Here is a 72,089-nt window from a genome sequence, read left to right as displayed (position 1 = left end):
CATAACGCGCATACGCACCACTCCCATCGTCGTGAGCCGGGGCGATCACATAACGATTCCGATAAGTGTGTTACAGGAGGGAATTACATACAAATAATACTGATGAGCTCGAGTTACTACGGTGACGACCCGTTTCTGAGTTGATACGTGTGCTTACGACCTTAAATCAACTTCATAGTGGTCGCTTCACAATCAAAATTGCTTTAGATAGTTATTTCTAGCAAAATCACTAACAAAGCACTTTTAGAAATGAATAAATGTTTGAATATTATGAATCTTCAAACCTGTATAACTCGGTTCAAAGCGATCCTACCGGTTTCGTGCCATACTAACTATTGCTTCAAATGGCTAGTTCTATCGATATATGCCACTTTTTTTTGTTGGCCGGCACTTTGAAAAAAGGCCCAAAATGGATGATCTCCTTTTGTATGAAAATCTTATCAGCGCCTCTCACGGGCGTCGTAGAAACTTTTTTGGCAGTACATGCTAAATGTCAAAATTCGATAGCTAGCCGGTTGTCGGTAGTCGATAATGAGAGAATCGAGGTACTGAATAGTAAACATAGATTTGACGAACACTAGTTGTCAACTGCGATATGTACGTGATACACATACACGTCAGTGGAAAGTGTCGAAACGGAGCTACATTTCTGTGGCTATGCATCTTCATCTTGATTATGTCAGTCTTGATTTTAGTCTACGCTCAGTAGCGCGATTCTGTACAGTCGGAACTGTCGAGTATCGAAATTTTGACACATGGAATGTACTGCCAAAATATTTCCTCTGACACCCGTCAGAGGCGCTGATCAGATTTTCATACAAAACTCGATGACAGGTCGGTTGTCGGTAGTCGATAGTGGTAGAGAATCGAGCTACAGCTCAAAACTTGAAAGATGATTAACCATTTACATAATATCTAATGGTCATTTTGTTTTCAGGTCCTCTATTACTTGATAGAATTCTTTTCACACACATTGATATTTGTCCAAATTTTGATTGATGTTACAAAATTAGCCTATTACATTGAGAAAGCTAATCTAAGCACGGTAAGTTATATATGTTACTGTAAAAGCCCGAACGGTGGTAAATCCTAAGATTTTCCGGTATAACCTAAGATTTACCAACTCGCAATGGTAAAAGTCCGAACAATTCTAATATTTTGAACTTTTACCTATATTCACTTGATGATGTCGAGATGTCGCCGGAGCCCCGGCTTCGCGGGGCTCCTCCTTCTGGGTGCTTAAAAAGAAATAACCACGAAGGCTAAGGTGGGAGCTTCGCTTCGCTCGCTCCTAACCTAACCTACCCATGTCGCTTTGCCCAAAACTCCTTCTTTATAACTATTTCACAGTATATAATTATACCGTGAAATAGTTATAAACATAGTTATGGAGGGGGATTTTTTTATATATCGTTACATAGTTTTTAAACTCTGGCTTGTTCGGACTTTTACCATTGAGAGTTGGTAAATCTTAGGTTTTACCGGAAAATCTTAGGATTTACCACAGTTCGGGCTTTTACAGTAACATATACATATCTGCAGTATTTACATTATTGAAAAAAGTTTATAATGGAAGCTGCTACATTTTTGTAAGTTTTTATATATTATATTTATATATATTTATATAATAAAATAGAGCTATCACTTGCTTAAGCTATGAAAGAAACCTTACATGAAAAAAAAAGACTTTAGACAATTCTAGAAACTAGTAAAGGTTCTTAAGCTACACTTGGCCAGCCTGGTGGACAAAATACCCCCATTGGAGTACAAGAGCCGTCAAGATTAGAATTGTGATAGATATTTGGTTGATTGTTCCTTTTTCTTTTTAAAAATACATCTTACACACTTAGTTATGCTCTTGTGTCGCGGAGACTTTGACAAACATACAAAAAACTGACACAAAGTACAACCACACCCAAAACAACTATTTGTGGATCGCACAAAAAAATGTTCCATGTGGGAATCGAATCCACCCGACGCAATGATAGGATCGTGGCGATCAGATCCACTGCACTATAGTCATATTTGTTTTACTTATTTTGTCTTACAGAAGGCTGTGACTGCAACCATAATATCAGTGAAGGTATGGCTAGCAAAGACTTATCTACTGCAAGCCATGGTAAGCCTTCACTGTGAAAAGTTTTACATAGCGATGGAGAAAAGTCAGGAAACCTGCGCTATTATTCTGAAGTCACATTGCACAGGTAACTCAATAAGATATTATGATAACATTTACATTCTTTTATCCTGTTTTTTTTAAAAGACAAAGATAACTCCCACACTAAGAATTGCTCTTATGTCGCGAGGACTTTTTCATACATACAAACAACGGACATAAAGCACAACCAGACCCGAAACAATTATTTGTGGATCGCACAAATAATTGCTCCGTGTGGGAATCGAACCCACGACCTCCCGATGCAGTGCTATCGGCGTGGCGACGTAAACCACTTCGCCACGGAGGCAGTCGAAAACTTGTCACATTCACGAAAGCATCAAAATAAATCCGTTTTTGTTGAGTATTAATTGTGGTTTACACACCGAACTATGACTTTACTTTGCATTCTGGATCTCCAGTTTAATACATATGAAACTGGAAGGCAAGTAAACTTAAAGGTTTCAGCGTCTGAGCGCTAATGTATTAATCTGGAGGCCATGAAATCTCATCAGAAGATATTTATATTTTTTATTATAGCAGATTGCGTTTTCGTAAAACATTGCCAATCAGTGTAGTTACACCAGTGACAATGTGACAGACATGCAGAGAGCTCTTTAAATCTAATTTTCAGCGGTTGTGCAGCAAAATCATGTCACACTAAATACCAACTGAAATCTAAGTTTTAAATAAACATTCACAGATGCAGAACGCAAGCTATGCAAGAACATAAAACGCGTGTACCGGGCGTCGTTCAAGAAGATGTCTCTATGTGGCTTGTTCGACAACGACGCAGTATTACCGCTCTCACTCATATCTGTGGTCACTAGTTACACTATTGTGTTGCTACAGTTTGCTTTTTTGTAATATTTTGTTGAAAATAAACGGTTTTAACAGTTCGTTATATATTCTTGACTGCCTCCGTGGCGCAGTGGTTTTGAGTTGTCTTTTTTTAATAGAGAATAGAGAAATAGAGAATTCAACACGAAATATATGTTTTAATTTTCAATACTTTATTGTGTCTTTTCACAATATTTTTCCTATCCTTTATAAAAAAACGGACACAAAGTATAACAAGTGCTGAAGGAACGCATTACAGTGTTTGTTCCGTATAGAAATCGAACCCACTATCTCAAGGAGCACTGGTAGTGGAGTGACGAGTACCTTATAACCACTGTGCTGAACGCGTTTCAAATCTTCAATTGCCTGTAGAACTGCCTGGGTATATATAATGCATCTTTGTGTTTCTGAACATAGCAATATGCAAAAATAAATACAAGAATGGCGATGATGTAACAATGTTTATCAATAACATATTAATATTATACTTTTTATCTCTAAACTCTTATGACGCAGGAAAGATTCCAAATTCCTTTCGTAAAAAGAGACACAAGTTACAAACAATTTATTTGCAATAATACTGTAAAACAACGTTGGTGAATCATATCTGAGAGCTCGTGAATAAATAAAAAAATTCTTATTACAACTTAATTAAAGATTATATTTCTATAAATATAAAACTAATTCTCTTGGTATACTGATCCATGTGAATCCGATCTATGTGTTGATCTACCGCCGCCTTCACATACACCGCCGTGAGCTAGTTTCCCTCCTGCATACACCATTCTGAAATATAAAGAAAACAGATCGTTTGGGGTAAATGAAATTTTAACTTGAACAAGACGGCCTTAATAAGTCAACATCAAGCAGCTGACTAAAAGTCCGTTGTCACACTAAACCTCGGGTAAACACGATTTCAATAAGGTTGCTTACCAGTCAAAAAATGCGAGTTTAAAATATTTTTTGATATATTATATACATTTAATACTGTGTAAACTAAAAACAAAAAAAAACCCTTGTAGACGGCACATAGGTACCTACTTTAGAACATGACGTACCTTTGGTGAAGGATTGTTTCAATTAATTTTTTCAGTTCCGGAGAAAATGTTAAGCGATTGTAAGAAAATAAATCGCAATTTTTCCTATTCACAACTATTTCAAATTTCAATTATTTATTCACAATTATTCCGTTTGGTTGAACCGACGCTGATGCAGTTTTGGTTTTTACGTTTTAAATGCGGTTCTTTTTAACTTAAATATATTTTTAGGTAATAGTAGTGAAGATAAATCACCAGCAATTAATTAATATATGTTTTCAATATACATACTCGCAATAATTAAGGAAAGTCACCCCATCTTGGCTGCACACAGGAACATAGTGTGTTGTACAAAGATTGTTTCCTTTGCTATCATAGTACGCGCTCGACAGAACAAGGAAACACGCGAACACTGCAAAAAGGTATTATAATTAATCGATAGTGTATGTAGGTATGTTTTGGTTTTTGCGACGTGGTCTTTTACGAAATTAAGAATTGTTTTTTATTTACAACATTATGGTACACAGTATCTTTCTCTCACACATACTTAAAAGATAGAAGCCGTGTAAATGGTTAAGCAAGTAATACATGTTATGCACTTAGATCTTCATGTTCGTAGTATTCCTACATATATATAAAATAAAGTGATAGAATAAATAAATAAATTGAACCCATTAATGACATACAAGGGTCTCCCCTCGTAATGAGGGAGGGGTTAAGCCTTGAGTCCACCAAACTGGTCAAGTGCGGGTTGAGGACTTGATAGAATAAATAACTGGTATAATTTTAACTGATAGGCTAACCGATACTTAATCAGATGAGGTGAATTTGGTGCTACATAAAGTAAACAAAAATATAAATTTATAATAAACATAACTTACCTAAAAATATTAATTTCATGTTGACGGTATAACAGCGATATCCAAACTGGTTAGTTTGAGGAAAACATCTTATTTATACGAGATAACTCTATAATACTAACTACGTAATAGAGTAAAAAAGACATAAGACGAAGTAAAAATAACATCACTTACGTCCTTTTTACTCTGAATGTGCGATAAATCTAAGTTCATTGTCAGAAGTTATCAGTATCTGCTAATATTATTATGGACTTATTAAATGACCCAATGCAATGACTGGCGCATAATCTGTTACAATTTTGAAAAATAAGTTGTGTTTAACCACTTTTGGGTCTTTCTCTAGGGGTCAGCGCCGTGAAAGGAGCCGTAATAGATAGACAAAATTACACTTTATCATCATCATCAGCCCAGCTTTTCTTCCAACTATGTCAGAGTCGGCTTCCAGTCTCACCAGATGCAGCTGAATATCAGCGTTTTACATGGAGCAACTGCCTATTTGACCTCCATAACCCAGTTACTCGGGTTATAACTTGCTACCCCTCGGTACGACTGTTTGTTTGCCGAAATCGCGCTTTATAATATAATCTAAGAATGTTTTAACAACCAGACCAAACACTAAAGTTAGTGTACAATGTTTGTACTAACAAAACTAGGGAACGTAGCGTCGCTAATGGTTCTAATAGTTTTAAGGGTACCATACCCAAAGGATAAAACATGACTCTATTACTAAGCCTCCGCTGTCTGTCAGTCTCCAGGTTGTATCTCATAAACCGTGATAGCTAGAAAGCTGAAACTTTCACAAAGGATGTACTTCTGTTGCCACTATAATACGGAAGCCTTAATGCGTGAGTCCGATTCTCACTTGGCCGAGATTTTCTTAAAACAACACGCATCATTGCTAAATAAAAAGAAATTGCAGGAAAAATAAATAAAATAAATTATGTTTCAGACCAAATTTTTAATCCACATTATGTACAGTCGATGTCTTGTGTACAATAATACAGGCTGATAGAAGATGTACAGTCCGTCTTATCCCGGCCGAAGGTACGGGAAATTGGGATAGTTTGATATACACCGTCCATAGTGGGCTAGTTGAACATTGTTTTTTTTTTTTTTTTTTTTTATTTATTTAATGGGTTTAATCGCTTAGCGATTATATCACCCAATAACATTTAACAAAAAAATGTTACAAAACAACAAAAAATAATAATAATTCTAATACATATTACTCAATCAAGACACAACTCAGCCAACCTATACAAACATAAAGCCTCATCAGACAGAGGGGAAGCTAAGACACTATTGCAATACCCTAACTGCAATCTTTTGAACTTATCAAATAACAGTCTTCGATAAGATTCGTTCCGTACACACTCCGACAAAACATGCTGCACATCCTCAATTACATCGCACGCGGAGCATTTGGGACTAGTGACTCTCTTCATTAAATAATAAAATTTGTTTGTCGGAATGTGAGCAGATCGCAATCTGAGCGCCGTAACCAGCGTCTTTCGACACATTACATTATTATCAATCCAAGGAATCCTATAAATCTGAGGTTGAATGGTCCGAAACCAAATACCTTTTTCTTTTGATCTCTCATCAAAATATTCCTGCCATAAAACTGTACATCGGTTCAAAAGTAATTTAAAGTAATCAGAAAACAGAGGCAATATAGTCAACGGAATGCCATCAACAGACGCCTGTTTGGCTAAAATATCTACCCTATCATTTTCAAAAAGTTGAACATGTGATGGAATCCACTGTAAAAATACTTCAACATTCTTATTTTGTAACCGTAAAATAGAAGCTAATATCCGATACGCAATGGGTGTGCCTCGCACCGGCATAGATACACATCGAATCAAATGCTGTAAAGCACTTTTACAATCTGTCAAAATAACAAATTTATCAAAAGAAAGTGACTCTAAGTAAGACAGCGCTTCAGCTATAGCAATTAGCTCAATATGCATAATCGAAATATCTGAATCAATCTTAAGTTTAACATAACAATCCTGTATAGGATCAAATATAGCTGAACCTCCACTAACACTGTCCTTAGAGCCATCACAAAATATTTTGTAACAATCTTTATAGTGGGAATCAATATAATTAAAGCACAAAGAGCCTAGATCTTTACAATTATACATTCTCTTAGGACGATCAATTGAGGGCACAGAATCAAACACTACCCGTAATAAGTTAATATTACATAGCCACGTCTCTAATGAAAACATTTCAAGCTTATCACAACTATATACGGAAATATTATTAAAATCTAAATGTATTGACAGTAGAAGTGGATGTTTCTTGTTAACCCAATATGAAGAGCGTATATTAACGGATAATTTATTCAATAAATCAATGGTTTTGTTATTTACAAAAGATTTTGACTTTAACCAAAATTTACCACCTAAATATCTTCTACGCACTGATAGTGGCGGCAAACACAGATCACATTCCATAACATGAATAGGTGAACTACGAATATAACCTCCTATCACACGTAAAGATTGATTCTGAATGCGATCTAATCTAAACAAATTAGATTTAGAACTGTTGTCATACAAGAAACTTGCATAATCAATACGACTTCTTATCAAAGCAATGTACAGTCTTCTCAGATGCTTTTGATGAACACCCCAACCTGATCCTGACAAAACTTTTAGTAAATTAAGATACTTTAAAACCTGTTGAGAAGTCTCATTGATGTGCTTACCCCATCTCAAAGAGCTATCCAACCAAAGACCCAAATATTTATAGTTATAAACAATAGGTAGTGATACGTTATCTATTTTAAGTTCGGCTGTACCTCTAAATCCACCTTTCTTAAACACACATAATTTACTTTTAGATGAAGAAATACTAAGGCCTATTGAATTGAGCATAGAACAAAGGTCTTGACATGCAACTTGTAATTTGGCAACTGTTGTACTTAAATTATTTCCTGAACAGTACAAAACAAAATCGTCAGCATATTGAGAAACATTAACACTGTTTATAAATTTACAAATGTCCAACGTAGCAACATTAAAAAGAAGAGGAGATAATGGATCTCCTTGAGCCAAACCGCGCCCTGTAGACCTAACTAAATTGCATCCATCAACATTAACTGTTAGCCGTCTATGGCTTAAAAATGACCATAAATATAAGCAAATTCTAGATCCGACACTTAATTTATCTAACATAGAAATCAAACAAGGCACATCCACATTATTGTAAGCACTATCAATATCAATAAAACAAGCCGCAGTTATCAGATTTTTAGAAAATCCTAACTGAATCTGTGAAACTAAGCGAGACAAACTATCATAACATGAACGGGATTTCCGAAATCCTATCATATTATCCGAAAACAAAGATTGTTTTTCTAAATACCATTCCAATCTTTTGTTGATAATTGAATGGAAAATTTTGCAAATACACGATATTAACGAAATTGGACGTAATGCAGGCTGAGAATTAGAATTTTTAGCTGGTTTAGGAATTGGAATAATTCTAATTTCACGCCATTGTGTTGGAACAAAACTCTCACGTAAACATCTATTATAAATTGAAACTAAAAGAGATTTCCCAATATTTGGAAGATGAGTTATCATTGAAAAAGAAACACTATCACTGCCAGGAGCTGTGTCAGATTTTTTCGTTGAATAAATCAATTCCTGAATGGTAATATCAGCCTCCAAGCAAACATTGTTTATTCGAATCTCAGGTTCAGAAGGACTAACGAAATCAGGTGTCAAATCATTTAACAATTTCTCGGCTCTCTCTTTATCTACCGATCGATTAGTAGCATTCGAATGATGACCCTTAATCCATTTCATTTTTTGCCATAACTCAGAAGAAGTAGACGTTTCATCTAAACTTGAACAAAATTGTTGAAAAGAACGACATTTAGCTAAACGAATCAATCTCTGTGCGGTACTAACCTTACTTTTTAAAATCTGTAAGTTCTCAGCCGATGGACACCTTCTTAAATTTCTAAGGGCAAGACGACGTTCAGCCACAGCTTTAGATAAATCAGCGCTCCAATAAGGCTTAGGGCAAAATTTGTTACTAATATGCTGTGGAATTCTAACATAAGGAATAGAGGAATTGGCAGCCGACTGTAATATATTTTCAAATTGGTCATAAAAATCCTGAGAATCGGAAGGGATAGTAAAATTTAAAAATGCATTTTCAATTGCCGAAGAATAGCTTTTCCAATCACTTTCCTTAAAGTTGCGTCTTTTAACTAACTCTCGAGGAAGGCTCAAGGTTGCTGAAATTTTAATAATCAAGTGATCACTTCCCAAACACTCATTTGTAACTTTCCAAGAAAATAATGTCGCCAAATCACAAGAAACAAATGAAATATCTGGGGAAGACTGTTGCAAAATGCCATTAACATATTTAACTCTAGTAGCATCACCATTATTTAAAGAAATAAAATTATGATCTAACATACAATCAAAAATCTGTAAACCTCTTTGATCATTTTTACTCGACCAATTTAAATGATGAGCGTTAAAGTCTCCCAATATCAAAGTCTTAACAGAACAAAGTGAAAAGATAGCGTCCCAATCCCCGAATGAAGTGTTTACAGACGAAGGACAATACACCGAAAATATATTCTCAATATGCCGACAATTCAATAATTTTACTTGCAATATTTCAATACCCGAATTGTGACTACGCGATGAACACAAAATGGCTTTCACCGATTTATGAATCAAAATAGCCACCCCTCCATATCCATCGTCTCTATCCAGTCTAAATGTATTGTAACCACTAACTCTAAAATAACTGTCAGGTTCAAGCCAGGTTTCACTTAATACAGCTATGTGAATAGATTCTTGTGTAAGAAAGGATTCTAATGATAACGTCTTAGGTCTCAAACTCTGACAATTCCATTGGATAACATTGACGTTAATAATAGAATTACTATTAACCATAATTATTAGAAAAAACGTTCATTAACGTTGTCATTAAAAAACTAACCGATCCACTACTAATTTTGCTCATCAGCCATTCAAAAATGTTTTTAAATAACTGACTTAACTTCTCTTCAAATGATTGATTACTTACAAATACATTTTTCAGTTTGATTAAAAGTTGAACAATCGAGTCTTCTTTAAGTTTTACATTTTTAACGCAACCTTCATTATTAGAATCTTTACTGCCTTTGGAACACTCGACTTCATGTTGATCACCTGGTACCGAAGGAGGAGGAGTTGGAGCAGGAAGGGTCTTGCTGTGCTTCCTCAGCTTCCTCTTATTGAGCACCGGAATGCTAACTACCTTCTTGGCAGGCGACTTGACTACATCTGACATAAGTCGTGTACAGTCATTTTCAGTAGTTACAGGAGGCGGAGATAAATATAAAACTTCCGAATTCAAGACTGGAAAATTCGACTCTAATATTGGACTGGCTGATCCCTTCTCCACCTCTGTGCTCTGACGTATATATAACTCCAGTGCCTGTTTATACGTGTAATTATATTCGGCCATCAGCTCCCTGATCCTTCGCTCCTTTTTGTAAACTGGACAGATCGACTGTAAGGCTAAGTGATTACCGGTACAATTAACACAGCGGAAAGAACTTGTGTCACAATTTTCATGATTCTTGGTACATTTCGGACATATTACTCTCTTTGATGGACACATTTTCCAAATGTGACCAAATTTCCAACATCTTGAGCATTGGGTTACCGGAAAGACATACGGCTCGACCTTGATTCTCAACCCATAAACAAGTACATGCGGTGGAAGTGTAGGGCCTCTGAAACCAAGTCTCATTGTTTCGGACTTTATCCAAATAGAATCAGTTTCTTTTAAATTATTATTTTTCCTATTCAACCTCTTTACAGAAACAATTTCCAGATCACACGTAATACTTTTTTCAATGTCTTCATCTGTCACATCAAGATCTATGCCCTTTATGACGCCGTAAGACAATCCAACCTCCGTTGTCTTTTGACATCTCCAGCCGAGATCCTTAAAAGCTTGACACGTGATAAATTTTTCGGCATACGTCACATCATCAAATGTTAGAAACATTTTATGAGGATTAACATGCTTGAAATGACTTATAGATTTTATATCATATTCTTTAAATAAACGGGCAAGGCCAAACTGCTTGGGCAACACATCAGAACTGATCACGCACACTTGAACACCCTCCTTCTCATCTGAATAGGATGACCGTCGAACACTTTTGCGACCCTTGGAAACTGTCTGCCACCCATCATCCGATGAATTATCATCACGAGCTCGCTTCTCCGCCCTATTTAACACATCTTCAGCGAAATTGCATTGCATTACTGTTGCTGTACTAGCTTCTTCCAGACTGGCGTCACTACGGTAACATTCGTCCATGACGAAAAGTCGCCGCGTGGCAACGACTCAGTTATACCGTAACTGGGACAGTTATTGACAATTTCAACAATAAAATACAAAGAAACAGCTTGAATAAACTAATTATAGTGAATAAAAACGGGAGAAAAATTAAACACGTCCGTCACGGATGACGTCTGTCAATCCGCTGAACATTGTTACAACCCATTCTGAAAACAAAAACACATTATAAAGTTATTCAGGACACTTTTCAGTTTTCACATAACCTTATATAGATTAACGTAAATTTTTCTGCAATTTTGTTCTAATTCATTGCTTTTATGATACTCCCCAGTATACGCCTCTTATGAAGGCGGTTTGAACCCAAGGCAACACACAAACAACTATTCGAAGCGTTAGAAATAATAAAATCAGTTGTTATTACGGTGAAGGACAACATCGTGATGAAACCTTGCATGCCTGAGTTTATCGTAGTGGACTTAAAGCACTTCGAGTACTCTAAAACATTTCTTAAATGGATGCAAAGTTTCAAACTTGAATTTGGTAGCGTAGTAGACTCAAGTACTACGAATTTTACTAACAGAAATCATTAAAAGTTGCATAGAAACTAAAGATATGGGTTATTACTTCGGTTTAAAGACATTTATTTCTCAAAAAGAACAAGTAGTTCGCTTACATTGAGAACTGTACATAATTAAATAAGCATGCATTAACAATCTGTGAGCAAATAAATTTTCTATATAGAGTAACACAAAGAAAAGAATATACAATTTCATCCTAATAAAACATTTTTTTGTTAACAATTTTGTTGTACAAACAGTTTTAGTCGGGTTCGAAAAATACTTAGGTTTTTACTACTCAATACTTCTTCCGGTAGGCTATTGTACAGTTTGGCTCCTGTATATAAAATGCTATTCTTGCCATAGTTTGTTCTAGGGTGGATTAGTTCTAACTTGTTGTGTCTTCTACTGTTGTATGTTTGGACTTTTTCGACAAAGTGTGTTTGTGTATGTGTATTTTGTGTTATTATTTTCCTTACTAACATGCATGTTTTATAAACGTATATTTGATTTATGTTGAGTATGTGTGTGTCTTTGTATATTTTTGTGGTGGGTGCAAGGTAATAAAAAAAGGTAAATAAAGGTAAAAAAAGGTACTTACTGACAAGGATTGCCGTAAGTCTTTCCGTCGACGCCACACACTAGCTCTTCATGATACGTGCATATGCAGCCCTGTGCACTGACTGCCGCTACTCCTAGGATCACCAACAACGCTGAACAATAGAAATTATCTTGTATCAATTTCAACATGAAATAACAAGTGCCGTAAGTGCAAAGACTTCATTAGAAATTGAGAGCCGAGAGGCGATTCCCGAAAATGCAATCATTTGAATTATTAAATTGAATTGGATTGATTGAATTTAATTTAACGACATAGACATAACATTGTAAATTACGAAACGTGAGTGTTTTGGACACCTCTGTCTAAACTTACTGAATGGTCCCTAAATAACTTTAAAAATTCAAATCTATACTAATATTATAAAGCTGAAGAGTTTGTTTGTTTAACGCGCTATTCTCAGGAACTACAGGTCCGATTTGAAAAAATATTTCAGGCTATAGGCTATAAATTCACTTTTACCTTTAACAAAAAGTATTGTTTTACCTAAATGTTTTAATTTGGATTTTGAACATCAATTTGGGCGAGTTCAAACAATATTGTTAAGAAATCTTACCTAAAGCAAGTAGCTTCATGTCGACTATGCAAGCACAATGATCACACTAGCACATACCAGATAGAGCTTATATTTATACTCTTAAAGGACTGGTAATAAATGTATTTTTAAACATTTATCTAGTATGAAATACTTGTAATACGTGATGAAGTTTGGAAGGATGTATGTTTGTTACTCTTTCGTAAAAACTACTGAATCGATTTTGATGAAAGAAGAATAACAGTTAAAAAGAACCTTAGATGGCTGAAACTGAAAGCACTCGTAGCGTAACGCTCATGCAAACAATCGGTGCGTTATTCAATCTTATAGAGGAAATTATATAGATGGATGGTCGCAAAGTGGTAGTTGTGTTGAGTATCTCCGTGCTTCGAAGGGCACGTAAAAATATCAATTAATTTATATTATTACTTTTATTCAATGCACAATGATTGTTAAATTTCTTTGAAAGTACCTTATTCGTGTCAAACGAACATGTGCTTTTCCTAAGGATCATTAATTTAACTTAGCTTAATTTAGCGCGAAAATTCCTTTAACAACGTGAATGATATCGAGGACAAAAACTAGTTAATATTATATATTTTTTGATCATCATAAAGGTCAATGACTTGAAGAAATCAGGTCGCCTCTTCTGTTCATCTTGACTGCATTTCTCACAGTTTCCTAGATGTCCTTGCGTAGAAACAACTATCTAGATTTTCGAAGGCCACTGCGAATACCAACCCATTTCGTATTGTAGTAAACAAGGTACAAACAAAAGCAAAAAGGAAAGAGAATCTTTCGACAAAGCCTTTTAAAAGATATTTTTATGATTTGAAACTTTAAAATAATTATATGTTTATTATCTTTTACCCAGGATCCCAAACTTTAATGGAGTAGGTACGGCTTTTTATGAAGGAATATTCACTGCCTTCCTTTTTGGGGTACGATATGGCCCCAGTTCGAACTTGGGATTATATTGTAATGAACGCAAATATTCATTTCGCCTTGGATAACATGACGATCCTTAAGAAAACCCTTGAGAGACTTGCAGCCTATCCTAGGGTAGCCCTGTGTTAGTGTACTCCAGTACCTGTGTAGAACATTACAATTATTTAACTTTATTAAGAGAAATCAGTTTCTTATAGCCAGACGAAAAAAATATTTATACCTTGGAAAGAAATAGACATGTTTTTTAATAAAAACCCACACACATAAGGCCGAAATTAACCAGACACCTTAAATCATCATAAAAATATGTTTACTTTTATCCAAGTCATTCAATTACTTAAAACTATCGCTACCATCAAAAATAATTACATCATACTCGCTACCGTTGTTTACAAAACACATAAGCCTCGAACAAATAACCCTACCACTTCAATTACTGAACATGAAAAGACTAATTTCAGTAATGTACTTTTCAATACAATAGCTCGACATTTTTTTACCTAACATTCTCGCCGAACAGTTCACTAAAAAATGAATGCGTTTAAAAAATACACAAAAGTTATTCCATTAACCTCTGTGGAAACACAAGACAGCATCCACGTGAATAATATATTAAGAAAAGATATCGAAAGGATGCTTTATCCGTTGTATTTCATACAAAGAGCAAGTTTTTCATCAAAATATTGTATAAACAACAGTTCTATCACTCCGATTAGCAAGCGATATTACTTTATAATGCTTCTAATCTTCATTATTTTGTGTGTAGTATCTTGCTACCGTGCGATGACCGACAACATTGATTCCGCAGTAGGCGCCTACGACAGTTACACCCTATTCTACATTTCATCTTTCTACGACATCTATTATGGAGTCTGTCTCATCATTATTGCATTCTTCAACCTTGCTCATACGAAAGACCATGTTTTATTGTTATTGAGTATCCAATTGATACACGAAAGTATCACTTTAAGTGATAAGTTTATGAAGAATTTTATCTTTTGGAATTGGGCCTCTTGTATTCTACTCTTCAGTGCAAATTTTGTTATGCTCTGCACTTATTACACCTTGGAGTTCTTCGACTTCCAAGATGCTTACATCGATGTCCTGTACATACTTTTCGATATGAATCTTATGTATGCGATCAGAATTCTTAAAGTCTTGGGTCAGTATCTTATCGAATGGAATAAGAAAATTCTCGCGATGACAGATGATTACGAGAATGAAGATTGTGATAAAATGATTGAGACTTACAAGAATATATTGTCTGCTTACAATTTGTATAAGAATATTTATCAGTCGTTGGTAAGTTTCTAGAAAATTAAATATATTTAGATTATTTTAACACCTACATGACATTTACGCGTGGGCTGTAGCTAGGTCTATACCTAGGTCTATGTATACATGAATAAATAACACATATTGTAATTATTTTCTATTTCAGATATGTTTACACTACTTCGATATACTATCCCGGACATTTTGTAATATCCAAATAGAAATTGAGCTGGTTAAAATCAATACAAATCAATATGAATTCGTAAGTATATTCCAGCATGAAAATAAGTACCTGATTATATCAGAGTTTCATGAAAACCTACGCTTACGTATCGCGCTGTTGGTAAGCAAACACTGAACCAATACATAGCAGCTTAGAAGAAATACCGCAAAAATAAGCTATAGGTACCTACATTAACAAAAAACAGCACCCATTAATTATTAGTGAAAATCGTGAAAATTATAATTGGACTATAATACATTACTGTAGGTATATGTTAGGTGCATGATTTCTTTGAATAAGATTTACTGCATAGTTGTTTGTTGCCCAAATAATTATGCGTACAACAGTTTCGCTTAAACACTCAACAAACGCGCGAAATTTAAGCGGCGCTAACATTTTGTAAATGTAATTTATTTACATTTCAGACTGATTTCGTGGCCATCACTGTCACTAGTGCGCTATGGATGATAAAGGATGTATCATTGGAAGCGATGTTCTGTACGCATTGTGAGAAGTTCTACATGGCTGTTGACGACGCTGAGACTGCTTGCGTGAAGAATTTGATACAGGTTGATTGTTCAGGTGTGTAAAATAAATGCACAAGTCTGTCGTTCTTTAAACACCTACGACCAAACCACTGCCGGTAGAATTTAGCGTGCAGAGTTTAGTAGTCGTGATATCGTAACAACCAGAATGATAACAGATGGGTAGAAAGACACGCAGACAGATGTTTGTAATATTGTAGGTTAGACTGCCTCCGTGGCGCAGTGGTTTAGGTCACCACGCCAACACTACTGCGTCGGGAGGTCGTGGGTTCGATTCCCAGACGGAGCAATTATTAGTGTGATCCACAAATAATTGTTTCGGGTCTGGTTGTGCTTTGTGTCCGTTGTTTATATGTTTGTGAAAGTCCCCGCGACATAAGAGCAATTCTTAGTGAAAATATGTATATTATGTAGGTTTTAAAATGAAAATCTTAAGAAATATGTAGTACACAATGATAAACGGTTAAGAAAATAGTCTTAGTGAAGCGAGATACCTGCCGAACCTTTGGCGCTATAATAAACGGGATCTAATTGTGACTGATCTCTCATTGGCGACTTAAAAAATCTGGAAAAATATCTAACGTAACGATTATTGCTGAACATTGCGCAGATTTATCTATTACTGGATTCATACAGCTGCACTGGACATTAACGAAAATCATAATTTCTTTTGCAGAAAGCCACAAAATACTTTGGAAGAAAGTGTTGCAGTTGAACCGACAATCGTTTAGCAAAATGACAGCGTGTGGAATGTTCCAAGTCGATGCTTCTCTTCCTTTACATTTGAGCGGATTGATCACACATTATATGGTTGTGTTTCTTCAATTTGCTATTCTTTAAAGTAATAAAGAATCTCTCTTTGAAATATACTGTATCGTTTTAATGAAAATTGTGTAATGTAATGTCCTCGGTGGCGACATTCAGCTATGGCGGCCAGTTTCATTGCAACAAGCCAACTTGCGCGATTCTCGGCAATTCGAACCAACGAGGATCGAGAGTTTGACATTTAAAACGTAGGTACTGTCAAAATATTTTCTAAGACGTCCGCTAAAGGCGCGGCATGCCTATCGGCAAGTTGGAGTAATAGGAGCCACAGTGAGGGACCCCTAAATCGGGGTAACCGGTGGTGTGCAGCTTGCTTCGGCAGTTATCCCGCTGCACGCCGCCACAAGCGGCCGTGAGGACACACGTGGCGGTTTAGTGGGTATTACCGCCCTTCTGGCGGGAGAGTCCCACATAACCCTGCACTCCACCCAGAGTGCAGGTTATGTGGGACTCTCCTAATGCATTAGTCAGGTAAAAAAAAACTACTTTATTAAAATAATACTCAATGGTTTCGCTCAATAACTTTTAATAATAAGCTACAAGAAAGCAAACTGTAGCAGCACGATAGTGTACGTAGTAATGAGGTTGAAGAGTCCTAATGCCATGCTCGCGTCGACCACGAACACGCCACACGACAGTTTCGTCATCGTCGCCTTCTGCACTCGGTCTATGTTCTTACAAGTCCTTGTTTGTGTAGCTGTAAACAAAAGAAACACTTTCATACTTATGTGGAGCTCGTGGCTTAGTAATCGCGGTTCGATCTCTGGGGTAAGCACGCATCTCGAAGTTGTTCTCTGGATGGGTGATTGTATTACACATTCCGAGTGCCTACGTGTTTCGGAAGGCACGTTAAATTGTCCCGGCTGTCATTGTCAAAGATCTTTGACAGTCGTTAACAGTAGTCAGAAGCTCGAAAATCTGCCAACCAGTCTTAGCGAAGGGTGTCGTGTTATAGGCGCTTAACACACTGCCCCGCACCACGCAGCGTAGCGCGTGAATGCGTGTTCGAACGTTGCTTGTAAGTATCTCCGTTTGTATGGAAAACACGCACAGTCTAACACACAGAAAATGCATCCACGCGCGTTCATGCGGATCACGCGCATACACGCGTGTTTTCCATACAAACGGAGATACTTACAAGCAACGTTCGAACACGCATTCACGCGCTACGCTGCGTGGTGCGGGGCAGTGTGTTAATCGCCATAATCCAGGATATTGAGTTGTGGAGGTCCGGTAGACAGTAGCTCCACGTAAAATATTTGTATCTGTATACGGTGAGACTGAAGGCGATCCCAAAATAGTATATTATTATGTAAGACATGTAGGTATTACCTGAACATCCTGCCTTCTTCATAAGCCGTAAACACACCGACCTCACGTCTCTCATTGTCTTATATACCTTCTCACACTCTAAACTGAGACAAATTTGTTGTGTTATATCCTTCGTTAAGTATACATTGCACATTACTAACATTATTAGGCGGCCCCACTGAAAAAAGAAAAAGTTCAAAATTAAATTACAGTCATAAACGCGGCATGTTTAAAGTTTATATTATTTTTGAAATACGCTTAGATCGCGCGGTTGGTAAGCGAAAATTTTAATCTCAGTGCAAGAAAGCGCTTAATCAACGCGGCATTCGCTATCGTAAAATATGCTCAACGCTCTCTTTTGCTTAAAAAGCGCACGATCTAAGCGAAACTTAAAATTTTGCCTAACGATTCTAAGTAGTAATTATAATTTTATTACATATTCGTTTTCGTCATGAGCCATCTGGATCAGCTTAAGTAAAATATGCAAGTTCATCAAAGATTGGCAAAATGTGTTGACTGTGTAGTAGACAATCTGTAGAAAAATAATACACAAAGGTTACTGTGTAGCATTCGGTTCTTAGCGACCGCGACGCGCGACCGCCACCCGCGACCATGGTCGCCTGTCGCGAGGCGACCCTAGCTTTCGGATTTCAGCGACGGCGACATCGTCACTCTTCCCGCAGTTTTACCGGGTGACGGTTGTGTTCTAGTGCAGTACGATATGTCGGACAATTATTCCGCAGCTAGGAAAAAAGTTATACAGCAGCTATTGGAGGATGAAGAAGATTATGATATTCTTATTATGCTATTATCTATGCCTCCAGAAAAAAGAATGAGGATTGATTCAATCTTCACATCACGAGAAGAAGAGGGTTGCTTTCAATTACTCATAAAACAACATTTGAATTATAAAGAAGAAAAGTTCAGAAAATATTGTAGGTTAAATCATAAGCAGCTTTTAATAACTAATTCTATTAACTTCTCGTCCTCGTTCGGTGAATATGCCGCCATTTTGATGTGATTCTCGCCTGCGTCGCGTGACGGCACTGCCTCCGATGCGACCGAGTCGCTGTCGCCACGCTGCTCTCTAGCCACGCCCACCGGTCGCGCGTCGCGGTCGCTAGATTTGTTTAGTACTCCATATAAATCCATACTAAGCAGTGGGTCGCGCGACCCGGTCGCGGTCGCGGGTCGCGGTCGCGCGTCGCGGTCGCTAAGAACCGAATGTTACCTTTAGCAAAACTGACTTAACCGACTAATGCCCGGTTTTGAGACTGCAATCTTAACTTCTTAGCAATCGCTGAGAAATCTTTAACAGAATAAACTTACCCCCGGTTTCTGAGGCACATTTAGCGGTAGTATATATTACTACTACTCAAACTGTCATTTTTATGCTAGCTGAAACGCCATTGAATAGATAAACTACCGCTAAATGTACCGCAGAATCAGAAGGTAAGTTGATTATACGTTTTTCTGTTAAAGATTTCTGATTGCTAAGAAGTTGAGATTGCAGTCTTCCGTGCCTCGGAGAGCACGTTAAACCGTCGATCCTGCGTCTTACACTTGGACACTATACACAAAGTCCTGCACAGTTTGCTGGTTTAATAAAACTGGCAGAATATCAACTAGGAGGACATTATTATTTTCACAGAGTTAGATTTCACTTTCTATAAAGTGCTGCTACACATGCCGCGCAGAGCTGTCAACTGTTCGAATCAATCGCTTGAATGTTAGGAACAAATGACGCCTGCAAGCCGCGTAACCCGCCGGCTCACGCAGAGTCTATGACGCCGGGCATGCCGCCGGCACTTTGTGTATCAGCCCTAAGAGTTGGAATGTCTGTTCTCAAAAGATTTTAAAAATATCTTATACAACATTATGTGCAAAAATCTTACAGAATACCGGAACATCTTCTCAATTATCTTATAAGCATCCAATATGTCCATAAAACTTGTCCACGTTTTAACCCAAAACTGATCTTCAGTATCCATATACTCCGATTTTCCAATTTCTTCAACCCAGACATTTACAGTTTCACTCAATAAATTCAACAATCTACTCGCGTAAACTATGGTCAAATCGAAATAGCTTATTAAAAACGTTAAAAGCGCTGAATAAAAACTCAATATACGCTTATAAAAATAGAAATAATATATCCAAGTAAAATAAAAACAGTTTATGAAAACCACCGCTAGCCAGTTATGTATGACCATTTTTCTGAATCGTTTTCCATCGACATTAAGAAATCTATGCACACGTTGAATTTTTAATACAAATAACACATTTTCGTGCCTATAAATTATGTTTGGAAACACACTGAAAATATAACCTATAGAATAAAGTATCAAGTCGAATAAAGTTCGTATATTTACTACAAGATTGAACCCCTCCCAACTATTAAATAGTAAAATTTGGATCACATGAACATGGAATAATGTTAAAATTACGACAGTTGCTAGGATTGATACGCAATTATACAAGAAACTGTTTGATGTGATGAAATTGTCTTTTATTTTATACTTCGAGTAGAAGAAAACTGCTTGTGTTAAATTCAAAGGTTTCAATACAGATTGGAGATATTTTTCTATGTAATTATTGAGTAAAAATTCGTTGTTTTTTATTCTTATAGTTCTTTTATATTGTTTTATGAAATGCATGTTCGATAGTGATCGTTTCTTCCTGTTATTAATAAGTAGGCGGTACCTATATGAAGGCGATTATTGATGACTACTAATTAATTGAGTTCACAAGTCATTAGTTTGATTGTTTTCTAAGGACGTTGTCACGCAAAAGAACCAACTATATCTATAGCTATTGTTTAAAAAAGAAAGAGAGAGAGCTCGTGGCTTAGTTTACAACAGCCGCACGGATCGATCTCTAAAGTTAAGCTACGCTTGCCGAGGTTGTTCCGTGGATGGCTGATCCTTATACATATCGAGTTCCTCCGTGTTTGGGAAGGCACGTTAAATTGTGGGTCCCGGCTGTCATTTTCGAAGATCTTTGACAATCGTTAACAGTAGTCAGAAGCTTAAAAGTCTGACAACCAGTCTAACCGAAGGGATATTCGTGTTACCCATTTAACTGTGTTGTGGAGGTCAGATAGGCAGTCGCTCCATGTAAAACAATGGTATCCAGCTGCATCCGATGAGACTGGGAGCCGACTCCGATGTCGTTTAGTTTAAAAAATAAAACACTTTAAGAGACATAAAAACTTTGCTAAATTGTTTAACGGCTGATCTCAATGTGCTATCCATGGATAGATTTGCTTATCTTCAGTTAAATTCTGAAATTCAGTTAAATAAGGCTTGCTCCATACATATTCGGTTCGGCAATATTTGTCAAACAACAAAACCGACTCTTGTTCAGCTTGTGCCGAATATGTGTGTAGCAAAACTAAAATTTTGAATGACATGAAAAAATAGTTCCGTGTAATTCACAACCAAATGAAAAAAGGATGTTTAATAAAACCAAGCTTTTTATTCTTAAAATTTAATAGTCACATCAATAGATTAATGACGATTATAAAATGAGTTAGCTAGCATTCTTTACTAAATATAATACTTACAACACATTATCATATATATTATATACTAACAAGAACTTAGGTATATGCACGCTATTCTAATATTGGACTATCAGTAATCAACTACTAACAATTTTTATGATGTTCTGTTCTGTCGTATGGTTAGTGGTCAATCTATTGTCAAAGTTGGTCAAGCCGCCCGATAGGCCTTTGACGTAGCTTAACGACTGTTCTCAATTGATAACAACCAGGACCGACTTGTTACGTGCTCTCTGAAGCACTGAGACGCTCAGTTCAATTACTACTATACGGTCACCCATCTATAGAATGACCGCGCCAACGGTTGCTTAACCCCACTGATCGTTTACGTTACGTTTGAGCACAACTGGCCATAAGCGCCTCTAGAAATATGACATTATAGACAGTATTTTGTATGTACATTTTATCTGTACTGGCTTTAAATGTTTCGGTAACCTAGGCAAGAATCCTTTTCGTAGGTGTGCTAACTAAGAGAGGGTTTTCCGAAATTCCTACAAGAACGAAAAAACTATGGATTTGAACCAAACTTTTTATCAAGACGTTATGCACGCGAAGCATCGGGCAAAAACTTTTCTTTCTCTCTAAAAAGACAACCTCGCACTAAGAATTGCTCTGGGGACTTTTACAAACATACAATCAACGGACACAAAGTACAACCAGACCCGAAACAATTGTGGATCATACAAATAATTGTTTCGTGTGGGAATCGTACCTACGGCCTCCCAACGCAATAGTAGCGGCGTGGCGACCTTAACCACTGCAGCACGGAGGCAATTTAACTGCACGTTTGGCGCAGTGTTTAAAGTGGTCACCTTGCCGCAATAACCGTGTGGCCGCGTGTGTTGGGTTCGAATCCCACCTGTATAATATTTTGTAAGTATATAAATAAGTATGTTGAACACTTAATTGGCTACCATAGTACAAGCTCTACTTAGTTTGAAATATAATTTTAATATGTGTGAGTCGTCCAATTTTTTTTTATGTTTTGTATAACTTTTTAAGACAATGTCAAATAATGCATAGTTTCGTCTTGAGGTCGGTCATGGGTCACAGGCTCTACCGCCGGGTCTTGAGGCTCCATCTCCGGGGCACTCTCGTCTGACGATGAAGAGCTGTTCGATTCTTCTACTTCCGCTGTCTTCGGCTCGTCTTGCTTCTTTCTTCTGTTTCTAGAAGAATTGCATAGAAGAATATTTTAGTACAAAGGTTAATCGTTAGTCGAGATTTTCAAGTGTTAGAAGGCTTTGCGTCTTCTTTCAGGATTTAAGCAGTTGTCTCACCGAAAACGATGAACGAGTAGCGAGTAGAGCTAGAATTGGAAACTAGTTTGCGAGCCGCGGGGAGCGAGTGCGTAGTTGCGATAGTTGTGTAGTTCTGTTACAAGCGAGTGCGTGAGTGAGGCGAGCGATTACTCGCTTCACTTTCATCATCGTAGAGAAATGACCGCTGGTTCCTCTCGCCGAGTGTTTACATAGAATGCATATCTCTCATACGTTTCTTGAACGAGAAAATAGCCAATAGTTAGTCGTTTTCTCATCGGTGGTGGGACAAGTGCCTTAAGTCGAGGCAATGAGCTTCAGTACTTGATGGGAGGTATAACTTTTAGGGGGGTGAGATGTTTGATAGGGAGGGGGTGAAAGCTTGCGGTATCAAATACATGAACAGCTATTTAAAACTTAACATTCAGCTCCACTACTTCTGAATAAGTATCAAGTAGTTTATCAGAAAGAAGGGTTAAGTGTTAAAAAAAAGGATCGTGTTATGAAAATGTTAAATATTATCGTGTTAAATATTACCTTTTAGGATAAGGTTGTTTGAGATGAAAAGTCCTGTAGTGCAGTTTCATACTATTACTCTGTGTAAATCTTTTGTCGCAGAGGGGGCATGCGAATGGCTTTTCACCGGTGTGTGTCTGAAACAAATATAATAAAAACATTTATGTCAAATGAGTCTAAATTATTTAACTCATTAACTTTCTTCTGAGGTACATTTAGCGGCAGTTTATCTATTCAATAGCGTTCAAGCTCACGTCAAAGTTACAGTTTGTATAGATAAACGACCGCTAAATGTACCTCAGAAACCGGTCATAAGACTAGCACAAACCAGGGACTTATGGCGTTCTTTGTTTTTTGTCTAAGCTTTGGGGTGCAACAGGCCTGATGTTATATAATAATTAATATCTTACCACTAGATGTCGTCTTAGTCCTATGATGGCATGGAACTGTCGACCGCAAGTGTCGCACGTGTGCATTTTCTGTCGCGTGTGCATGTTCTGATGATTCGCTACACTCCCCGGCTGTGGAACAATAATAAAACATTATTCTTTTTAGAGTTAGGTACCCGGAGGATAAAAAGGAACCCTTTTTTAAGATTATTTGTCCAGGCTGTATTTTGTAAACCGTAATAGCTAGGCGGTTTAAATTTTCACACATTAATATGTATTTCTTTTGTTTCTATGGAATAAAAAATACTAAAATAGTTAATTATTATTATTGTGACGCTACCTACAACATACTCGGACCATTACAAACGTGCATGATAGGAGCTTCCCCGCGGCATACCCTAGAAACAGCTAGGTTCGGTAACGTAGATCCTAGACTAACTAATCCTTTCAGCACTATGGTACAGTCGAGTTCTATATGTGACCCTGTTGATGAATCAAAAATATATAGGCAATGTTAAGTTTAATAAAAATCTAAACACAATATTTGGAGTCATTGTCTGGAGCAATATTATTGATATTATGTAGTTAGTAGTTACATATGATGTGACAGAATGAGAACATTTTATTACAAGGCAAAGCTGATTAGATTTTTATGAAACTTAACATTGCCTATATATTTTTGATTCATCAACACGGTCACATATTATAGAACACGTCTGTACTCCTAAATACTAGCATCTAACTCCAGATACCAATGACCCGTCTTATTATAAACGTGCGGGCTACGTCATGTCATTTTATAATACTCTATCGATCTTACACATTGTCATATTCCTATGATTATTTTGAATATGGCTTAGTTCGTACGTTTGTAATGATCCGAGGATAAGTAAATATCTTCACAGTAAACATACTCACAGCTAGCGAAGAGCCACAAATCTCGCAGATGTATCGCTCATTGGGCGGATAGAACGACGTGCGCGGATGTGCTTCTAAGTGATGTTTGAAACATGCCGACTGGGTTGTGAAGTGTTTACCACACTGTAATATAAACACACTATGTTTTTACGCGTAACCTAAGTTTACGTGTCTGAATGTAGCTACAAACCACTGCAAATCTTTTTAAGCGATATCGCGGAGAATGCTAGTATATAATACTAGCTGTCACGCGTAACTTCGCTTGCGTCATATAAGAGAGAATGGGTCAAAATTTTTGAACATTTTTTATTGCTTCTCTGCTCCTTTTGGTCGTAGCGTGATGATATATAGCCTATAGCCTTCCTCGATAAATGGGCATATCTAACACTGAAATATTTTTCAAATCGGACCAGTAGTTCCTGATATTAGCGCGTTCAAACAAACAAACAAACTCTTCAGCTTTATAATCTATACTAATATACTAATATTATAAAGCTGAAGAGTTTGTTTGTTTGGACGCGCTAATCTCAGGAACTACTGGTGAAAATTCATTCAGTATTAGATAGCCCATTTTTCGAGGAAGTTTATAAGCTATATATCATCACGCTACGACCAATAGGAGTAGAGTACCAGTGAAAAATGTCACAAAAACGGGGAAAATTATGATTCTCTTATGTGACGCAAGCGAAGTTGAGTGTATCAGCTAGTATTAGTATAGATATTAGTATGAATGTATACTAACGTGATGACAAGTGGTAGGTTTAGTTCGTTTTCTCTTCGCTCGTTTCTTCATACGTTTTCGGTTCATTATATGTTGAAAGTTTGTTAAATCATCGCCGCCGTTACTGCGTTTTCTTAACTCTTTTGTTATCTGAAACGAAAGGCAATTACTGAAACTTTGGATAACTCACACACTGTCATCTGATTCAACCAGGCTCAAAACAGATATTCGTGTTCAACGAACAAATATTTGTCCTGGATGGATTCAAAATCATGGCACTACGATGGCGAGGCGACAATTTTAACTACTGCGACTATCGTACAGTTAAAACTTGATTGTGATTGAACTGTTTACGTTAAAATTAAAATATTTAAATACCTTAGCTTGTTCCCTCTTGCTGAGTAATTTCTTAGAAGGTGACACTTTTTCTGATACACTGCTCCTAGAAATATCATCGAAAATTTAAATAAATAACATACCCAACTGTTTTTGTTGTTAAAATAAAAATATCTATCTGAAACTACGATTTTTTTTACCCATTAATGTCTCACTGCAGGGCAATGGTCTCCGCCCAAACGAGAATCGTATTAAACAAATTTTAGACATGCAGGTTTCCTCACGATGTTTTCTTTCACTGTTAGAGCAAGTGATAATTATTTCTAATCCACACATAACTTCGAAAAGAAATTGGTGTGTTACCTCGGATTCGAACCTGCGACCACTTGCGTGGGAGGTGCCAACTTAAACCACTCGGCTATCACTGCTTTACTCTTTTGATACGAACCGTATTAATCATACAACTCTATTTTGTTTTTTTCTTACCCATCGCTGTCTTCTTTATCATTATTCCGGTTATTATTCTTCCTCCCTTCGTTATCACTGTGTAAAGCTGAATGGAACAGATGTTCCTCATATGCCTTGCGAGTTTCAAACCGTATGTCACAGCGCTGACAATAGGTGTTCACTTCTTCATCGTCGTCAGGACTTTCCTGGGGAATGAGACTTTTATTAATCTATACTTATATTATAAAATTGTAGTTTGATTGTTTGAAGGCGCTAATCTCAGGAACTACTCGTGCGAATTGAAGATTTATTATATTATTTGGATAGCTTATTTATTGAAGAAAGCTATAGGCAGGTGTAGCGTGATGATAATAATATATAATTATTAAACTACGACCAACAGGAGCAGAGAACCGAATGTTACAAAAACGGGGAAAAATATGACCCATTCTTTCTTATGTGACGAAAGCGAAGTTGCGCGGGTCAGCTAGTAAAAATAATAATTGTTTACTTACGATTTCAATAATAACATGTTTGATCTGCTTGTGCTGTCGTAACCCAATAGCGGAGACGAACGAGGCGCCGCACAACGTACACACGTGCTCGCTGCGATGCGTGCGCAAGTGTGTGTAGTACGTAGACGAATGCCTGCAATTAAAGATTTATTTACTCACACAAGTTATACAATTACTAGCTTTTACCACCTGAATTTTCCCATGGGAATGCGTCATTTTCCCGGGGTAAAAAGTAGCCTATGTCCTTTCTCGGGTATCAAAATATCTCCATACCAAGTTTCATGCAAATTGGTTAAGTAGTTTAGGCGTGATTGAGTAGCAGACAGACAGACAGAGTTACTTTCACATTTATAATATTAGTATGGATATTTAACATACATTTTTTTGTTAGCCTGTACTGTCCCACTGCAGCTGGGCAAAGGTCTCTCACATTTTTTTACAATCATCCCTATGTCCTGATATGCGTATCCAAATACATTTTTTATTACAGCCAAATGGTAAGCGAAAAACAGTTCGGTTTAAATGGTGAACGTATATAATATTAGCTCTTTACTAGCGACTTCAACATCTCCATGTTGCATTAGTAACTCATTTTCTCGCAGCGTATTGCGGCTATAGGATGACTTACCTGAATTCTTCATTACAATATTTACATTTCCTAGTTACACCACTATGCGATTCTTCGTGTAGAGCTGCTGTGTTTCTGAAAATAATATAATTCATCAACAATATACTTTCAAGAAATTTTGCAATGCAAAAGATCATCGTGAAATACTTACTTCAACACAAACATTTGGTTACATCGTAGACACTCATACCGCATATAGTGTTGCTCACTATGTTTCGTTAACAGACAGTCCAGTTTGAACCGGTAGTGACAGAAACGACACTCAATGTTGCCGAGTTGCTGTAATAAAAATAAAATAGCATACTAAATATGTCTATCAAAGCTGAGCGTCCACTGCGTCGGAATCGGAGCGAGCGAGCCGTAACGATGTATTACGTTGTGTTCACTTCTATGGCGCCGAAATGCCGATCCAGTGTAGTGAAATTAATAAAAAGCAAACAAATCCTGAGGAACCGTACGCTTCGATCTCAATGCAGTGGACTCAGCGTAATGTAATAATGTTTATAGATCTACATTATATATTTAGTTTTTTTGTATTATGGTAACAACAGCAACATACAAAGTTATTCAGACTGTTTGTGTTGTGACCAACACTGGGCTGTAGTGTAGACGACTGCCGATTGCGAGATCTCGGGGAAGATTCCCGGGTCGGGAAAAGTGATAATGGGCATTTCTAACGTATATTCATACACCTTTGCTTACAAATTCGAGTTTAATGAATATATATTATAAATCAATAGTTAGTTTTCTTACCTCAACATGTCTCAATTGACGATGTCTATCCAACATATCCTTTTTAGAAAATCCTTTAAAACAATCCTTGCAACTAAACGCAGCATCTAAATACTTTTTATCTTCAGCCTTAGCTCTAAACTCCTTCAATGCATCCTCCTCACTTAAAACTGTCACCTTCCATTTAGTCTCATCTTTCAACGGGTTCGGTTTCATTTTATCAACTTTCTTACCCTTACTTTTACTTGATTTGATAACTTCATTCCCTGTTTTCAGTATACCGTTCTCAGCTTGCACGTACACAGCCATTGGACTACCAATTTGTTCATCATTGTCAACAGTTAAAACATTTAAATTTGATTTATCATCTTTGTTATTCATATTGTCTTCAATAATAGAATTTATTTCAACAATTTTAATTTTTTCTTCGTCACTTGTTTTTTCGTCAAACTGTTTTATTTCAATGTCTTCTCGGTCTGATAGAGATGCATCGCTGAAGAAGTCTAGTTCTATGTTTTCTATTTTTGTGTCAATTTTGTCATCTTCTGTGTCGTGTTTGGCTGTGTACGTTTTGAGACGGTCGCTTGTTGAAATGGAAGTGAGAGGGGACTTTAACATAGTTTCTTCTCTGTCTATTTTGTATACCAATTCATAGGTTATCTGAAAAAAATGTTTTGCTATCATTATTCTGTACAGTTCTGAAAATATGAATGATATCCATTACAATTAAATCAAATAATAATTTAGTATGTTAGTTGAAAATTTTGTGACAGAAAATTTTACTTATTTTTGTTCATTTCAATCATCTGCATATTGCAAACTTATTGTTCAAATAGTTGGCACAACAAATACATCCTTTAAATAATATGTAACTGGTACTAAGAGTGGCTTGAATTGACTTTTAAGAGTAATTTTAATTTAGCTATAAATAATTATAGTTATATCAACTCAGTTGTGCGCGCGGCACTTTGTGTGCGTGCGCTTGTAAATATACAACTGTCATTTGTGTGACAGTGACGCGCCAGTCGTCGTCCGAGCAAGACGTGTCCATAACGCTTTTTCTTACGGGTACAGTCGTTACAAAAATGTCCAGTTCTTCACGGAGAAAGTGTTTAAGGAGTCAGGTAAATATTTGTTAGTTTTAAATTTAGATATAATTTATATTTATTATGATTCTATATAAGAAAAATTATGTCCTTGTTGATGTTTACGTATTATTGTTTTAGACTCGAGAAACCATTGCTAAGGTATACGATTTTTTGAAAAAAGATGCGAGAGATATATTGGAACTAGTAAGTGATCCAGTTTACAGTGCAAGTCCAATTTTAATATCGAAACTAAGTGAACATTTAAATAGCGTACGGAAAAGAACAGCAGTGGCAGTGGGGGTATCAGAGAGAACAATAACTAATATATTGGCTGAAGGAAAGGAATCTGACTCTAAATTTAAATCTCCGCATAAAGACCGTAAAAAACGTTTAAAGAAGTTAGAATTAGACAACTTTAACGTTGATGTTATACGTTCCACTATTCAAAATTACCATTTAGAATATCGCGAGTTACCTACCTTGCTAAAGTTGAAAAGAATATTTCAAGAGAAACTTAATTATGAGGGAAGTATTTCGACTCTGCGTACAGCTTTGTTAAAGTTGGGATACAAATGGCGAAAAACTGTGGATAACAGACGTGTTATTATAGAGCGGCATGACATCCAAAAACTACGATTTTCTTACCTGAACAACTTACTTAGATATCGTCAAGAAAATCGGTGTATCGTATATACAGATGAGAGCTATATCTTAACTAATCATGTGCAAAACAAAGGATGGGGTAATAAAGATGGACCAACTTTAAAGAGAAACCTGTCGAAAGGGCAAAGAATTATCATTGTGCATGCTGGTTCAGAACAAGGTTTTGTACCTAACGCACTATTGACATACAAAGCAAACAGTGTTTCCGGTGATTACCATTCAAACATGAACGCAGAAAACTATGAAAAGTGGCTAAAAGAACGTCTAGTACCGAATCTTCCACCTAACTCTGTGGTTGTGCTTGATAATGCCTCATACCATAATGTTCAAAATGACAGAGCTCCAAATTCTAATTCCAAAAAAATAGAAATGCAGAGATGGCTGACAGAAAAAAATATAGCTTTTAATCAAGATATGAAAAAAATTGAACTGTATGATTTGATTAAAAAAAATAAAGAAAACCATATCTGTTACAAGATTGACGACATGCTGCAGCCATATGGCATAAAAGTTCTTTGACTGCCACCATATCATCCTGAACTTAACCCCATAGAAAATGTTAAAGTATAAATTTTAAAAAATTATATTGCTTCGCATAATATCGACCAAAATGTGACAGGAATAATGAAACTAATAAATGAACGTTTGAATCAAATTGATGAAGGGATGTGGGGTAATACTTGTCGACATGTACAAAAGAAAGAAGAAGAATACCTTAGACATTTTGACATGGAGTCAGAATTCATAATTAACTTAGGTGACAGCAGCGAATCCGAAAATTCATCATTCGTTTTTTTAAGTAGCGATTCAGAATAATAAACATTGAATTAGCAAATTATTGTTTTTTTTAAGATCCCGTGTATAACCCGTAAATACTGTATTTGTATTTGTACCCGACTGTACCTTTTGTCACGCACACAAAGTCACTGTAATATGTACAAGGTTTACCCACACATAGGGCCGCGCGCACAACTGAGTTGAATTATGTATACTCACAGGTCCTTTCCACAGCAATTCTTTAAGTAGTTTCTGTCCAATGTAACACTTTTCTTTAAACTTGTGGAACTTGTGCAGCATTGTAGCACATTCATAACAGAAATAATGTGGCAACCCATCTAATTCATTCATCTGAAACACAAACAAATAATAAATTAACATGTTCATTATTTACTTTGTTATGACAACAGCAAATAAATATACCCTGTGTGAAAAAATAAGCAAACCAAGGTTGAAATACTAGGTTGTTTAAATATTGTTGAAATATGAACTGGTTCTCTTGCTCAAGTTCAAGTAAGAAATTGGAACATAGCATGAGGAAGAATATAAACCGATTTTTTATAAAAGAAACCTCAGTGATTGGAGTAGCTGAAAAGTGATTAAGTTTAGGTAGAGAATCCCCTCTATGCTATGCTTTATAAGCTGATATTTAAGTAAATAAATGTGTGGATTCCTACATTTTCCCTTCATTTATTTACTCACCATAGAATTAGCAACTTTCATGTTTTAGAATACCTACAAAGACCTATCGGGAACTCGGCAATTACACTCAAGTATTTCAGGGGTTAGTTAGAGAAACTTACAATAATTTGCACATAGTACGTATATGGGGCTAGTAAATTAAGTGTTAATGTACTTATTCGTGTGTAAATATAGTAATTTTATACAGAAATACTTACTTTTAAAGCCATAACTTCTTCATAATAAAACTTAAGTTGATATACATTGAAATTATACATTTTCGCCTCAGTTCTGAGGCATATTCTACACACTTTTAACTCAGACATATTGTTTTATAACTATTTATTCTAATTTAGCCTATTTATTACACTAAAACGATCAAACAACACAATAATGAAGCGAAACTGACTGTATTTTTACCATACGCCATGTTTACCTGTCAAAAACAACAAATTTGTTGTCAAAACTAGGGATGTGAATGATGTGATGTTCGATCATCGATCATCTGCGATAATCGATGTCCATCGATTGATAAAAAACCAAACGTTTGTAGTCAATGTGGAAATAAGATATTCAAACTTTCTTCTAATATTGATAAAATCTAAATGAATGAAGTCAAATAGATAATAGGCACGTTGCTCCTTTATTCTTAAATGTTCCGTTTTGTTTTTACTCTTTACTGTCCCACTACTGGGCACGAGCCTAGCCTCCCAAACTAGGGAGGAGTTAGGCCTTGAGTCCAACACGCTGGCCAAGTACGGGTTGGGAACTTTGCATGCCAAGTTTAGTACATTAAAATATTTACCAACTGGGTACGTATTGGTGTTCCTAATGTTTTTTGCTCAAAATAACGTTCAAGGTGCTTTTGGTAAAAACATTTTAACTAAATCATTACTTCTGACTAGTAAGGATCTCGAACAAAATGTTTAAAATAAAACAAACGCATTATATTAGAAATAATATTTTAATACAAGTTAAAATAATCAGTTTTATAAAATGTACATTTACAGCTGCATTAGCACTAAATATTAATATACATAACACACATCTCACAAACACGCTTACAAAATACATTTTAACAAAAATAAAGGCCTGTTTCACACAACTGCCGTATGTTAAGTCTGTTAAACCCTTGACATTTAATTTAACATTATCGCGCGTGAAACAACAATCGCGCGTATAAGAGCGTGTGTGTAGAGGGTGTGCGGGGGGAAGCGAGGAGCGCGCCGTCTTTCCCGTGCATAATCCTGTACGCTCCTAAGAATGCGCGATAGAGCGTGTGTGTAAAGGCGGCCATTATCTGGCGTCATCACGAAGAACCTGCATCCATAACGACAAACGATGCGTACTATGTCGGACTAAGCACGGACACGACGTATTTCGTAGTTTCATGTTTTAAACTATGTTGGAAAATGTGAACACTTGCCTCGACTGGTTGTTTCTGTGAAAATGTTGAATGAATTCTCCTTTGGCAGCTGGCAGTTAAAACAGGCCTTTTATTTTAGTTTATTAAGAGATCTATTATTACAATAATACATGATTTATTATTTACAGCAGGCGTCCAGTGAGAATATCAGAAACAATATTATTGAATCCATGACATTAACAGAATAATTTATGTTTACTCCTCTTTCCCTGGACATTATACACAAATACAATATTATCTTACTAATATATAATTTAATACTATAATTTGAATGATATCTGGCAGTGATCGCTTCAGGAAGACGAATGATTAAGACCTTTATTGGAAGAAAGTCGTAAGTTCTCTTAGATCTAATTCGCCTTACGTCATTCTTCCACTAAAGCTGTGTTTGCATATATTATAATGGTTATTATGATGCAGATGATTAATCTCCTTCAAACTTTCTTTCGACTCTGGATAAATCTCTTTTGAATATTTGATTTAGTGTCGCTTCGGGCTTTTTCTAGCATATAGTACGTATGTGTACGTGACTACGCTCGCATAATTCATCATAATATTGTTATAGAATAAACAAATCAATAATATTTCAGTTACATGGACTTAAATTTGAGTACTTACAGTTTACAGTTAAAGCACTCTCACATATAAATGTATTTTACTGCTAAGTTAAGCCTTTCTACACGACTGTACACTTAATTTAAATTATTAATACTTATGGTAATTATTACAAAGTTGTACTTTCTCTTATATATAGTTTTTAATGACAGCAAATGTATGATGCTTTTATTTAGCTTGTTTCTGTGTCCCACTGCTGAGCAAAAGTTCTTGAATTTCTACTCCTTGATCGATTGTTGCGTATGAAATAAACTTTCGAAATTTTGTCAGATAAGCATCAGTTAGCTTATCCAGAAGGGACCCATTAGTATGTTATTGAGTATTACTTAGTTTTAGTTATAGACATCAGCGCCATCTGTCGAGTGTCATGTTGTCATCTGAATCTTCGTGCGGGTAGTCGTCCAGTTTTGACGTCTCTTCTGATTTCTTCTTTCTATTTCTAGAAGATAAAATTACATATATTTTTAAACTTACAAAAATACGGCCATTTTCAATGTCCTATCTATCTACTCTTTACTAACTAAAGATAAGCGTTATTTATAATTATATTTTAGTATAACTATTGTTACTTCGCTTTCTATTAATGTATAGCAATTTTAACCAAAATAAGTTAATGATCTGACATTTGACGTAGGTAATATTCTAAGCTAGCAATCTGTAATCTTTAACAGAAATGCGAGTGTTCTTTGACTTTTAAACGAATAAAATATTAATATTAAAGTAGATTACCTTTTAGGATAAGGTTCTTTCAGATGGAAGGTGCGATAATGTAGCCTCATACTGCTTAGTTGTTTGAAACGTTTGTCACATAATGTACACGCTACCGGCTTTTCACTTGTGTGCGTCTGAAATTAAAAATACTGTTGTAAGACAAAGTATACGCAATTCGCATACTTAAATTATAATTTATAATTACGAACCCTAGGCTGTTATTATGTAATTTTAAAAATAATGTAATTAATGAATTTGTGGAACCCTTAGACAAATTATTATTCTTTGTGTGGATTAAACTCACGATTGGGGGCTATATTTACAACATGAAGAGCACTTCAACTACAATGTATATTATGAAAAAAATGTATGCCATATTAAATTAATTTAAAATTGTCAATAGTAATTAAACTTACCAATTGATGTGTAGTCATGCCACCTTTGCTGTTAAACTGTCTCCCACAAGTGTTGCAAGAGTAAAGCTTTTCTCGCGTATGAGTGTTCAAATGACTTGACACACTGCCCGGCTGCAGACAGAAACAGAAAAGATATTATTTAGATTATTTTTATTCCCGAAAGTGACAGGACTGCCTCCGTGGCGCAGTGGTTTAGGTCACTACACCAACACCACTGCGTCGGGAGGTCGTGGGTTCGATTCCCACACGGAGCAATTATTTGTGCGATTCACAAACAGTTGTTTCGGGTCTGGTTGTGCTGTGTGTCCGTTGTTTGTATGTTTGTAAAAGTCTCCGCGACACGTGGGTAATTCTTGGTGCGGGAGTAGTCTTTAAAAAAAAGTGTAGGCGTAGGTAGTACGATTAGCCCTTTTCAGTATTAGGTTACTTTGCTATGGATGCGTTTGATATTCTCCAATGTATATACATATTGAAATATATTGATAGTAGCTGCATAGCACATCTGTAGTGGAAAGGCACCCTTAGCCCAACGTAATGTGGGGCGAGAGCCTTTCAACGGTACAAAACTCAGGGCGGCTACTATTGAGAAATATTTTTGCATTAATTACAAAATACCAATAGTACTTTACCCGACCCGAGAATAGAACCAGAAACATCGGTAGGTATTCAATACTTTGAACTGCGTACAAGAAGTATTTACCGCGAGTGAAATCCCGCATATTTCACAAATATGCCTCTCATTTGGCGCGAAGAATGAAGTCCGAGGATGTTCCGCTAAATGATGCTTTCTACACGCCGCTTGAGTCGCGAAGTGTTTACCACACTGTAAAAAAGAAAACAATGTGTTTACAATAATAACATACCTACCTAAATTCAAATACATTTTATCATAATCCTTGCAGGCACTGCCAATTCTTAAAGAAGCATTTTAATTACTCATTAATATTCTAAGTTTAATATCGATAATGTCAAATAACTCGCCTCTATAATATCTGAAATCGCAATATAAAAAACTAATTAAAAGTGGGTTCACTTACTATGTGACAGTCAGTGGGTATCCTTGTAAGTCTTTTCAAATTCTGACGACGTTTCCTTGGGTTGCTGCCTAAAGGTGCCTGCACCTCCAAATCCCTACAATACAAAAAAAGTATAAAGTAAAAAATATAACCTAAAAAGAGTATGCTATTAAACCTCCAATGTCCTATTGCGAATGTGCGACATTCTCAGAGTGGGAGATTGCCACTTACTAGAATATAAAGTAAAACACAGATCCAATAAATTAAATCACTAATTTGAAATAAAAATCTAATACCACAGTGCGAAATGGGAAGCCAATTATTATTGATCCAAAACGTTGTTATGAGGACGATGGTTACTTTTAATATTAAAACATATAAATTTAAATGAATAAATTAAATGTATAAAATTTGTTTAATACATTTATTGAGGGCATGTCAAGTCCCCGACCCGCACTTGTACAGCTTGGTGGACTCAAGGCCTAACCCCTCCCCCTCGTTTGGGAGGAGACCCTTGCCCTGCAGTGGGACAGTAATGGGCGTAATGGGTTATAAAAAAAAAGTAGTATAATGTTCCATTGCTGGGCCAAGCTGTACAAGTGCGGGTTGGGACTAAAATCTATAATTGTATTCATTACTTACTCAATACCATCGACATGCATAGCAGAATGTATTAGATGTTCTTCATACGCCTTCTTAGTTTCAAACCTAATGTCACATCGCTTGCAGTATTCGTCTTCGCCTTGCGCACCTTGCGGGAGTTCCTACAAGTTTATATTGTAATCTATACTAATATTATAAAGCTGGAGAGTTTGTTTGTTTGTTTGTTTGAACGCGCTAATCTCAGGAACTACTGGTCCGATTTAAAAAAATCTTTCAGTGTTAGATAGCCCATTTATCGAGGAAGGCTATGGGCTATATATTATCACGCTACGACCAATAGGAGCAGAGTACCAGTGAAAAATGTTACAAAAACGGGGAAAATTATATCTTACTTATGTGACGCAAGCGAAGTTGCGCGGGTCAGCTAGTCAATAATAGTTACAAAGGGAGACAAGTGATGCAACGAGCAAGTAAAGGCAGATCGACTTGATACTTAGATTAAAAATGCGAGTCTGTCTGGTTCGCTTTCAGAACTAAACTGCAAAATAGTATTTTTTAAATATGGCTTCTGTATCCATTACAGACATCAGTCAGCCTGCGACCACGGCAAGTGCAACCTGCGCCGAAACGTTAGGCATTTTAAGGTAAAATGCGTGTTCGCGTTAATTCCCGTGTCCTATTATACATTAAACATGGAACGCGAGAGTTTAAAAGTTATGGAGACATAATTCGAGTTTAAACTTGGTGTTTACATATACATAGAGTAAACAATAACAGGTTTAGATTTTCTGTGACCTGAAGAACACGATATATGTAGATGTACGTCCGAAGCAAGCGTAAGTAGCAAGTCTCGATTATTAGGAAAAAAAAATATTACACGAATTACCCAACTATGTAAGGCGCTCCACCCACTGCACCTCGCCTCGTCGCGTAGCGGGGGATGGCAGATTTTTTGACATTTTCCCGCGCATTTCTGCGTCGGCAGTGTGTTGTGCTAGGCGTGACTTTTATACAAACTGAGATACTTGCATACAATGGTAAAATCTGCCATCCCGCAATACGCGACGGGGCGCGGTGCAGTGGGTGAAGTGCCTAAGCTAGGTAAACATTTTTATAGTCTATGTAAAGTATTTAAGGCTGTTTTAAAACTTTAATAAAAACTGAATTAGTTAACTTACAGACTCAGCATTGATGTGTTTAATTTTCTTATGTATTCTTAACCCAATAGCGGAGACGAACGAGGCGCCGCACAACGTGCACACGTGCTCGCTGCGATGCGTGCGCAAGTGTGTGTAGTATGTCGTTAAATGCCTAAAAATAAAAGACTTTTAATAAAACCTGACCACTTATAAGTTTAAATTGGTATATTATGAATACGTTTTTTTACATTTTAGTATATGCTATGACATATTTTTGAGGCACTTTATTCGAAACATTGTAGTTTGTATTGTATTAATACGCTCGTGACAATGTTTATGATGTCTCTGCACAAATATTATATAGAACAATAAATTGTTGTTTTAAGTAAGAAAGACACTCACTTGAATTCCTCGCCGCAGTGTGCACACTTTCTTATAACACCGTTGTGATATTCTTCATGAAATAGAGCTGTAGTTCTGTAATTACAATATATAAATTATAATACATAGATTCACAATCATGATTCGATGTAATTAGGCATTAAAGCAATCTTTGTGTTTGAATGCAGCTGGACTCAAGCGTAAGGAAAGTAATTTTTTAGTGTAATAACGAGTTAGCTCCTTCGTGCACGAATCTCCGATATTCAAAAGTTTCAAGTCCTTCATAAACACACTATAAACCTATTTTAGTTAAAACCTGCTAAAATATGTTTTCCCTTTTTCATTTCACTAAGGAGTGAAAGAAACAAAACTCTTTGTAAGTCTTTCATAACTTTATATATTTTTATGAATAAGAGGGTTAGTCTTTAAGCGACTACCTCCTTACTAATCCAGACGCGGGAAGAATGTACGAACCGCAATGGAATTGTATGGCGATAGTCACTTGGATACTAAAATCGTTGAGTATCGGAGATTAGAGTAGTTTTGTGTACGAACGGCCTTATACTTACTCTAAAGGACAGACGAGATCACACCGCAAACATTTGTATTTAGTATAATGTTGCCTCATGTGTTTTCTTAAGAAGCACTTCCATTTGAACCGCATCCTGCAGAAGCGACACTCTATTGGACCTACTGACTGTGGACGAAGAAAAAAATATTATATAAATATTGTTAAGTACCTAATTTATAGGTAAATAAGTCTAACTATTATGATTTGACAGCCTAAGGAAAGGTTCATATCAGACGGAACATACGTCGCGTATTGTCGGTCGAGCAACGCCAGAATAGACAAATGTATAGAAAAACATTTGACCGTTCACACTCAACCGATGATGCGTCGGTGCAAAGCCCATACAAATTATGTTACGCCCGACGCATTTTCCGTCAAATATGAACCCTAATAGCATTACTAATTTGATGAAACTAAGGCGATGTGGATAAATATATCCATATGAATAAGGGTTACAAAAGAATTAGGGCAAAAAAAGCCTTTAAAGTTGGAAAGTGGTCAAAAGTGAGTCATGTCAGGTGCTTTAAGGAATATTCAATGCAACAAAATATTCAAAAATCTAACTCTCGTTTTATCTAATCATGTATTAATCCTTGATAGAAGGTCAGATAACATAGACATATCATTACTAAACCAAAATGTTTCAGTTGAGAAGTAAGAATAGATTTTACATGAATGTCAGTTATTTAAATACTTGTATCTCACCTCACTATGCCTTAATTTAACATGCCTATTCAACATATCCTCTTTAGAGAAACCCTTCAAACAATCATTGCATTTGTACTCCGCAGAAATGAACCGTTTATGCAACGCTCTAGATTTAAATTCCTCTATCGCCTCCTCCTCACTCAGGTTAAATTTCAACCAGTTATTAGGATCCAATTCAGTCTTTTTCTTACTAGAAACTTCGAACCGCTTAGCCTTAGTATCTGATTCTTCGACAACTTTTTTCTTCTTCTTACTGCCTTTCGTACTCTTCTTTTTCTTTTGATTTACTACTTCTATCTCTTTCTCTCCATCTGAATGCATTTTCACATCGTCAACAAAGACTTTTTCATCTTCACTGAAATGTTCATTGTCTGATTCTGCCTTTTCAATATCTATTAAGTTTTCTATAATTTCTGCATTCTGTTCTGTATTAATCTTTTGTTCATCAACATGTACTTTTTCGATAGTGTCTATCTTTTCTTCGTAAATATTAATTTTCTCTTCGTCCTCAATTTTCTGGTCTACGTCAACTAATTCTGGTAGTGGTGGTATTTCTTCCTTATCATCGTAATCATCGTTATAATTTTCATCACTGAATGATGTTGTGTCTAAGTCTATTTCTACGGTTTCTGTTTTGTGCAGTGTTGGCTTTTGTTTTGATTTTATTATGTACGTTCTTACTCTGTGGTTGATGGTTATTATGTTTAATGATGATTGGAGGTTTTGTGACTGACGGTCTATTTTACGGACTGATTTAAGACTTATCTGAAACATAAAAAGTATTATATTTATAGTGTATTAGGTCCCTCTTAATTTTTATCACTGTGCATTTTGCACAAGAATAAGGATATAGACATACAGGTCAAGATGATTAGCAAAAAGTTATATTCAAATACCATATTATTATGTCCTTATCTTTCAAGCTAACTGTTAAGCAAATCTATTATTTATTCTGGTTCTTATTCATTGAAATGAATGAATATTTCTGTATACTTACAGGCTCTTTCCATAGTAATTCTTTGAGTACTTTCTGTCCACTATAACACTTTTCTTTGAACTTGTGAAACTTTTGCAACATTGCCGCACATTCATAACAGAAGTAACGGGGTAATCCTTCTTTGACATCAACCTGAAATTATGAAAGCTTTCTAAGATTGTTTTCTATGGAGGGGAGTTTAGAATATATACATTGTGATGGATTTAAAAAAAAGAATTGCGGTATAGATAATAGGAACTTCTGGGCTGAAACTGTTTTTAGCTATAGACAGGCCATCGAAATTACTATCAATTTCTTATTAAGATATGGATTATAAGCAGAAACAAAAAATCCAATAAGCTGTATTCAGTAGATTTTGCTTGAATCTCGTAAAATTACATTGGTAATGTCAATTTATCAGTATAATAGAGGAATACTGCAGTATACTTATACATAAAATGACTGTTTCTGTTCGAAGACTTTGTTATGATTACAAGTGTCATAACTTCATATAAATACTAACAAACTACAATAAATAGCGAAATACTTCGGTAATTTAACAATAACATCTCAAAATAGACAAAAACAACTTTATATTACTTACTTTTGTGGCCATAACTTGTTCATAATAACTCTTGAGCTCATATCGATCATATTTGTACATTTTCACGTCGGTAATAAGACATATCCTACATATTTTGAGAGCGGGCATCTTGCGGTTCTTGTTATAATATTGGACATGCGAATATCACGTTCATAATAATATAAAATTAATGTAAACGTATAAATAATAACATAGCATCCGAACTTCGAGGATTGACAGCCAACCAAAGATGACAGTTGACAGTTCTTTTGACGTATCGCGTATCCGATCAATCTCTCTCTCCATGTTAAATAGCCAAGCTCTCTTAATGTGATTATAAAATATAGCTATACATATTTAGCAACTTACATATTTAGCATACAAATAACTAACTAAAACATACTCTAAAAATTTGGTAACTCGTAAGCTGATAGTTTGTAGTTACTGAACGAATATTTTATTTTCATTCAAGCGAAACATCAATCTATCAAAGCGTCAAGTGTCAAAATCTTGAATTAAAAATACTTCGATTTCACTCAATAATATTGTACTTTGTTTAAAATTTGATATTATGAGATAACTCTAGTTATTAAATAATGAAATAGTGTTCTAAAATGTCGTATATTAAAATTTGCCGTGTGTGTCTGTGCAGAGGTGTTAAAATGTATAAGTATGATGAGTTTTCATTGAAACAATATTATGAAGAACTGAATGCGGCATTTGTAAGTATTTATTTATTTACAAGTCTCACTCCTTAGCTTTATAGCATAGATATAAATGGCCTTTAAGGTTCAGTATTCGTAAAAATAGAGTATAAAGTAATTGAGCCCAAAAAAATATTCTTACAAAATTTCATCACAATCGTTAAAGAAATTTTATTAGGTACAAGAATCGTTAATTAGTTTTTTGTGTATACTAGAGGATGATGTGATCTTACTGTTGGGCAAAGGCAACCCCTGTAGACTTCTAGTCCAGACCTCATATTATGATTCAAATTCAATTCAAAATCAAAATATCCATTATTTCGTAAACTTCTTACAAAGTATTTGAAACAGTCAATATTATTATATTGTATTTTTTGATGATCATCATCATCATCATTGGCCTGAATACATCTATTGCAGATGATTAAGGTGGCGTCAGGTAGAATTGTTTTTTATGACATTTTCCCTCTTACAGATGAATGAAGAAGACAACCTACCTCCATACTTCTGCTACACATGTGCAGCTCTTTTGTACAAGTTTCATAAGTTTAAACAAAAGTGTAGCACTGGACAGAGAATACTTAATAAAGTATTGCAAAATGAATCTGTAAGTTTCCTGTTATTTTTTATGTATAGCACATATTTTAAAATAAAACCATAATATGGGAATCACATTTAAAATTGCTAAAAAGAAATAAAAACAATACAATATTATTTGTTTATACTTGATGACTGTATTTAATAACAGGCTCGGGGTAAACTTGTTAAAGAAACCTACTTGAAAGATGAAACTTATTGGAAAAGTTTCATGACTCAATGATTATACAGAGATTAAATTTAATGTAACTTACTTTTTTTCAGATCACTACAGCCAAATTACATCAAATAGACAAGGCAAGCAAGAATCTCCAAACTACAATCAATATCCTAACAGTTAACAATAGAGTAAAGACTTTTACAATAAATGATCACTTTTTAGAAATCAATGAAGCAGAACCGTCTTCAGAATTTTATGACGATGATTGGTCTATCACTGACAGTATTCATTTATCTGATACTGAAGAAAAAAGCAAAGACATATTAAATAATGAAGATAAAACAAAAAATGAAACCAATGTGCCCGTTAAAGAAGATAATCGTAATGATAATTTGAATCTCGATTTAGACACATGGTCATTGGACTCAGAAGATAAATCCAACAATAGTATCAAAGATTGTACCATACAAATCGAAAAGAATGATATTGTAATGCAACACTTTGGTCAATTCCTTTTACGGAAAGAAAACGAATCTGACAGTAATAACCGTAAGAACAAACGCAAATATCCACGTAGAAAACCCAAGATTGATGCACAAGAATTAAACAAAATTAAAGCTAAAAGGAAAAACAATGAATCAAATAAAGTACCTAAGAGAAAACCAAACGGTACTGCAAAGAAAAGAAATACTAGAACAGCTTCTGAAAAAGAACGTTCAGCATTAATGTACGGTTGCAAATCTGAATTGAATTCTGAACATTGGGAGAAAACTGTGTTCACTGAAGACGTAGCAAGAGAACGGTTTAGAGAGAAAGCAAGTAATCCTAAGTATTTATCTGCAAAGTTTGCATGTGATAAGTGTTTCAGAGTGTTTACTAAAGAAGATATGTTGGTTAGACATATGAAATTGAGGCATTGTGAGGTAAGCTGTTTCATTTATAAAATACTAAAGCTTGATAATTTTTCTCAAATGGTTGTTAATTTTATGTTTTTCGAAGTTAGATATTGTTCAATAGTGTGCACAAGACACAGGTTCACTCTGTATATCTTCACTTTCATAGCTAATAATCGACACGACCAGTGAGAGGTCATTCGCAGGTCCGTTTTTTGTACCCGACCGGGATTCGAACCCAAGCACATTGCGCGGCATACACTACAAACCAGACACCACAGAGGCAGTCAGATTGTGACGAGACGTGATTCTTTAAATAATTATAACATAATTTATACTAAACTGTTCTTGTTCCAGACCATTGGACCATTTGAATGCGATTTCTGCAAAATGCGGTTCAAATATAAAGCGTTATTAGCGAAACATACTTCGGAACATTATGACCTATATAAATGTCTGAGATGTGATTACACTGGTATTTACGAGTGAGTACTTTACCTAACAAGAATATGGTCTACTTTTACTTCTCAAGTCTTTGACTGTCTTCAAGCGATTATACTGCCATACAAATCGATTGAGGCTCGAACACATGTCGCGCCGCCGTCATTGGTCCTGCGATTTGTGTTTTACAGCGATAGCCACCTGAAGACTCAAACCGTTGAGTTTCGTCGCCGGTCGGTAGTAGTATTTAGCTATTTTAAAGTTATACAATGATGATAATAGTTACTTATTTGCAGGTCATCAGTAAAAAATCATGATGTGTTCCACAATGGATTCAAAAAGGAGTGTAAATTATGTCAACAGGAATTCAGGTGAGCTAATAAGTCCACTAGGGTACATTTTCTATAGTCCAATATCTTAGTTGTTTTATTTATATTAAAATATCTCTCAATAGTACACTACTATTGGGCAGTAGGCTCGCCCCCTATTAAGCTAACATTGTCATACTCCTGTGCCTATACTTTCGGTATAAAAGCGTGTTATTATATATGTAAGTATTTTCACCTATATATGTAAGTTATGACACGATTACTATATTTTGTCCAGACACCCGTCTACGTACTACACACACGTACGCGTGCATCATCGCAGCGAGCACGTGTGCACGTTGTGCGGCGCCTCGTTTGTTAGTAAGGTCGGGCTGATACAACACAAGACTATTAGGCATGTTGTTGATAATGTAAGTAATTAATTGTTCACTAGTTTATGCTTGCGATGTGTTTATTTTTTTGTTTAAATGTATGGATATTAATGCCACATTTAGTATAAATCGATTTGTTTTGTCGCGAAGGAAGAATATTATTATAGTATAGAAGGAAATCTGGCAGGTACTGTTCTGCCCCATTGCATTTTTTTTTCATTAAATCAACAAATGTCAATACATTTCGATCAATTAACTTAAACGTTATGAAAATACCCTGTTAATCTCAGAATTATGTTTGATTACTAAAGATGAGTGGTGGCTCAAGTTCTTTAGATCAACTTCGTGCTATTTATGCTTAATGTGGTTACATGGGGGAATACTTTAAACTTTTTTATTGCCTTTTACTTTTTTATTTGTATTCTTCTAGCAAGAGCCAGAAACAGAAGATAAGAATACTTACTGTGAACGATGTGACATCAAGTTCAAGACCCAAAAGGCATACTTAGACCATTTCCGAGAATCTATCAAACACGCTGAAGATTTACCTGTCATTAATACGTGAGTACAAAAATATATATTACTTATACACTAGTCCCAAAAATTAAGGGATATAAAAAAAGAATCCAAATTTTTGGGTGATTTTCAACAAACTGTAACTCCGAGGAAAATGGTCGTACAGAAAAAATTAAAAAAACTAATTGTAGCTCCAAGTGTTTAGTTTTTAGATATGACCATGAAAATTTTTTATCATGGCCAGGTCTGGAGAAATCCTACGAAAACTACCAAAAAAAAATTTTACCAAATTTTTTCCCTCCTAAAAAAAGGTCCACGGGCTTCAAAAAATTTTTTTTGATTCTTTCGTTCTAGAGTTCTTTTAGAAAATTTAATCCTCTTTAATTTGCCGTATTTAAAAAGCCTGTACGACGATTTGCCACGGAGTTATCGTCAATCAAAGCGAAAAGTTTTTTTTGACTTTGATATTCAATAACTCCTGAAATAATGATCGTACAGGAAATCAAAGGAGAGTTTTGAAAACTGCACAATATTCTCTATAAGAAAATGTAAACATCTTTTAAGAAATAATTTTTTTTTGAATTGAAACCTCGGACTGAAAAAAAGACAAATATTCGCGAAATTAAGGATATTTGGATAACTTGGTATAACTTTGGATAAAATGGATGAACGAAGGATATCGTCGGTAATTTTTCAACCTCAAAGTGTCCCCTAAAATCCCTCAAAAATTCAAAGCGCTGCGATTTTTTTTTCATTGTGCCCCGAAGCTTCAAATTCTTTGTTGTTGCAAAAATCACCATTGTGAGCAATTTTGTGATTTTTATTCATTTTTTCAAAAAAAAAAATTTTTTCTCCCTAAAATCTTTATTTTTTCGATTAAAAAGCAAATCGCGTGCCTATGCTCACTCCACGACATCGTCGAGCCCGATTGGCTTATGCGCATGACCATCACGATTGTGGTCGTAGACAGTGGACCAGTGCCTTATGGACTGACGAATCTCGATTTTGACTTCATGGCAGCGATAGACGATCTCTCGTTTTGCGATTTGCTTTTTAATCGAAAAAATAAAGATTTTAGGGAGAAAAAAAATTTTTTTTTGAAAAAATGAATAAAAATCACAAAATTGCTCACAATGGTGATTTTTGCAACAACAAAGAATTTGAAGCTTCGGGGCACAATGAAAAAAAAAACGCAGCGCTTTGAATTTTTGAGGGATTTTAGGGGACACTTTGAGGTTGAAAAATTACCGACGATATCCTTCGTTCATCCATTTTATCCAAAGTTATACCAAGTTATCCAAATATCCTTAATTTCGCGAATTTTGGTATTTTTTCAGTCCGAGGTTTCAATTAAAAAAAAAATTATTTCTTAAAAGATGTTTACATTTTCTTATAGAGAATATTGTGCAGTTTTCAAAACTCTCCTTTGATTTCCTGTACGATCATTATTTCCGGAGTTATTGAATATCAAAGTCAAAAATAACTTTTTTGCTTTGATTGACGATAACTCCGTGGCAAATCGTCGTACAGGCTTTTTGTATACGGCAAATTAAAGAGGATTAAATTTTCTAAAAGAACTCTAGAACGAAAGAATCAAAAAAATTTTTTTGAAGCCCGTGGACCTTTTTTTAGGAGGGAAAAAATTTGGTAAAATTTTTTTTTGGTAGTTTTCGTAGGATTTCTCCAGACCTGGCCATGACAAAAAATTTTCATGGTCATATCTAAAAACTAGACACTTGGAGCTACAATTTGTTTTTTTTAATTTTTTCTGTACGACCATTTTCCTCGGAGTTACAGCTTGTTGAAAATCACCCAAAAATTTGGATTCTTTTTTTATATCCCTTAATTTTTGGGACTAGTTTAGTATAGAAAAAAAAGTTTCGTTCGGGATTTAGGCCATATAAGGGTTTATTTAAGAAGAAAAATGGGATCCCAAGTTTGATACCTGTAGCTTGTAGTATCGAGTATCGACAGCTGGCTAGCTATCGGTAAATGTTTATATTAAAATCTGCACAGCGCCGCTAGCGGACGCGGTAGAAATTATTTTTGAAGTACATTTAAAATGTCAAACTCTCGGTACTCGATAGTACTGACTGTAGAGAATCAAGCTAAATAAGGATTGATTAATATTATCATGATTCGGTTCGGTTCGGTAGTCCAGTCTTAAAAACACACAGACAAGCTTCAGTTATTATTTTAAATCATCGAAATGTTAGTTGAAATGTTTACGCGAATAAGGGTAAAAGTACTAATTAATTCCAGAGAAGGCTCGAGTATAGAAATCACTCCATTGAAAGAGGCATCTAAGGACATGACGAAACATTGCAGACCATCACGACTTACGGAATGCACAGTTGTAAGTACCTACTCAATAAAACCTAGATTTTACGACTTATCGTCTTTGCTTCTCTCCCTTCCCTTCTTCCGGGAGGAGACCCGAGCCCTCTGTGTCAGTAAGGCTCGCTACACACATATTCAGTTCGGCATTAATCGTAAACCGTATAAGTGTAGATGAATGTTAGGGTAAAACTCCACTCGACATCGGTAGGCCTAAAAATTTAAACCCAATTGTGACGATCGGACCCGAAGGAACTTCCGGATCGGCACAAGTCAAGCAATTACAGTAATAGCTTCGATTCGGTTTTGTTGTTCGATATTGATCGCTGCTTGCTGATCGCTGTTACGTGTTCGCGTTAATTCCCGTATTCTATTATACATTAAACATTGTTGTTCGATAGTTTAATGTTTAAATCGAATTGTGATGATCGGACCCATAAGAACTACCCGACCGGCACAAGTGCAGTAATTGCTTCAATTCCGTTGTGTTGTTGGATAAATATTGCTGAACCCGAACATGCTGGCCCAAATATGTGCATAACAAGCCTAACGCGTTTTTACAGTGCATTTGTAAATATTTTGTTGTCTCTCAACAGTGTTCTAGAAAGTTCTCAACGTACGTAGCGTATAAGGCTCACCATTTAGCCGAACATCCCATGGAGCCGCTAGCGTTAAGAAAAGGGGCTAGTAAGGAGTCTGCTTCTACCATCTGTGACATCTGTGGCGCTATGGTTAAGGTAACATTGTAGTGTTCAATACTAATATTATAAATGCGAAAGGTTGTGATGATGAATGTATGTATGTTTGTGAAATAAACTCTTTGACGAAACAACTACCGTACAGTTTTTATGAGATTTGACTGCCTCCGCCGCTACCATTGTGTCGGGAGGTCGTGGGTTCGATTCCCACGTGGGACATTTATTTGTGCGATCCACGAATAATTGTTTTGGGTCTGGTGTACTCTGTGTGTCCGTTGTTTGTATGTATGTAAAAGTCCCCGCGACACAAGAGCATTTCTTAGTCCGGTAGTTGTCTAAAAAAAAGAAAAGACGTATCTAACACAAAGGATACTTAATTTTAACCCGGAAAACCTTTTCACGAAGACATTATTACAAGCAGTGAAATGCTTGATCACGAGTTGATTTACGAAAACCAAATGCCTATCTTTGATCGTCTCTTCTGATCTTAAAGGTTTATATTATTTATTTTACAGACTTGCTACATCGCTATTCACTACAACACCCACACAAGGGAGAAGTTGTATCCGTGCCCCATATGTGGTATGCAGTTCACTAATATAGGAAACATGCATACACATCAAGTGGTAAGAATCGTGTATTTATTCATCAGTTAACCATAAACGATGGACTTAAACCTAGCTCCTCATTGCGGGAGATTTTCCATGTTCAACAGTCGGACAGTAATCGGTTAAAAATATTTTTTTTTATGTTATTGGTTCAGATAATAATTAGTGAGCCTATTGTCATTAAAGTAAAGGTAGTTTATGTCGGCCGTTTGGACTCGATATTTTTTTTTCTTTAGTCGATTACACCGTTGAAATAAAGACTACAATGCATTAAGGTCTTATTATTTCATAAACTGACAGTATTTTGTAATCTAGCAATAGTCTTACTTCATGACGTCAGTATTTTTTGTTCTGTTTAATATAATTTTGTTTTCAGACACACACTGGTGAAAAACCTCACAAATGTCCATTATGTGAGAAATGTTTTACACAGAAAGTTAGCATGAAACTACATTATCGCACGTTCCATTTGAAAGAGCCTTATCCTAAGAAGTAAGTGTTAACTTATGTCAAATATATTTTTTTCGTAGAATTAATTAAGAAAAGTCAAATTTAAAAAAAATAATGAAGAAAGCTAACTAAAATATAATCAAGATTTGACGTGCAAAATAGATTGTAGCGAAAGTAAAATTAAAGCGCAGTGAATTTTTGCTTATTAGACAAAACTAATTTAACTATTTCTATTTTACAGAAAGAAGAAAATCCCAATCACATCAAGCGACAATATATTTTAACACACCTTTGTTTATGAATCTATGTATAATCGGATCAATATAAGTTATAGAGCATTTAAATTAAGTTAACTTTTTACAACATGACGGTAATTGTGTACTAATAAATTATATTGAAACAGAATTGTGTTTTACTGAAATACCAAAGAATCTGATTTCTTTTTTGTCACCACATTTAGTCAGATAGGTACTCGAAGAAAAACACTCCTATTGGCATTGACGAAAGAGATCAGCGAGTTACATTGTGAGCAGTTGATCAAAAGCCATCGTTTCAAAAACCAACAAAAAAATTGTGTTGATGTCATGGCTGTCAATGTCAAACCGTGTTGTCATTTGCTTGTGTTGTTGTGTTGTCCTGCTAATTCGTTGTTTCTTCTATTATTTACAAATAAACGCCGTGAATTAAATTGTACAATGTCTGATCTTAAAATCTGTCGAGTATGCTTATGCAAGGATGTCAAAATGTATCACTATAACGAATATAACTTGAAACAATGTTACTCTGAAGTTTTGGGTCAAAAAGTAAGTATTGTACTCTTTTATTTTTGTTATCTTCATCTCATTCTTTAAGAAAATATTTGTGATTAAATTGCTAAAGCTCTTCGAAGGTCTCGTGATAGATTTTTATGTTGAAAACTGATGTCCAATGTGGTAACTGGTGTCATTAATTTACTCAGAAGAAGTTCATGTTTCCAATAAGATTATATGTTTAACTTCATCAATTTTAACGTTTTTGAGCGTTCCTTGTATAAATATACTACTAGTTAACAAATAAAACTCATAAATTCTCATTGCAAAACTAATTTTGTTTATTTTTGTGCAACCAAAGATTAATGACTTTTAGTTAAAGTTTGTGCATCAGAGTTACTGTTACTTTATAAATTGGGAACATGTTTGATATGACCCCTGTTATGCTTGGAGGTGTAGGCAGAGGCGTACAAAATATTCCTATTTTGCTCTCATTTTAATGTGTATTATTTTTTCAGAGTATATTAGAAAGATTACCTCAATACTTCTGTTACACATGTGCAGCACTGTTATACAAGTTCCACAAGTTCAAACAAAAGTGTTTTACTGGACAACAAATATTGAAAACACTACTGAAGAATAAATCTGTAAGTAGAGCAATCAATTAAATTTTATACACTTTAACAAACAAACAAAACAATCACAAGTTAAACACTTTTTTTATCTTCATGGATGCCACAAAAAGAGATTTTGGCCTTCACATTTATTAGAAATATTCCAGAAAATAATAACTTCTATTTTGTCACTTAGAGTCTTATTTCTTGATATATTTTCAGGTCACATTAAAAACTTTATCACAAATCAATAACGCAAGCAACAAATTGGAATCACCTTTGGACATTCTCACTATAAGTAAAAGAGTAAAGACCTACACCGTAATAAGAAAACCCGACATTTCTGAAGAACAAACGCAACAAGAGAAACAAAAAATAGACCAAAGTACTGAGAATGAAATAAATCTAGTGAATTTAGTAGAGGATAATTATTCTGAAGACGAAATTATGAATTTCGATGAAGAATATATCAGTTGTGACGATGAAAAGGTAAACTGTGACGAAGAAAAGACAACATGTGACAAATTAAAGATAAATATTGAAGAACAAAATAAAGATATACTGGAAAAATTACACAATGATTGGGACAATACATTCACGGAATCAGACGATGAGAAATTAATCCACAAACAGGACAAAAATAATATCAAGACTGAGGACTGTACATTACCTTCTATGGCAACTATTCCAAATGACAATACCGATACAAATATACCAACAGAATCTTCAAAAACGAAAAAGAAAGACTCTACTAAAATAAATAAAAGAAAAAAACAGCCCGTTAAAAGTAAATCAAGTGTCAAAACTAAAAGTATGTACATTAAACAGAAATGGAAACATCTAGATCCGAAATTTTGGCTTAAAATTACGTTCACGGAGGAAGAAGCGATGGATAATTTCAAAGCTAAAGCCAATGATCCAAAGTATTTAAGTGCTGCATACCGTTGTGATAAGTGTTATAAAGGATTTTCTACATTAGATATTTATACTAGGCATATGAGGATGTTGCATTGTGAGGTAAGCTTATATAGCTAAATTTTTGTTTTGAAAAACTATTGGACTTTACAAAATACTATTCTTATATGACTTATTACCCGCGTACTTTTCGTTCCCGTGAGATTTCCTTGATAAGAATCTAGTGAAAAAGCTATAAATATCTTATTCATATTATAAATGTGAATGTTTGTAACTCAATAACAGCAAAATTCTCTAATGGATTATAATAAAATTTGATACACACGTAGTTTGTAATCCGAATTAACACAGAGTACTTTTACACTTGGGGAAATCTTTTTACGGGGACGAAGTCGCTGGCGAAAGCTAGTTAGTATGTATACATACTAACTAGCTTTTGATACATAAGTCTTACGAATCAAAAATAAACACGTTTTTCTGTTTTCAGACTCGCGGTCCGCTGGAATGTCGTTTTTGTGGAAAGCGTTTCAAGAAAAAGTTCGCAATGAGGCCGCACATGCTTGTACACTATCATAGATTCCAGTGCCTTATATGCAAGCTTGTTTTTAATTTAGAGTAAGTAAGAAATTAACCCTCTTATTCATAAAAATATATGAAGTTATGAAAAGCTTATAAAGTGTTTTGTTTCTTTCACTCCTTAGCGAAATGAAAAAGAGAAAACACATTATAGTAGCTTTTTAACTAAAATAGGTTTATAGTGTGTTCATGAATAAGAGAGTAAATGTATAATTATTTAATTAATGCAGGCACGCGACTGCACCGCATTACTCTACAATCGGTACTGTCGAGTATAGAGAGTTTGACATTTAAAATGTGCTGCGAAAATAGTTCTTAAGAAGTCCGCTAGTGGCGCTGATTCGTGCAAAATTTCTCGATAGCTATACGGTTGTTGGTAGTCGATAGTCGTAGAGAATTGAGCTACTTATTAATAGATGTTTGTTGTTCGTCTTGTGTCCGTTGTTAGTATGTTTGTCAAAGTCCCCACGACACAAGAGCAATTCTTAGTGCGGGAGTTGTCTTTTAAAAAATTTCAAAAAATATGATATGATGTATGTATGTTTACAGGTCATCTGCTCACGTTCACAACGATGTCCACAGTGATGTAGCAAGGGAATGCGCGCATTGTGGCATGAAATTCAGGTAAATAGCTTATCTTTATATTATACGTAGTCCGCGGTAAATAACTTTGCTTGACAATCGTGCTGCTATTTTTTAGGTTCTGTACCCAGAGGGTAAAAACAGAACCTTATTACTAAGCCTCCGCTGTCTGTCCGTCTGTCACCAGGCTGTATCTTAACCGTAATAGCTAGAAACCTGAAATTTTACAAACTATGTAATTTCGTTGCAGCTATAACAACAAACAATATAAATTAACAAAATGTTAAGGGAGTCCCCATACAATAAACGTGTTTTTTTTTCGTATTTTTTGGTGCAGTCGACAGCAATTAGATTGCGATATCCATGACTGTCGAATAGCTAAATACAGCCAAAGTAGTCAAAAATATCGATACAGCCTAAGTAGTCCAATTATTGAGTGCACCCAGCCTGTCCAAATATATCGATACACCCTGTTGTCAAATGCGTCGGGAGGTCGGGGTTCGATTCCCATGCGGAACAATTTATTTGTGCGATTTGTGTCCGTTGTTTGTATGTTTGTTAAAGTCCCCGCTACACAAGAGCAATTCTTAGTGCGGGAGATGGAAAAAAAAATACATTGATACACGCTAGCCGCCATTATTATAGCGACAGGCAAAGCGTCAATAGTAACGAAACACTCAAAGATATCAAGCATGATATTATGTATAATAATATATTATGTTTGCTTTCAGACATACAAACACATACTACACACACATGCGCATCTATCATCGTAGTGAGCACGTGTGTTCTGTCTGCGGGACTTCGTTCATAAGTGCCTTTGGACTGAACAGGCATAAACGACTCAAGCATTTTACTGAAGAATATGTAAGTAGTAAATACAGGTAGATTTCAATAAATTGGGTTGCTAATATGAAGATGTGACATGTATTTTTTTAGTTTTTAAATATAAATAAAATATGAGTGTGAGAGTTAATTACGTTAGAACTAATAAACTGTCGACATACAATAATGTATCGTCGTATTTTTAGGATTCTGTACCAAAGGGTAAAATGGGACCCTATTACTAGGCCTCTGCTGTCTGTCTGTCTGTCCCATAAACCGTGATAGCTAGAAAGCTGAAAATTTCACAAATTATGTATTTCTTTGCCGGTATAACAACAAATACTAAAGAAATTAAAATAAAATATTAATCCCCATACAATAAACATGTTTTTTTCGTATTTTTTTGGTACGGAACCAGGAGTCCAACTCGCACTTGGCCGGTTTTTATTTAAATTACGTAGGCAAAATCGTGTTCAATATTTTTTGAGAATCTATGAATATTTTTTCGACAGCAAAAATACTATTTAGAGACCTCGTTATCAGTGGTCTCCTTTTATACCACTCGTACCAGTGTCGTCACCATTACGTATACTAATCATTATACTAATTTTGTAGGAACCTACCAAAGCGAGTGAGAACACATACTGTGAACGTTGCGACATCAAGTTTGAAACTAAACAGGCGTTCGACGAACATTTCCGAGAGTCTGTCAAACATGCTGATGATTACAAAATGGAGAATAACGATCAAGCCAAGTAAGTACCCAACCCGCACTTGGCCAGCGTGGTGGACTCAGGGCCTAACCCCTTCCTCGTTTGGGAGGAGACCCTTGCCCAGCAGTGGGGTAGTAATGGGTAAAAAATGTGTAAACGTAATCATCACTACAAATTATTCGAAGCAAATAGCATATAGTTTAGCAAAAGTAATGCTACATTGTTAAATGTGTAGGGTCGAAATGGATGAGACAAGCGGAGGACCGTATAAAGTGGGGTGCTGAGGGGGAGGCCTATACTCAACAGTGGGTGGATACGGGCTGATTAGATAGATAGATAGAATGCTACACCTACGATGCTACGATGAGCTACGCCGTGCTACGGGAGCTACGCGTAACCATTGTTGCGCTGCGTAGTGCTACGACCGCTTATTCGTCCAGTTCTATTTGCACATTATTTATTTTTGCAGGGCCCCTACGAGTGATGTAGCAGATGTATTCCCTCTACCTTTCAAAGGCAGAGTGAATCGAGGAATAGCGCGGGGTAAAGGAAAATGTGCTACGCAATGTTTTGTGGTTAGTATGATATTCTTATGAGATAAAAACACTCGCACATAAGTCATCCTTTATACAGGAAAATAAATAAATTGAATCACTGCATCCGTTCGGGAGTTATGCTGCCACAGATAGACAGGCACACAGAGAGACAGACAGACAGACACGTTAACCTTATAAAACCCCTTTTTTGCGTCGGGGGTTAAAATGTATTGATCGAAGGTTTAGGAAAGTGAACAAGTATGTATATAAAACCGATAAAAAGATAATCTCGTTTGGCCCATGCAAAAAAAAACGAACATATTGTTCTAAACTAAGTATTGCTATTGCTGTTTATACTGTTATAGAACAGCCTGACCCGGGACTTTAATTTCAGACCCTGTGCTCCGCAATCGTATAAACCACAGATTCAGACCACAGAGGCAGTTAAATTTATTATTCGTGAAAGATTATATTAATTTATTAAAATTTTACAGTGTGGGAAAAATTTCGCAAGTTTCTACCGCTACAAGCAACATCACGAGGCGGAACATAAAGGCGTGCCCATGCAAGATGTACAGATCTGTGAAATATGCGGCGCTACTGTCAAGGTAACTTCATTCATTCTTTCAATAATTCATTCATTCATTGATTCGTTCATTAAATGTTGAAGTAAAAACGAAAAGAGACAGTTAGGTTTGCTATACGCATATTTGGTTCGACATTAATCGGCCTAGCCGAGCAGCCAACTGTACTTGTAGATAAATGTTCGGGAAAAATGCCGCTTGACATTGCCGATTCGGTTTTGTTGTTCGATAAATACTGCCGAACCAAACGTGCCGAGCCGAATATATATGTACTTGTAGCAAGCCTTAGAGCCTTGCCTCACTAGGACGCCATGGCGGCGTCGCTGGCTACGTATCCAAAAAATGTGTGTCACCTTACTGACGTGGCGACGGTGTGGCAACGTGACATTTTAATATTAACTGCTTGGATACGTAGCCAGCGACGCCGCCATGGCGTCCTAGTGAGGCGGAGCTCTTACGGTAACAGACTGAATTTTACTTTGAATATTAATGATATTTTACAGAGCTCAATTCAACTCCTATAACAGTAATATTACTTTACAGACCATCGCAAGACACATGAATCTTCATACGAAAGAGAAAGTTTACCCCTGTGTTATATGCAACATGAAGTTTTATTCTAAATCATCTTTGAACAGACATCAGGTGGTAAGATATTCATCTATTTTCATAACGTTTAAAATATCCAACATAGTTATAGACGAATCTAACATAGTTGGAAGGACGCCTACTCTGAGGTCTGAGGCAAGGGTCTCCTCCCAAACGAGAGGGAGGGGTTAGACCTTAAGTACACCACGCTAGCCAAGTGCGGGTTAGGGACAGCCCGTGATCAAGGTCGTGTCCCGTGACGTCGGTTCATAAAAATAAGGTATCGTAACCTTTAAAATATTCACCGCTCGTGAGACTTCATTATGAAGAGGAGACCCTTGCCCAGCAGTGGGTATTAATGGGCTAAATTTATTTTAATTTATAACTTCTTAAAGTCATTGGTGTGTTGTTAAAATCCTCGCCACAGCCTTGCATAGTTATCAAATTTAATTATTTTCTGTAATAAATTCGATGTGCGTTTTCAGACACACACAGGAGAAAAGCCATACAAATGTCCATTATGTGAGAAGCGGTTTACACAAAAGAATAGCATGCAGTTACATTATAGAACATTCCATTTGAAAGAACCATATCCTAAAAGGTAAGAATATCTTCCAACTAACTTAAAATCTCAGTCTCAATGTTTATTCGACTCCTAAACTGTTACACATACATATATTATAACAGAATCAAATCGGCTTATGTAACATTTGTAACGAAAACTCTGTTATTTATTTTCAAAATATAATTGCACTGAGCGTCAAGTTATTAGCCAGATATATACCAAAGAATTCATCTTGGATCTGCGATCGTGATTCGGCCAATAATAATACATTATTTTTACAGAAAAAGAGCACACAAGAACGGGAAAGACGAAGGAGATCTATTTGAACATTTTAACCCAACGAAGTTTTGAACTGAAATAATAAGGTTGAAAAAAGACCTATCAAAGTCGGTCCACCTAATAGTTATATTTGAGAGTACCATTGTGGTGAAAGGATTAGTCACTTAGTCAGCCTAGATTCTGCGTTACCGAACCTAGCAGCTTCCAGGGTCCACCTAATAAAAAGTTTTGTGGTAACAAACTTTATAATACAGACGACATGAGAACGCCTTTTTTAAGTGAGATATCGTTAAAGATCATGTTGTGTAGTTTCATTATACTTAAGTTTCATTGTACAGTATTTGTAAATAGTAGTTAAGAATTATATTTATATTAAAACTCGTTAATATAAACTCGATTTTTTTTATTCCACTTTTTTTTTTCATTTCAAATACTTAATTAATGCATATATTATATAATTGTTACTTTTTACACCGGAACACATTTCCACGCTATAAAAGTCGCAGATGATAGCTAATGTTGAAACAACGCATACCCAACTTCAGGAATAGACCAGAGGTCAAATGCCCCACGAGATGTCAATCGAAGCTGGGCGCAATCGCTTGACATATCTTGTCCGTAGCGACGAGCGAAGCTGGTATATTATGTCCCCCGAGGTGACAACTGGGAATACAAGTAGGAAGAAAATTCCCAGTTATCACCCCGGGGTGACAGCGTAGGGGGGACAACTGGGAATATACCGTGAAACTTACATGTCGGGCGAAGTCCGGCAACATCGCACCACTTTCGTAAAGTCGCTGGCAACACGTGCCGCGGGACATTTATCCTCATGTCTATCTTTACTTTACTGATTCCAATCAGACAAGGAAACATTAAATAATGATTATTAATGAAATATGATTTCAATCGACGTTTTATTTATCCACACCATTATTTTAATAAACTTAATTGAATATACATTTACGAATGGATTAAATTATATTGTTGTTATCGTAAGTATGCTTTACCATTTCAATTTCATCAATAATTGTAAAAGCACGGTAAAGTAAGAAAAGTTTTATGATAAATCGTGATAGTGTTGATTACAAATAAAAAAATCTCCTACAATAATTGCGTTAATTGAAGAAGTGCATATTTGATACGTTAAGTGCATATTTCATACATTTAGTGCGTAGATATTGTGAAAAAGTGCATGGTCGGTACAATCAGTCCATTCTAGTACACTGCAGTGTACCTTAGCGCATAATTGGTACAAATAAGTGCATCAATGAGTGCAACAAATGTGATAATTCATACAATAAAGAGTTCATAGTTGAGATAGATAGATAAGATTGATTCATAGAAGAGAAGGAGTTCATAGTTGGTACAATGAGTGCATAATTGGAACAATTAGTGCATATTTTTTGTGACAACTAGTCTTACCGAGGAGTACCGTGCTATAACCCAGGTAGCTTGGTTGTGGAGGTCCGATAGTCAGTCGATCCATGTAAACTACTGGTATTTCAGCTGCAATCGGTGAGATTGGAAGCCGACTCCAACATAGTTGGAAGAAAGGCTCGACTGTTTTGTGTAATCGGTGCGTTAATTGATGCAAGAAGTGACCGTAAAAATGTTCGAAAACAAACCTCAAAACATAGCAAATGTTCCTACAGAATTCTTACTAAACAACTTGCTAAGAAAAGACATACAAAAAATGTTGCAGCCCCTAAACATCATGTTGATGTTCTTCCTATCCCCTAAGTACAGAATAAGGGACAATTATATAACCCCTAACGGAAAATTCTATTACTTAGTAATAATAATTTACATGACTTCAACATTCTCAGTTTTCGGATATAGAATGATAGCAGCAATTTTCACAGATGCTTTTTACAAAAATCCCATAATTTTCGTTATAAGTCTTCTGGTACTATTTATCTATTTCGCTTGTTGTTCAATAATGTTCTACAATAGCGCAATACATAGTCACAACAACGTCCTTTTGGTCTTAAGACTCCAATTAATACATGAGACTGTGAACCTTAGTGCTTATGAAATAAAACAGTTTTTTGTTTTCAATTGGGTGCATACGTTATTCGTTGCTATTCAAGATGGGTTATTTTTCCATTGCTACTATTTGTTTCATGGTGGTTTTAGTATTCCCGATTTGATTGTGGATGGTATGTTTATCGCTTTTGATTTGACGCTAGTATATGCTATTCGTATATTAGTGTTATTGATAAAATACCTTAGTAAATGGTCCAGAGATATTGAGAAAGCGAGCGAAGAAGGTGACGAGTATTTTGACAAGATGCTGGATGCGTTTCATAATGTTTTAGCCGCTTTTGATCTGTATAAGAAGATTTTTCAAGTACTGGTAAGTTTGTACATTAATATTTATTTCTATCTAGCGGTCACTCCCGATTTTGTCTGCGTGGACTTTAGTTTTACCGTTTTAAGAAAATTTTCATCACTTTTCATATGAAAGTTTTCCTTCATTTTACTCTCTTCGGGGGTCAATTTCCTGAAATTCTCTCTTAGAGCTCCTGTACACTTTCTAAAGAATATTCATAGCAAATTTCAACCACCTATGCTCAGTAATTTTGCCTGTACATTGGCTATCAGTCAGTCACTCAGTAAATCAATTGACTAGTCTTTTATGTGAACATTTTTTTAAAACTCTCGCACTAAGAATTGCTCTTGTGTCGCGGGGACTTTTACAAACATACAAAAATCGGACACAAAGTACAACCAGACTCGAACTCTCAATCATTTGTGAATCGCACAAATAATTGTTTCGTGTATGAATCGAACCCACGACTTCCCGACGCAGTGGTATTGGCGTGGCGACGTAAACCAGGCTATAATTACGCAACTTTTATTTTCAGGCGTTACTTCACACTTCATTGACTATTAGCCGTAGTTTGTGTTACATAGAGGCGCATTTAGAGTACGTTCGAGTTAAGTTACCAGTTGCTGTAAGTACTCCTTTTCTTTTCTTTCTTTCCTTTCTTTTGAAAAATGACAACTCCCGCACTAAGAATTGCTCTTGTGTCGCGGGGACTATTACAAAAATGAAAACAACGGACACAAAGTACAACCAGACGCGAAACAATTATATGTGGATCGCATAAATAATTGTTCCGTGTGGGAATCGAACCCACGACCTCCCGACGCAATGGTATTGGCGTTGCGACCTAAACCACTAGTTCATTTATACTTTCAATCAATATTTGTAGAAAACAGATATACATTCTTCGAATCCTACATATTTCCTCATCAAAAAATCGATAGAAATAATAATATGTTAATCCAGGTAACCTATCAGTGTTCCGTGTAGTTTTTCTTGAAAGAGTAACAAACAAACATACATACAACAATAGTAGAATTATTATATTTCTAGGAACACTACATAGCAGTAATCTTAACTACTGTAATGTGGATGATGAAAGATGTTGTGATGGAAACTGCATTCTGCTTGAACTTGGAAAAGTTCTACGTGGCAGTCGAAGACGCGAAGCAAACTTGTATTATACGGCTTATGGATGTTGATTGTCCAGGTAAGGTTCTTTAATAGCAGATTACTGGCGCTATGGTCCCAGGATTTCTTTTGGAATGAAGGAGTTTGTGCTTAGTTCAGACGTTGAGTAAGTACGAGTTGATAAGTTTGATATTTCATAAACTGTTTAAATATGTCTCTGATTGTTTGTTTGATGTTTTAATATATGAATACACAATAGGTATCCCAATCAGACGCAAATGAAAAACTTTCGGTACATGTGTACTTTAAAACATGGTTGGTGTCATTTCTTAACTGAAAAACAAAAAAAGATAGGTATTAGATATATAAATAAAAAAAAATAAAACAAAAAAAATCAAAAACGTAAATCATTTAAATTTTTCACGTAATTGGCGTTGGAATAATTAGCCCTAAAATAAAATAATATCTTCCTTCTCTCTATATTTTGTTCTTTTATTTTTTCATGTTAACTTTATTTCCAGTTCGTCTTCGTCGTGTGTGCAAATCAGTAGTAAGACTACACACAGGCTCGTTCAGTAAAATGAGTGCGTGTGGACTGTTCTATATTGATGCTACATTACCACTGCGTCTGATGCAACTACTTACTGACTACATCATTGTACTACTGCAGTTTGCTGTACGATAGATTGTTTAGTAAATCAATGTGAGATGAAAATAAAATGTCTTTATTTATACTAAAGTACCATTTTTCTTCTTATTTCTGTAAAAAAAAGAAAAATATGGTTTTCCTTTTTGCAAGAAGCGATTATAATCTTTGTGATCGATGTTACCGAGTTTATTTCGTCTAAATATTAAACTTCTTAACTAATTTTATCTACATGGCTGAAAAAGCTTAGTAAAATTGTTACATATAATACGGTAGAATTATTAAATAATCTATACTATATATACTATATATATATATATATAATATTATAAAGCTGAAGAGCTTGTTTGTTTGTTTGATTGTTTGTTTGTTTGTTTGTTTGAACGCGCTAATCTCAGGAACTACTGGTCCGATTTGAAAAATTATTTCAGTGTTAGATAGCCCATTTATCGAGGAAGGTTATAGGCTATATATCATCACGCTATGGCCCATAGGAGCAGAGTACCAATGAAAAATGTCACAAAAACGGGTAAAATTTTTACCTATTCTTTCTTATGTGACGCAAGCGAAGTTGCGCGGGTCAGCTAGTATTATATAAGAATAAAATGTGTTTCGTTATATCTATTCTTCTTCTTTTCCAAAAGAGTACAAAGATAGCCATAATTTAAGAAAGAAGCGATTACAATCTATCTGTTTGATGTGTTTATCGTCACATCAACCTTTGTTTTCATCTTCTTAGCCCTGCAGAATGGATAAATCACAATACGGCAAAATGATTAAATAATAAAAAATACGGTAATGTTACCATAAATTGTAGCGAAATTTGCTGGCGATCAATATTGATTTAAAGCAAATTTTTGTACAAAGGTAACATCATCATCATCATTATGTTATGCCTTAGTCTCATTACATAGGGGTCGACAGAGACAATAAAAATATTAAACTACTGGCTGTCGATATCTAGACAAAGCTGTAAAAGGCCTCTAGTAAAAAAGACAAGCTTCAAGTTCTCCATATAAGTATTCCTCAAGTAAAAGTAAGCTCTCATTTAACGTAGTTCATTAATCAGGCCTCTGGTACGGTGCTGATTAATTATTTATTACACGAAGAGGTTTTATGTGAACCTTCAGGAAGCTTGGTGACTATGTGATATGGTATTTTAGTGGTTTATTATGATGAACTTGGTGTTATGTGGTTATATTTATTATATTGCGCCGTTTGTTGGGAATCCGAATTAGAAAACTGACATAGCATTTTGGAATATTATACGTTGCTATAGTAAACAAGAAAAAATGTACACCAAAATATCGTACTATTTTAACGTCTTAAATTTCATTTTCCATTGTAATTTGATAATAGATAATTTGTAAAAACTTATTTCCTTACAATACTACTAGCCGGGTACTACGGCTAGTTTACGTAATGCTCCATGTAGGAAAATATATTTTATGTTGTTAAGTACTCAATTGTAAGTTAAGCAACACACAAATTGATTGTTGAAAATGTTGTTAAGTTCCAAGTTTTTTGGTACAAGGTTGGAATACGTAGGTAAACTAAAACCTACTAACAATTTGTCTAGCTTAACTATCGCGTGGCTATTATTAGTCAATTATTAGGCACAATAGGCAGTATAAACACTAAAAGCCGGGATTCGCATTATACAAACCTTAGTCATCAAATAGCACCGGAAAGCGAAATCAAAGCACCTTTTGCCCTTTGACAAGGTTCAACCATCGATTACCTTAGTGCTGTAATTATTACTAGTTATAGACACATAACAACTTTGATGAAATAACTTAAATTTTAGTGAGAGTTAAGTCGGATATCTGGGCAGCATCGTGTATCTGAGTTGACAACTATTTAAAAGCCACTATGCTGTTCATCGTTTTCTCTCTTAGATTATAGTGATTAAAGTGATTAAACAAATAATTGAAAACCCTTTTTAAAAGTTCATCAATTAATGAAATAAAGTCTAGTTCTTTGATGACAATAGGTAAATATTGATTATATTTAGGTATGAATAAATATATTTACTTTGTTAATACAAGTTTTGTAACAAGTAAATATATAGGTAGGTATGTATTTATTGATAACTATTGTGATAACGTATTAAGTAAAATCCATCCTTTACTTTATTATCAAATGTTGGCCTAAAATAGCCACTAATATAACCTTGACTTCGAAATAATGTAGGTTAGCGGTCAGTTAGGCATGTTACACACATAAGTTTCTACCATAAGTAGATATGTACAAGAAGGTTAAGATGATGGATTACCTCAGTACATTTGACGGTGATAAAACCAAAGTGATTTAACTGTAATTTTTACCAATAGTAAGTTTTTATACGATGGCATAAAATGACATATTTTTTTCGAGTCACACTTATTCTTCCCATCTTCCTGGCTTCCCAATACAATTCACTATAGAATTGGTGTGTTTTGTAAAGGGCAAACATGACTAACTGATCTAAAGGCTTTTCAGCTTTTAAGCTCATTCTAGTTAAAGAAATAATGCCATAGAAATGGAGCTTTGACGAAGTCCATATCACTGTGGATGTGAGTAAATAGTCGTGGTTTTGATTTCCACAAAAATAATGCTTTCCTGTCAAACTTGTCCGCATTTCTTATCTAATCAAAAATCCTTTAACAATGTGTATATAACATCTTTATCATAAACTTTCACAAAACTGAAATTAGCTTCAACAGTTTTCATAAGCTCAAGAAACTGTGAAACCACTGAAAATTCAATTCAAATTCAACAATGTTCTAGGTACTTGGTTTCGGTAAACTTTGCCAAGTCCTTGGCGTGAGAGTAGTTTACAATCTTATTATTGTGGAGAGAAACGCTGTTGAGATTCTCATTAGAAACAGGAACCAAATGAAGATGATGGCTAATTATGAGATGAAATTTTAGATTCTGAGTCTAAGGTTAGATGGTTCTCTCATTTATGCCTATTTTTGATGTAGTATTTATTGATGCTTTAAGTTTGCAGTTATTATTCCGCTTTAAAGAAAATGGAAGAAATTTTAATCAGAACTTTTTTTCTAATTTTTGCAAGTGAAAACTGTCTCGCGACTGCTTTGAAAATTTATAGAACTCAAGCACATTTAAAAAAAATAAAAGAATTGTTTCCAGGCTCTATTTCTATAGTTCATAGTTGTATGTGCAATAAATGACAACAGTTTCTCTTTTCTTGGTAAAACACTCTACTCTCTCTCTGCCTATTCTTTTGATTTGCTACTTTAATATCAGTCTGTCATATAGTGAGTACAGTGCCTCGATTCTCTACTACTATCGACTACCGACAACCGAACTGTCATCGAGAAAGTTTGCATGAAAATCTAATCAGCGCCTCTGACGGGTGTCGTAGAAAACATTTTGGCAGTACATTCTAAATGTCAAAATTTCGATAGCTAGCCGGTTGTCGGTAGTCGATAGTGGTAGAGAATCGAGGTACAGATTGAAGGTTTCATTAAGGGGCTAAATGTAAACTAAAAACAGTCATTGAATAAATTTACAAACTACCATCGAGTCAGTATGAAAAAAGCTGACAAAATAAAATGTGTATCACAGCCTAAAGCTACGATGTTAAACGTCAAAGTTGCTATATAAATAGCAAGTCAGCGCTTCGCTCATGATTGAGAGTGACTTGCGACATCTACAGGAAGTGTCCATCAAAACGTCGGAAATATTATATTGTTACTACACTTAATTGGACAATGGAAAATCTTGGGATATTCTTTTAAGGATGAAAAATGTTAGTAAGTGTTTATTATCAAATCAGCCATGCTATTGTATAGATTCACCAGTATATTATGTGTTGTTGTATCGATACAAAAATCGATTAGATCAAATCTCTTTGTTACTACTTAAGTTTCAACACGTATCGAATTTCCCTATCTAGACTTTGTGTTAATAAATATACTCGTACTTGAGCATCATAAATTTTTAGCCTCGAATAAGTATCGGATTGCTTACTTTATATTCCTGTAGATATATAAAGGTGTCATGTCCGTCGCGTTTTGCAAATACCCGTGGACCATTTTTGCTGGTCCTTTTTCCAAACAGCAATTCACTTATAACACTTACACTATCCTTGACGAAATTAATCAGAAAATCTAATAGAAGGGTCCTAAAACGTAACGAACCTGAAGTTTGAGGAAAACTGCAAAACGATGCATGGTCCTCGCTTGAGGCGGTTTTCTTTAACGATATCCCTTGGGTAACTAGTTTGAGTAGCTGATTGTGTTATTTTTGGCGTTTCTTCTTAATCTTGGGAGGTGTAGGCTTAGAGGTAAGAATACGTGTAAATGTGCCTGTTATTATTAAGTTTTTACGGCTACGTAATATATATGTATGTAAACCTTAATGATACTTAAGCTACATAAAAATTGAAGTTATCAGAAGTCACATAAACCAGTTATTATCAAGTCAAAAGTTGTTTTTAGTTGTCTGATCTTCTCCATCATGAATTATAATCATTTTTACTATTTTCAGTTCGAAAATAAACAAAAATTTTCACCGTTAGATACTTTATACTATTTAACATGTAGATGTTGTTATATTCTAGTATTATTTTGCCTAGTCTGGTGGTCAGAGAAAAGATAGAGATATGAAGCTATTAGATATATACTTTATATATACATAGTATATATAAAAGTACATACTAGGTAGGTACTTACATAAAAGACGATGATACAGTGTCACACTATATTTGTTGTTGTCTTTTGTTTTCAATAGTATTCTTTTATATTATAGTATACGATCCCGTGTCATTATAATAATTTTAATAATCAAAAGCTGCCTATTTAGTTTATATTTAAGCTGTAACTACTGAATGTCAACGACATAGTTATCAGTGCGGTCCACGCGGTACCAGGGCGGAATAAAAACAGAGGAGGTATCTGTATCGTCCCACACGTATTAAACTTGATTGAAGAGAGGATTAGTGGCGCTGATACATGCCTAGTGTTACAGATAGTGTTGACATTGTGAGACAATGTTGTGCATTATAGATAAGTTGCTTGAGTTACTTCTATAGGAGTATGGTGTTAGGGAAATGCGCAATACTTATGGTGCTTTTGCAGTAGGTTACATATGTATTTGGGACTAATACACATACCTAATATGAAAAGTGCGACACAAAAGATATGGTTTACTTTTAAGAAATGACGACAGTAATTAACATAATAATAATATGATTGCAAACTTAATCGTAGGTCTCTCGGGATCCTTTTAAAAAGTGTGAAAGTAATTCTTCTTATAAATCGTATGTGTATAATCACTGGAAATGAGGGGAAAAATATCTTTGCGAATTTGTTTCAGCTGTTTAGCGATAGAAGCTTTATAGATAGACACACCTGTGGAGTTACTTTGATATTATAGTTTCTCGTTACAGAGTTTATATTAATATCGTGAAGGAACGAGGTGATCATGTTTCTCCAACACAAAGGGAGGATCCTCCGACCAGGCGAGGTGATCATGCCTGGTGGGCCTAGGCTGCCCGACTGTTCTAGTCGGGAACTTGTATATATAGTGAATTGCAGTGCAAACTTCGACAGCGCGATTCAGGACTTGTGACGTCAGTCACACTGCGCGTGATGGTTGGTTGTGCGCTGGTCCCAGTAGATGTCGCTGTATGTAGCAATCCGCTACAATGTTAATGAAAAGCGTGTAACATATTTGCTTATACTTGACTTTTTACTTTACAAACGTAAGTTCTTTACTAAGCAATCAGTAACACAGTGACCTAGAAAATGTGTCTCATTTCTTACAAATAACATTTAAAAAGCTTTTAAAAAGAAATAAATCATGTTCTAAATCAAAACGCCAGACATTTTGAAGTATCACGCAATAGTAGAATTAATTGGACAAGTTGTTTAGATAGAGAGGCAAGATAAGTCCGTCTTTCTTTAATTATAATGTTATGTCAAGGTAATTGTAGAGAAATAAATGAAGGTCAAAGAGAACTATTTTCATTTTAGATATGAGTTACTTTGAAAGTTACTTTTGATTTGGTTTTTGGCGATTTATAAAAAGCAACTGGCCAATAGGAATTAATCGTTATATTATAATGCAACGTCCTTAAACTTGATTTAAAATTAAAGGTTACGATACCTTAATTGTCATAAATCGTAAAATAATTTAATGTAAAAATTATTATACAGTACGTTCAATATAAGATTTCAGAGCGCAATGGCAGCGTAATAATTATCACTAACCTATAGTAAACAACGTGAAAATTTGGAATGAAAATCTTTTTGTTCACGCATAATGCCGTCCAGTTAAGAATAAAATAAAAGTCATTTGAGTTAATAATATGACTCTTCCATTTTCTTTCCTCAATTCTTACTTTCTTATTCTTCTCGCCATTTTACCCATCACACACTCTTCAAAACACCTACATAAGTACGTATAATCTTGAGCTACATATTTACATCAGATCCCGTTCAATGAGCCGTGTCCTGAGCTTGAGATAAAGTGATACTCGATAACGTATCGAGCGATAATCTGACGCCTTTTATACTTAAGTGCTGGTATGTATGTAGGTCGGAGGTAAACACGTGATTTTTCACAGAAATTGATGCAAATTACATGATTTAGATAGGTATAAGTTCGTAAAAGTGTAGCAAAAGTATTTTTAAATTACGTATAATGAAACACATGCCAAATGAATTTATGACCAATTAGCTACTGCGTTCCAAACATCCATGTCATCCATATCTTAATTTTTAAGGCTATTTTGCGAGTGGGAACTATTTGTAAGTTGAAACATTTTTTTCTTTTGACAAAAGAACATAAAATTTCTAGTCAGTGTCAATCTTAACTAAAGCAAATAAAACGAGAATATTGTCTCTTTAAACGCTTCTACGTCTAAACTACTAAAACTTCTAGTAAGATCATAATATCCTTTCATCATTCTCAGGGATAATGCATATTCGCGTTAATTCCCGTATTATTCTTATCTAAGAGTAGCTGGTTTTTCCACTATATTATAACAAGTTTACCATAAAATCTTATACCAAAACACGTAAGTCTATGTACAAACACATTAAATAACAATAACATAATATAAACAGATAAACATCTTGTAGCTGCACTATTGTGATGTCACAAGCAGACTACTTATCAGCCACTACTGCTAACTAACCACCCATTCACTAATGCGAGGAGAGCTGCGGGATAAAGTAGGTCTGTTTTGCGAATATTTTTTTTGTAATTGTACTAAGTAAAGGCTTTTATTTAAAATCATTTTGCTACCTTTTTGTATAGCCTTTTTACCTTTATTGGCAGTTTTACCGATAATAAGTGTCGGATAAACTATCCGCTAGGTAAATTATTCCACTTGTTAAGATTACCGATATTTTTTCATAAAGGTGAGTATAGACTACAACATTTACTTGTAACAGAACAACGAGCCGCTCTATGATATGTTCTAGTGCATCATCCTCTTACGAACTAAACGTCGAGCACGCAGGCCTCTTGTTACAAACCAACGAGCATATTGGTGTAACATTTCGTCGAGCGTATTGGTGTAACATTTCGTCGAGCCACGAGTGCGGGCATTTCAAAAAAGAATGAACGCAAGGTACAACGAAATGTTGGTAAATGCACACACGCTGTGAGCATTTACCCGTAACATAACGCCGAGCATTCGCAGGAACGTTACATTACATGGAAATGCTTTGGAAACTGAGCTTTTGCCTGTATTGTATCATTCGTATGAACGTTACATTACAGAAATGCTCTAGAAAATGTTGTAGTCTATACTCACCCTAAGAGGTGAAATAGTTTACTCGTAGCTTTTGTAGAATACCGTAGCACTTGTAGCTTCCGTAGAGGGTCGTAGCACGCGTAGCGACCGTAGATTGTCGTAGAGTCCGTAGAGGGTCGTAGCACGCGGTAGCTCTACGAGACATTGGGATTGTAAGCTAGTTTTATTTTACACAAATGTACAGGATTTTATTCTTTTTTGTTAAGTCTTTTATACAATCAGCTACATGTTATTATACTTTATGTTAAAATATTTATGTTACAGCAATTTATTAAGCTTAGAACTGTGTATAATATGGTTAAATGTAACAAAAACACAAAAGCAAAAATATTATAAGACTTAGTTCTATATTATAAACTTAGAAAGTTTCAGCACCTTATTAAATCCGAGCAATAAGCACTACATTTCCCTTACTCAGGGAAATAGCGATTAGGACGTGAAAATGTGCGGTCAAAGGTCGACTTTGTCCTTTGTGGGTACAAAGGTAATATTAATATTACGTGTGAACCCGACTTATGTATGTTTGTTGATATAGTAAGTTTTGTTTATATAGGTGTGTGAAAATAATATTAAATATTGTTTTAATAACGAAATTACTTGGCACAGGACAAACAGGTTTGGAAAGAAAGAGGGGAGGCCTTTGCCCAGCAGTGGGATATATAAAGAGCTAAAAAAAAGGCATTACTGCTGACGGTGATTTGCCATTCTGCATCAGTTTTATCGGCAGGGTATAGGGTGAGCCACTTTGGGGGTTTATCCAATAACAGAAAAACTTATTTCGAAATCTACTTATGTGCCACCTTTATTATGATACCGAAGAGATCGTATCGTCAGGTCATCAAGGGTACGATAACATATTTGAATAAGCCTAGTTTGAAGTTGGTCTGAAAATATCCAACAAGATTTTCCTTCATTCACAATAAATTGCTACTATAACATTAAAACGAAATTATAATATTACAACGAATTTTAAACCAATCTACGTCTCAACTTTAAAATACAAATTCTTTATACATTTACAAACAGTCTAGCCTATCCATCAACAACAAAATAATGATAATATTCGCTCCACTAACATGCTAACACAAGAGCTTCCAGTATTTCATATACTGGAAGCTCTTGTGTTACTACTAACATTAAAATATGTGTACTAAGGAATGCCAGTAATGTGCTCATAACAGATTGTAAACCACATTGTGAGTAAATAACGCGGAGTATCAGATTGAACACAATACGTGAGATTATGTTTGTAGGTAAGTAGGTACAATCCATACTAATATTATAAATGCGAAAGTAACTCTGTCTGTCTGTCTGTCTGTCTGTCTGTCTGCTACTCAATCACGCCTAAACTACTGAACCAATTTGCATGAAATTTGGTATGGAGATAGTTTGATACCCGAGAAAGGACATAGGCTACTTTTTACCCCGGGAAAATGACGCATTTCCCGGGAAAATTCAGGTTTCGCCACCGAAGTCGCTAATAATCAATATTATAATGACACTGAATTAACAAAATTCCGTTGTCATGGCAACAGTTTTAATGGCGGATATGCTTGAGCGCGAGTTATATGAGATATAAATAATTTTGAGAATATTTTTCGTGAAAAAAAGCATATTTTGTTGTTAAGGAATAATTAAGCTTTGTATTAGTAAAAAAAATCATTCACGCGAGCGGAGCCGCACGGGTCAGCTAGTAACTATTATAATTTATATTTCGTTATAACATCATTTCATACATATATGTCGGCTGTCCAAAACCAAAACCTAGCAAGTGCATCTGACCTAATTATACAGGAGAAGACCTGAAAGATTTTCTATTGCCATTTGGATTAGAATTACTTTTTTATACCTGTCTTGTTTCCTAATGAATAATTATAAATTGTTTTACTTTGTGGAATAGTAAAATTTAACATAAGTGCATTTAGACAATTTTTATGTGCCTTACTAATGACTATTTTAGATACTTCAAAATATGTATGATGTTTAACCAATAGCAAAAACCTAGTAACATCTCTACCTAGGTTTTTCAATTGGTTTCTATAAACGTCCGCTTGGAACCATTCCCGTGTAAATCCCGATCCCTGAGAAACTCCGGGATAAAAAGTAGCTTATATGTTATTCTGGGTCTTCAGCTACCTACATACCAAATTTCATCGTAATCAGATCAGTAGTATTTGTGTGAAAGAGTAACAAACATATATACATACAAACATACTCACAAACTTTCGCATTTATATTTATTAGTCGGAAAAGTCCGTTATACCTGGTTTGGCTGTAGCATTAACCATTGAGGCTGCACACGCGACAGAAACTTAAAAAATCAAGTAACTTCTCCCGTTTTCTCAACATTTCCTTTCACTGCTCTACTCCTACTGATTATAGCGCGATGAATAGTATATTTTGACCTGCCCAGGAGTATGAAGTATAACTGTAGCAAGTTTCGTTAAAATCCGTCGAGTACTTAGTTTTTGTTTCTATCTATACTATTATACTATTTATACTAATATTATAAAGCTGAAGAGTTTGTTGTCTGTATGTTTGAACGTGCTAATCTCAGGAACTACTGGTCCGATTTGACAAATTCTTTCAGTGTTAGATAGCCCATATATCCAGAAAGGTTATAGGCTATATATCATTACGCTACGACCAATAGGAGCAGAGTACCAGTCAAAAATGTTACAAAAACGGGGAAAATCATGACCCATTCTCTCTTATGTGACGCAAGCGAAGTTGCACGGGTCAGCTATAAAGAATATGCAGACAGATAGACCGACAGACAGACAAACAGACAGACAAACAAATATTTTGTATTGTATTTAAGAATAAAATAAACAACATTATTTACATTCGCACCGGTCCGCATGGTGACTTACCTACTATTTTTTTGCTTTTACTATTGCTATATACCTCAGTAGTTTTTTAAACAAAGTACGGGACGTTTCCAAGATTAAAAACCTAGTAAAATACCAATTCCAAATTCAAAAGCCTAGTAAGTTCAATTCGCAAATTCAAAAACCTAGCATGTATAGTACTTGATAGGATTTTGAACTTGGAAATGTTACTTACTAGCTTTTTGATTTTGTAACCTCCGAGTACGAATGGCACTTGCTAGGTTTAAGCATGTTCAGAACTTTGATTCTATATAAGATAGAAATACAAGTGTTTTTGGAAAAGACGCAGCAAAAAATTTTAGAAATATTGGTTAAAGAAAAGGTGTTTGAGTAAAAATGTCCCTTGCTAGGTTTTGGATTTGGACAGCCGATGTACATTGGCTGCATTTGTGTTGCGATCGCTAGTGTTTGTGATCGCCGTGCACGAGGTCTTGGTGTCAAATCCTGTGCCGGACGAAAACTTTTTTGTTAAGAATATTTCTCAAATATTACCTGGAGTTAGGAAGTTGAGATCGTAGATCTTCTTTTTATAAATTGGCCATTACTTAGGACTAACACTGTGAATAGCGAAACGTATTTCATACGTTAGTGCCCACACGTTCATATATATCAGGAGTGATTATTCATGTGTGTTTGTTAAAATATAATCAGCAAACAGAGAGGTCATTGTCCTCACCAAGGCAACGACCCCCACACTATCATTCTACCAAACTTCCTCGCTCTCTAGACTGTACATCCTCCAGTAAGTGCGACATCCTCGACTAAGGATGTGCTCCCACATGCCTCGTTATTTCTTTAAATAACAATGTCTTACAACTTTTACTTGCGAATTGTCCAGCGTTGTTAAAGTGTAGGAGTATCGTGTTAGAAGTGCAAGGAACTGTCGTAAATGGACGCAAGGGTTAACTTTTTAATATATTTTTCTGTTTCTACTTTTGTTTCTTTTATTTGAGGAATAATTACGGGCAAAGTTGTGCTCACGACTTCGAACGTGTAAAAAGTTTTCCCAGAATAAAAAGTATTCATTTTGTAAATAATAATCCGGATTATGAGCTATCTGTGTACAAAATTTCATCCAAATCTGTTTAGTGGTTTTGGTGTGATATAACAATATTTTAAAATGACAGTTCTGGATATACAAATTATCGGGGCTTCGTTGATTGGTCAAAATTATATGACCCGACTGTTGACCCTTCTATTCTGCTTTGTATTCTTTCCCGAACTACTTATTTCTTTTAAGTT

General features: G+C 35.3%; 5 protein-coding genes across 6 annotated transcripts; 3 read left to right on the top strand and 2 right to left on the bottom strand.

Annotated features, from left to right (window-relative positions):
- Positions 1–21,548: 21,548 nt before the first annotated feature.
- LOC142982767 (uncharacterized) lies at positions 21,549–31,732 on the bottom strand. Its single transcript, XM_076129451.1, has 13 exons — positions 31,520–31,732; positions 30,840–30,971; positions 28,114–28,752; positions 27,512–27,639; positions 27,361–27,435; positions 26,733–26,865; positions 26,257–26,423; positions 25,813–25,876; positions 25,456–25,584; positions 24,714–24,836; positions 23,817–23,927; positions 23,428–23,543; positions 21,549–22,800 (listed from the first exon to the last, which is right to left on the bottom strand). The coding sequence occupies exons 1-13, from the start codon at positions 31,625–31,627 to the stop codon at positions 22,629–22,631; spliced, it is 2,097 nt and encodes a 698-aa protein (XP_075985566.1). The 5' UTR covers positions 31,628–31,732; the 3' UTR covers positions 21,549–22,628.
- LOC142982768 (uncharacterized) lies at positions 29,042–30,434 on the top strand. Its single transcript, XM_076129452.1, has 2 exons — positions 29,042–29,216; positions 29,319–30,434. The coding sequence occupies exons 1-2, from the start codon at positions 29,178–29,180 to the stop codon at positions 30,360–30,362; spliced, it is 1,083 nt and encodes a 360-aa protein (XP_075985567.1). The 5' UTR covers positions 29,042–29,177; the 3' UTR covers positions 30,363–30,434.
- Positions 31,733–32,252: 520 nt separating the features above from the next.
- LOC142982848 (uncharacterized) lies at positions 32,253–40,679 on the bottom strand. The gene is made up of 12 exons (XM_076129544.1): positions 40,468–40,679; positions 39,885–40,016; positions 38,885–39,652; positions 38,178–38,305; positions 37,630–37,704; positions 37,267–37,399; positions 36,128–36,249; positions 35,507–35,600; positions 35,170–35,292; positions 34,470–34,580; positions 34,072–34,187; positions 32,253–33,781 (listed from the first exon to the last, which is right to left on the bottom strand). The coding sequence occupies exons 1-12, from the start codon at positions 40,573–40,575 to the stop codon at positions 33,688–33,690; spliced, it is 2,004 nt and encodes a 667-aa protein (XP_075985659.1). The 5' UTR covers positions 40,576–40,679; the 3' UTR covers positions 32,253–33,687.
- Positions 40,680–40,937: 258 nt separating this feature from the next.
- Positions 40,938–48,945, top strand: LOC142982621 (uncharacterized). Its single transcript, XM_076129215.1, has 12 exons — positions 40,938–41,168; positions 41,626–41,757; positions 42,012–42,830; positions 43,158–43,285; positions 43,538–43,612; positions 43,848–43,980; positions 44,372–44,502; positions 46,720–46,813; positions 47,391–47,531; positions 48,008–48,118; positions 48,477–48,592; positions 48,792–48,945. The coding sequence occupies exons 1-12, from the start codon at positions 41,061–41,063 to the stop codon at positions 48,832–48,834; spliced, it is 2,031 nt and encodes a 676-aa protein (XP_075985330.1). The 5' UTR covers positions 40,938–41,060; the 3' UTR covers positions 48,835–48,945.
- A 213-nt stretch (positions 48,946–49,158) lies between these two features.
- Positions 49,159–56,462, top strand: LOC142982576 (uncharacterized). 2 transcript variants are annotated; one of them, XM_076129143.1, is made up of 12 exons: positions 49,159–49,353; positions 49,818–49,946; positions 50,136–50,930; positions 51,316–51,443; positions 51,954–52,028; positions 52,718–52,853; positions 53,427–53,566; positions 53,994–54,099; positions 54,555–54,668; positions 55,188–55,289; positions 55,718–55,833; positions 56,079–56,462. In XM_076129143.1, exons 1-12 carry the CDS (start codon positions 49,246–49,248, stop codon positions 56,146–56,148), a joined length of 2,019 nt encoding a protein of 672 aa, XP_075985258.1. In that variant the 5' UTR covers positions 49,159–49,245; the 3' UTR covers positions 56,149–56,462. The 2 variants fall into 2 exon arrangements, with proteins under 2 accessions (XP_075985258.1, XP_075985257.1); XM_076129142.1 differs by having other exon boundaries at positions 55,188–55,292.
- The last annotated feature ends 15,627 nt before the right edge of the window (positions 56,463–72,089 follow it).

This window comes from Anticarsia gemmatalis, chromosome 22, assembly GCF_050436995.1.
Source record: "Anticarsia gemmatalis isolate Benzon Research Colony breed Stoneville strain chromosome 22, ilAntGemm2 primary, whole genome shotgun sequence".
Taxonomy (NCBI): Eukaryota; Metazoa; Arthropoda; class Insecta; order Lepidoptera; family Erebidae; genus Anticarsia; species Anticarsia gemmatalis.
This window is presented reverse-complemented; position numbering and strand designations above follow the sequence as displayed.

Coding starts and splice junctions, on each gene's coding strand:
- LOC142982768 (XM_076129452.1), top strand. CDS start 29,178: ATGTCCAGTTCTTCACGGAGAAAGTGTTTAAGGAGTCAG. Junction 29,217..29,318: donor GAAAGTGTTTAAGGAGTCAG/GTAAATATTTGT, acceptor TTATTGTTTTAG/ACTCGAGAAACCATTGCTAA.
- LOC142982767 (XM_076129451.1), bottom strand. CDS start 31,627: ATGTCTGAGTTAAAAGTGTGTAGAATATGCCTCAGAACTGAGGCGAAA. Junction 25,585..25,812: donor GCAAGAGGGAACAAGCTAAG/GTATTTAAATAT, acceptor CTTTCGTTTCAG/ATAACAAAAGAGTTAAGAAA. Junction 24,837..25,455: donor AACCTACCACTTGTCATCAC/GTTAGTATACAT, acceptor TTTATATTACAG/TGTGGTAAACACTTCACAAC.
- LOC142982848 (XM_076129544.1), bottom strand. CDS start 40,575: ATGCCCGCTCTCAAAATATGTAGGATATGTCTTATTACCGACGTGAAA. Junction 34,188..34,469: donor GCATGACTACACATCAATTG/GTAAGTTTAATT, acceptor TTTTAATTTCAG/ACGCACACAAGTGAAAAGCC. Junction 33,782..34,071: donor AAAGAACCTTATCCTAAAAG/GTAATCTACTTT, acceptor TTTATCTTCTAG/AAATAGAAAGAAGAAATCAG.
- LOC142982621 (XM_076129215.1), top strand. CDS start 41,061: ATGTCGTATATTAAAATTTGCCGTGTGTGTCTGTGCAGAGGTGTTAAA. Junction 43,981..44,371: donor TTAGGCATGTTGTTGATAAT/GTAAGTAATTAA, acceptor GTATTCTTCTAG/CAAGAGCCAGAAACAGAAGA. Junction 47,532..48,007: donor TCTGTGGCGCTATGGTTAAG/GTAACATTGTAG, acceptor TTTATTTTACAG/ACTTGCTACATCGCTATTCA.
- LOC142982576 (XM_076129142.1), top strand. CDS start 49,246: ATGTCTGATCTTAAAATCTGTCGAGTATGCTTATGCAAGGATGTCAAA. Junction 51,444..51,953: donor AAGCTTGTTTTTAATTTAGA/GTAAGTAAGAAA, acceptor GTATGTTTACAG/GTCATCTGCTCACGTTCACA. Junction 53,567..53,993: donor GAGAATAACGATCAAGCCAA/GTAAGTACCCAA, acceptor TTATTTTTGCAG/GGCCCCTACGAGTGATGTAG.